The 57928-nt window shown below is 32.8% G+C and overlaps 1 pseudogene; it reads right to left on the bottom strand.

Moving 5' to 3' along the window:
• Nucleotides 1-40464: 40464 nt before the first annotated feature.
• Nucleotides 40465-44443, bottom strand: LOC120277720 (annotated as a pseudogene).
• Between the last annotated feature and the right edge of the window lie 13485 nt (nt 44444-57928).

Genomic DNA, 57928 nt, shown 5'->3' with positions numbered 1-57928 from the left:
GGGTTACATCTCCGTCTGCTAGTAATACTCTGGCTTATGTGCTTGCTGAGGAGACTCATCTTCGGTCCTTAGATGTGGTTCAACCACCTGCTGCTCCTCACTATGTTCTTGCTGCTCCCCAGCATAACCCCGTACCGACCATTGCTCCTTTGATGTAGTCTCATGGTCTTAGCGCTCTTGTCCGTCCTCTTTCTCAGTCTCAGGGACCGGTTTCTAGTGCACCCCATCGACGGTCAGTTCAGTGTCATTACTATCATGCTCTTGGTCATGTTCGTACTGAGTGTCGCAAGCTATAGCGGGCTTAGCTGATAGCACAGCAACGCACAGCCCCCACCCTATCCTCAGCTACTCAGGGTGGTCCGTTGTCTGCTGAACAGTTTCAGAAACTTATTCAACAACTTTTCAGGAGTAAGATTTCTTCCTCTTCGGCCCCAGTACTCACTCAGGATGCCTCCGACGTCTCCACTCACACATCAGTCGCCTTTGCTCCTACATGTATTTCTTCATCCTCTTGCTTTCTTGACTCTGGAGCTTCTTTTCATATGACTTATGATGCTACCCACCTTCACTCTCTTCACCCCTTTTCTTCTGATCTTCGTGTCATTACCGCTATTGGCACGACACTCCCTATCCCTAGTCGTGGCCTCTTACACACCACTCATTTTCATATTCCTAATGTTGCCTTTGTACCCCAGCTCTCTATGAACCTTATTTTTGCTAGCCAGCTCGCTTCTCTTGGCTATCTTGTTATTTTTAATGAGTTTGGTTATCGTGTGCAGGATCGTCTTACAGGTACCCTCATTGGAGCTGGCCATCGCCATAGTGGGGTGTATGTACTCGATCATCTTCATATTCCGTCCTCTTCTATGTTACCTGCAGCCTCTGTTTATTGTTTTTCTACTGTTCTCTTCCATCAGTGGCATCATCGGCTTGGCCATCCTAGTGGTTCTCGTTTGTCTTCTCTTATTCATCAAGGCATTTTAGGTCATGTTTCAGTTGATAGTTCTCATTCTTGTTCGGGTTGTAAGCTTGGCAAACAGCTACAACTCCCGTATCCTTCGAGTATGTCTAGGTCTGGTTCTCCATTAGAATTAGTTCATTCGGATGTTTGGGGTTCTGCCCCGTTTGTCTCCAAAGGTGGACATCGTTATTATGTTACTTTTGTTGATGATTTCTTCCGTTACACTTGGATTTATTTTATGTGTTCTTGTTCCGAGTTTTTAAAGGTTTATATTGATTTCTCTAATATGGTGCGCACCCAGTTTTCTGCCACCATTCGTACTTTCCGTTCCGATTCAGGAGGAGAGTATCTTTCTCATGAGTTTCGTGAGATTCTTGCCTCCCATGGCACTTTTCCTCAACTCTCTTGTCTTGGTGCCCATGCTTAGAATGGCACTGCCGAAAGGAAACATCGTCATATTCTTGAGACCGCTCGTACTCTTCTCATTGCCTCCCATGTTCCCCCTCACTTCTGGGCTGAGGCTGTCTCTACTGCTGTTTACCTCATCAATCTTCAACCCTCTTCCTTTCTTCAGGGTCGTAGTCCAGGGGAATGTCTTTTCTCCAACCCACCCCATTATTCTCATCTTCGTGTGTTTAATTGTTTGTGTTATATCCTTCTTTTGCCTCGAGAGCGGACTAAACTTTCTGCTCAGTCTGCTCCTTGTGTCTTCCTTGGTTATAGTACTGAGCACAAAGGCTATCGGTGTTATGATCCTGTTGCACGACGCCTCCGTATCTCACGTGATGTCTCCTTTGTTGAGGATCATCCTTTCTTTGTCCCTTCCCCTTCCTCTTTTTCTCACTCCTCTACTACATCGACCGATGTTCAGTTTCTCATTGTATCCTCACTACATTCTCTGTCTCTACCTCCACCTGTATCTCGTCCATCCTCTCCTCCATCTGTTTCACCGTTGATTACTGACTCTCCTGTCTAGGTTTCTATTCCCCCTCCTTCTCTTCCTGAGCAGTCACCCCGGCGCCAACGGCTTCCTCTGATGTGTTCCTTGTGGATGATCCCCCTATCCTCTTCGTGATCGTCATCCCCCTGATCGCCTTAATCTTGCCTCTCAGCTTCTTGACCTACCTATTTCTCTCTCCAATGGCCCTCTAGAGCCATCTTCTTACCGAGAGGCTGTCCAAATACCTGAGTGGTAGGAATGGGGGTGGGGCGGGGAATTCCTGTTCCCCGCGGGGCCCCGCCCCGACGGGGCGGGGATTCCCCGAAACATCCCTCCCGCGGGGCGGGGAGCGGGGAAAAATTCCTCCCCGCCTAGCGGGGCAGGGCGGGGGCGGGGAATGGTCTCCCTGCCCCACGGGGATCCTCGCGGGGATTCCCCAAAAGAATATATTATATATTTTTAATATATTTATTAAAGATTATTTCAACATTAACATAATATTATATATATAATCAATAAATATTTATTTGTTAATATTTTTAGTTATTATTATGGAACTCACAATTATTTCATACAACTCATTAACTATTTAAATTTATATATTTCATTAAAACATATTTATTTAATAAAATCTTAAATTATTTTAATAAAATTATTATATAATATATCTACAAAATTAAAATTCAAACTTCTAATTTTCAAATTTCTAATATTCATAAAAACTAATTATTTATTTAATTTAAATGAATTGGATAATTAGGTAATTGTAATTTGTCTAGATTTTTTTTATTCAAATATCCATGTGTTGCTACATATAAGCATTATATTTTTTTATTCAAATATCCATTTGTCTAGATTTTTTAATCATACATTATATTTTTATTTTCAATTGTATATAGCATCTTTAGCATGTGTAACATAAATGCATTAGAAATATTATAGTTATTTATAGAAAATTTTTATATTAATGTTTTGGGAGGGGCGGGGATCCCCGCGGAGGAGTGAGCGGGGGAGGATTTTTCCCCGCGGAGAATTTTAACCGGGGAATCCCCGCCCCGTGGAGAGCAGGGATGGGGACGGGGATCCCATTCCCCGCCCTGCCCCGCCCCACCCCCATTCCTACTGAGTGGCAAGCTACTATGTCTACTGAGTTGGAGGCGCTCGAGCGCACCTCTACATGGGATTTGGTTCCCCTTCCTCCTGGTGCTGTTCCCATTACCTGCAAGTGGGTCTATAAAGTCAAGACTCGCTCTGACGGTTCTGTAGAACGGTACAAGGCTCGTCTTGTAGCTCGTGGTTTCAGCAGGAGCAGGGACGTGATTATGATGAGACTTTTGCTCCCGTGGCTCATATGACTACCATTCGAGCTCTTATTGCTGTAGCTGTTGTTCGACGATGGTCCCTTTTTCTGCTTGATGTGAAAAATGTTTTTTTTCACGGGGATCTTCAGCAGGAGGTTTACACGCTTCCTCCCCCTGGTTTTTCTTCTTCTTTTAGTTTGGTCTATCGCCTACGGAGGGCTCTTTATGGTCTCAAACAGGCTCCTCGGGCTTGGTTTGAGCGTTTCAGTTCTGCTGTGGTTGCTGCTGGCTTTCAACCTAGTCCACATGATCTCGCTTTGTTTGTGCACTCTTTCTCTCATGGTCAGACTTTGCTGTTTCTTTATGTGGATGATATGATCATCACTGGTGATGATCCTGCTCATGTGGTTTTGTAAAGCATCACCTTCAGCAACATTTCCAGATGACTAATCTTGGTCGTTTGAGCTATTTTTTGGGCATTGAGGTCACTTCTACTTCTACTAGTTTTCAACTGTCCCAGCAGCGTTACATATCTGATATCCTCGTACGGGTAGCTCTCTCTGACTCTTGTATTGTGACCACTCTTATGGAGCTACATCTTTAGTTACGTGCTGATGAGGGGACTCCCTTATCCGATCGGACACGCTATCGTCACTTGATTGGGAGTCTGGTTTATCTTACCCTTACTCATCAAGACATTGCTTATGTTGTGCATGTTTTGAGTCAGTTTGTTAGTGCACCTACTTTTGTTCACTATGCCCATCTTTTGAGGCTTTTGCGCTATCTTCAGGCGACTCCATCGCGAGGCCTTCTTTTCTCTCAGCACAGTTCTCTGGAGCTTCATTCTTATTCTGATGCTACTTGGGCTAGTGATCGGTCTGATTGTCATTCTGTTACTGGATTCTGTTTGTTCTTGGGCTCTTCTCTCATTGCCTGGAAGTCCAAGAAGCAAACTGGTGTTTCTCGGTCTAGCACTGAAGCGGAGCTTCGCGCTATGGCTACTACTGCTGAGGAGATTATTTGGTTGCGTTGGCTTTTGCATGATCTTGGTGTTGTCTCGCATGCTCCTACTCCTCTACATTGTGACAACAACCGTGCCATTCAGATCACTTTGAATCCTGTCAAACATTCCCTCTCCAAGCATATTGGTGTTGATGCTTTTTTCTTGCGTAATCAGTACAGTAAAGGCATCCTGGCTCCCCAGTTTGTTCCTTCTGAGCGTCAGCTTGCGGATCTATTTACTAAATCTCAGACACGAGCACACCATGATTTTCTCTTGTCCAAACTCTCAATGTCTGATCCCCCATGAGTTTGTTGGGGGGGGGTGTTAGGGAATACAACTGTATATCTATATTTGTATAGCTACCATATTTATATACACTGTATCTATATATATCTTGTACATTGTAGTTTTTTTATTAATGAAAAAAATGTGTGATCTTTTTCCACCTAACACTTTTTCACATCTAAACACCAAAGGATCTCTGTTCATGTCGAATTATAAGAATAAATATTTAAAGACATGGAAGTGTACCTGAATCCATAGCCAAAATTATAATGAGTTATGATTTTCCAATTCTATATATCTATAGTCCGAAAGAGATCTTTTTTAGAACATCTTTTTCTATTTAATTTCCATAGTGTGCTTTTTAATCGGCTTTTGTTATATCCTCGGTGTAAATTGTTTTGATAGCAAAGTAATATTATACTCAAGAAAGTGTAATCTCATGCCTCAAAGCCTTCAAAAATTCCTTTCTTTTTTTCTTTATTTCTCTAACAATTTGAGTGTGATATTCTTGCAATATTTCAACAATAGCTTTAATTATAGATTCTATAATGAAATTTCTAACATATGAAGATGATGTCAAATTGAACCAATTTGATGAAACAAATTTTACAGGATGGAAGAACAAAATAAAATTTATTCTCACTACTCTAAAAGTCTATTTTTTTTTTGGAAGAGGAGCGGGGCGAACCCACTAGAGACCCCAGAGACGTGCACAAGCCTCGGTAGAACAAGTGGGGACGGGGCTGCGCTCACGTGGGCGCTGGAACCACTCGTACAAAACCACTATTCACAACTCCCAGAAATGTGCCCTCAGCCGAGAATTGAACTCTCACAACTTGGTGAGAGCTGTAAAAGTCTATTTTGTTCTAAATTCTAGTTTGGACACTCATCCTCCACCAATACTAGACGATTATGATGAATTGAAGGTTGAATATAAGCAACATGAATAAGATGAATTGATATAGAAGAGTTCGTGTGGATCCTCACCATGGTCTAGTGGAAGTAAATTATGAATTAATACTTGCTACTAATGAACCATTTGTGTTAGCCGCACAATGTCACCAAGTTTATTATAGCCCTTATCCTTTGATAACTTGACATCTGTAGAATTGGTGGGATGTATGCAAAACCAAGGCAATAAGTAAATCTCACTTTTCCATTAGTGATCAAGAAGTCCTTGATTTAAGTAATTAAAGAGGTCTACCAAGAAGTTGAAGTGTCTACTCCAAGAAATGTTATCTACTCAAAAGATTTTGATAATGAAAAAAATACTTGTTCATGGTGATATTGAAGAAGTAGATGATGTCTTAGAGGATGAGGGAAGAGAAGAAGAAGATCATGGTGATGATGATGATGATAATTAGGAACATATTTACACACTTATAGTGGACTACTAATTATGTTACTTATAATATTATCTTTTTAAGATGTAACTTTGTGATAGATTTAATTGTTATTATTGATTTTTTTATGAATATTTATGCACTTATAATAGAGTATCTTTATTTCTAAAATAGTATCTTATTGTTCTATTTAAGATATTATGCCTAATGGGGAAGCTTTTATGCATTTATGATGAATGCTATTGATTGATTTAAATTGTTAACATTATCATTTTCTTAAAATATTTATTCACTTATAGATGATTATTAATTTTTTTGTTTATTGTTTTATTTAAAAAATCATTCCTAAAAGAAAAACATCAAATAAATCTAAAGCTAAGAATGACTTTAGAGCTGGAGTAGTTGCAGAACCAATAGGTGCAACAACATAGGGAGCATGGTTTAGACCTATTCCATCTCCTTAGCAGAGTTCGCCTTTGGTGAACCATTTGATTGAATCACAAACTCCATCAATAGAGGTTCCAGAGACCCAAAATCCAAATATTGGTTTGAAGTGACTGAACATATTCTTAACCATGATGCGTAGCAAGGAAATGTTCAAGAGGTGCAAAGAAAGTAAGACCTACACCAACAAATCCTAATGATCGAGTCCTCATTACTACCTTACATGATGAGTATGTTCATTTGCAATTCTTTGTTTTTTTATACTAAAACCGTGTGTAACTAATATAAACTAATATTACTTTGATGCATTGTTATAGGAAATTTGTTGCTCTTAGTATTATCAAAAAAATTACAAAATCTATACAACTTAACCTCAATGATGCATGCCCAACATGGAAAAAACCTCCTAACGATACCAAAGAGGATATGTGGGTAAAATTTTTATTTGATTATCGACTTTTAAATTTTTTTACATATTTTTTTAAATGTATGTAGTATACTGATACTTATGTGTTTTTTTCATGGGTTTTTAATAGGAAATTTGTTGATCCTAAAATTTTTAGAACAATTGCAAAATCTATACAACTTAACTTCAATGATACATGGCCAACATGGAAAAAAACTCCTAATGATACCAAAAGAATATATATGGGCAAAATTTTATGTGCTTATTGACTTTAAATTTTTTTACATATTTTTTTAAATGCATGTAGTATATGATCCTTATGTGTTTTTTTCATGGTTTTTTTAATAGTATCTTATATACTTGTGAGTAACATGTTATGTAAGTCAATTGGATGCTTGATTTTGATCTTGGATATAAATACATGTTGAATATGTTTAAAATTTGGTCATTGTTTTTAAATTTTTTTGTACAAAAATTTGACTCTACTCTTGTGTTAGTCTTCTTGGATAGAAATTTTTGATTTTTTTAAGACATATGTTGTCTATGTATTTGAATTTTTTTATTTTTTATTTTTTGGCAATCAACAAAACATAAAATTTGGTGCTTGACTTTTGAATTATATCAACAAGAACTACATATCAAAATATTCATGTTAATTTTCTTCTTTTTCCAAAAGTTCTTATAAATTAAGATATTCTTAGATAGAAATGCATGTTGAATATGTTTATAATTTGATCCTTGTTTTTTTAATTTTTTTGTTTTAAATTTGACTCTCCTCTTGTGTTTGCCTTCTTGGATAGAAATGCATCTTGAATCTTTGTTCTCCGTTAAATTTATCTTCGTAGCATATTTATTTATTAATTTGCATCAACATTTGGTCTAAAATTGGAATTATATTCTAAGTAGGTAAATGAATTGGGTATACAATACTTTTTCTTTTAGAAACCAAAAAAATTTGACAAGCTTCAATTTCATGCAAATAGTTTACTACTTTTTGTACTTTTGAATATATTGCATCATTCTTATGGATAAAAACTTGGGTTGGTAACACTTGATTCAGATATATTTTGTTAGTAGAAATTTGTGTAGCCCATAGAAAAAAACAAATGTTGTATGAAAAATATGGGATACTACATGTAAAGAAAAAAATTTAAAAGAAATGATAGAGGAAGAAAAGAGTCTAGCAAAGAAGCATTTTGATGTTAATGATATTGCCTAATGTAAAGGCTATAATAAAGGTTGGATAAAAGTTGATATTTAGGATCGATTAATTGACAATGTTTGGAATTAATATCGCAACATAGAAAAAAATCGATCTCAAAAAGCCAAGCAAAATCGGCATACTTAAAAGATGGAAGGATTACCAAACATACTGGTGGATTGATTTTTTTTTTTTTCATGCCGAGAGGATGGTATACACAGATTATATTGTTTAAAGTAACTTTTGCTTTTCTTTTAGGATGCTTTATATTTTTCTTTTAATTTTATGATCACGAGTAATTTATTCTATATCGACATGTAGGCGGCAACACAATTAAGTCGAAAACCAACATATAAAGAAGTGTTTAATCGCACCCATAAACGTGAGAAGGGCCTTAGTGATTATGTTGATAATAAGTCTAAATCCATTAGTGTAAGTACTTCTATTTGATAATTATTTTTTAATTATTTATATAAAATTTATGTTTCTTATATGTTTATAATTTTTTTATTATGTTTAATTTTTCACCAATGCAAGTTTTATTATTTTTTTTAGGAATCTTATATTTCTTCCATGAGCCAAAAATATGGTGCCGATGAATCTTTTCATCCTAAATTTGATCCACGAGTTTGGTGTGACGCGATTGGAGGAATAAAGACTACAAACACTCATGTATATGGCTTTGGGACCATGTCATGTGTAAAAAGTTTATTTTCTCCTTCCAATAGTACTAGGGAAGCATCCTACTTAGCTTGTAGTCCACTAGGTGATCAAACTTCACATTCTTCTATTGAAGTTGATAATCTATGAGAAGAAGTAACGGTTGTAAAGAACAAGGTACAAAGTTTGGAGGATTCACAACAAAGTATAGTGTAGATTCAGATTGAAATCAAGACATTTTTGTCTCAAATTATTGATATGTTAGAACCTGCAACGGTTGCTCGGAATGCTAGGTTTTCTTAGCTTGGGATGAGTGATAGAGACTGTGGGCTCTTTTTATTCTTACCCGGCCTTTAATTAGGATTGATCAGTTAAAAAAATATGGATCACAAATAAAATTTTAATTTTTTTCGGACTTCAAGGGATTGTGAGTTCATGACTTCCATAAGAGGCAAGCCTCTAATGCTAATTACCCCAGACTAATGCATGGGACCCTATGAGATTAAGAATAAAGTGTGAATGATAAGCAACAAATATGAGAGAAATTAATTTGATCAATTACATAAATTTGATTGAGAATACAAAGATTAGAAACTCTAACTATCATAATTCTACTTCCCTAAGTTCTCTCTAGCTTTACATAATTTGAGTCTATTTTGATGCATTAAATTTTTGATAGGTTACAAAGGTTTTCAGTTGTTTCTCTAAAGTTACCAAGTTTCTATTTGGATCAAAATGGTTACTAAAATTTGATTTCATTTCTCCGGCAGGTGACTTGAGAGTAACCACATTCATCCAGCTGACGTGTCTGCTGGAAAAAACACAGTCAGCCTAATTATGACACATCACCAGGATGCCACATCATATGAGGAATCCACTCTGGTTAAATATTGCCAAATCAACATCTTCTTCTTCTCCCTACTGTTTACCCTAGCTCCAATATGAACATGGAGCACGACCTCGACAATGAATGGAGCTCCATCTTCTTCTTCTCATCGTTCACTCTAGCTCAAACATGAACAGGGAGCATGATGGGTCCCCGACAACGAGTGGAGCTCCGGCAATGAGTGGACCCCTAGTCGGTGAGAAGCTTTGGGGCTAGGGTGGAGCTATAGTAACGAGTGGATCAATGGTGTGTCATCAGAAGATAATGGAGCTCCGATTGAAGCTTTAGGGCTAAGGTGTTTTCTTTTAAACAAAAATTGCAAAATGGAGCAACATAATTTGGGTGGTTTATTATTTATGTTTATTTGTCATTTAAGTTGATATAATTGTTAATTGTAAGTGAGGACTGCTGGGTTGTAGGAGATTTTTTTCGTTATTTTAGTATAATGTTCTTCTACAACTAGAGTGTTTTTTTGTTCTTGTTTGTGGTTGTTTGGCGGATTTATAAATGTACCTATAATTTTATAGCATGCAAGCTACTCGAGGGAATGCCAAAGAGAGCTCAATGTAGTCATATAAATTATAGATTATGCATAATAGTGAAGGTAGTGAATGCAACCAAAAAATTTCATTGAATTATAACAATAAATTTACATTAGTGACTGTAACAAGAGCACATACGCAATGCTATATTTTAGTTGTATTAGCATAGAACAAAAATGTCAAACAAAAACCAAAACATTCATTCTCCAAAATTACAAACACTGAAGCCAGACATTCAAATTCCTGGGGGAAGCCACACCCTTCTTCTTTTGTCAGCATCTCCCTCCTTTGTCTTCTCATCATATTTTTTACCTTTTCCTCCAGGTTTCATCACATATTCCCTTCCATGTTCAGTTGTGCTTTTATCTGCTCATTGTGAGATGTTGTAATTAGCCCTCCTCCTTATGCCTAGTTTTGTCCTCCTCATCAAGTTCCCACATTTAGGAATTGTGTTGGCAGAGAGAATTTCTTTAGGTGTGTAGATTAACTGCCATTGAGAGGGAACAATAAGAATATATGCAAGGGTGTAATTAGACTCTGTAGAATTAAATGACACTAACTTGTGATATAGGTTCTTGAGGGATTTCTTCATGTCGTGTGCCTTACTCTACCTCTGAACATTGCCATGGATAATGAACCTAATGCATTTCAATACAGCAGATCTTAGTTACAATAACCCAAGTTGTTAGTACTGATTAAAATATTTGTAATATATTATATTTGTCAATAAATTACCTGGTGTCCTATTTTATCTTGGAGGTCATCATTTGGTTCACCATCTTTAGTTTGCCGCATTTGTTCTTGATGACCCTATAGTTTAAGTAGTTCAAGAAGAATATTTTCAGTGTGTAATGTATGCCAATAATGATGAACACATACATTACATGGCAAAAAAAATACCTGTGGATCTACTTGGACCTGTATGTCAACATACACATTACCATTCGGTTGCTTATGTTGATGGCTACTTGCCTCTGAACTGTCCATATTACCCTGCCATTAAATCAGTTCACACTTGAAAAGAGAAAAACACCCAGAAGATGACATACAAATGAAACCAAAGCAGCATTAAATATAATAGAAGTTTATACCTGCTTACCATGGTATCTTCTATTATGACCTTTTGCTCCACATACCTCACAAGTAACTTTGCCCCCTTTGTTGGCCACCTTTCTCTTATTGAACCCATTGTTCTATTCACCATCTACCCTCCTCCTTAATAATGTCTTCCTTCCTCTCTTCTTGTTCATAGGCAGAGGTGATATCATGGGTTGTTGTTCACTTCTGGGTCAGGATTCCCAGATGTGTGTGGGGTTTAAGGTGTGCCCATAAGTATCTAGATATATATATTGACACTTTAACACTAATGGAGGAAATTTTCTGGTTTATCCATGTTGTAATATATTACTGACACCGCATGACGGCAAGGCACACCAGTGAGCTGTCAAACCCTACAAGAACAACTTCTCTCACCTTTATCAACAATAAACTGTCCCTTGAGACCTAAAACTTAATACTTAGCCCCCCTGACCAAGTTGTACTATAAAAAGAGCTCATTTGCTTGTACTTCTCTAAATTTTTTAAAATTCTAGGGCAATTGGTGGATTTCCAATTCTTCGCAGCATCCTTCCTCTTTTGTATTCTACTCATCAGTTGGGTTCTGATCATCTCATTTAGTGACACTATTCCTTTTGTCCTTGCCTCAAGAATTTGGCCATTAAAGCACTCACATAAATTGTTCAATAACATGTCACATTTGAATTTCTCATGGAAGTGTGCCCTAGACCAATGCTTTGGATCTGTTTTTTTCAAGTAATGAAAGGCTCCTTGAGACATCCCAGATAGAATATTCATTTTTTTCAAATGCAACAGGGTAGGTGGCCTTTGCACATCTCCATAGTTGATCTTTAAGAGCCTTCCCCCTAAAGTTTTTCCTATTGTTGGTGTGGATGTGCCTAACAAAAAACCTATGCTCACTATCAGGAAACAACTCATCTATTACATTAATTAAACCCTAATACGGACACACCATACCCACAACAAAAGAAAACAAAAGAACATATAAAGCATTTTTCAACAATCAAGACATGCACATATCATCAAGTATCAACATTATCAAATAAGTGGGGAAAAAATACAAGAGTTATTAGCATCCATACATACCTTTTGTCTATTACTCATGAAGGCCCAGTGTTGACAATCAGTGATCATTAGGTTTTCTGATAATAGCTGCGAGAACCATACCCAATTTTCCCTATTTTCTTTATTCACCACAGACCAAGCCACATGATAAATGGAGTTGTTAGCATCTATGCTTACTGCAGTTAGTAACTGGCTACTATATAAACCTTTCAAAAAACACCCATCTACAAAGATAATTCTCCTGCAACCTGCCAAAAACCCACTCCTAAGAGGTGACAAACACACATACATAGCCTCAAACATTCCTTGCTCACATCTGAACTTAATTATTGAGCCAGGATGGGTCCAAAGAAGCTCTAATCTGTAATCATATAGACTGAGCATCTGTGTTTCCTCATCACCATTTATTTCCCTAATTTACACATGAAAACATACACCAATGAACAAATCAGTTAAGATGACTAATAACTTACTATTAACATACTTGTTTAACTAATATCCTAGGTTAAGTGACCATATAATTACCTCAAGGCAATACATTTGGCTCTATATGCTGTCAACCTTGTTATTTGAACCTCCTGGTTGGTTTTCACAACCTATACAACCCCAGCCAGCTTCCATGTAGGGTCAATTCTGAATTGCTCCATGTATGTTTTTGCTATCCAACTAGCATTCATATGTCTGTTCTTATGTTCTCTCCCACATTCATGATTCAAAACCTCTGATTTTATCTAAACTGTTATCCCATCCTTTGGCATTAGAGAGGCCCACAAGTAGAAAGGGCAACCTTTTGCACAGTAATCCTTTCATCTAGTTTTTGTGTTGGGCCTGAAGTTCATAACATATCTATTCTTAATCCTATAATTTTTTACAGCCTCTTTGAATTGTTTGAAATCCATGAATTTCATGCCTATCTTGAAGTGAGGCTTTCTCATGTCAGTTATCTCATTAAACTCTGAATATTTTGGCATTGCAGGTTTAACTCCTTCTGAATCAGTTGATGAGCATGATTATAGATCATCAGAGTTTGCATAGTTATATAGATTTGCATAGTCAGATCCAATTTCTGGTTGTTGTCCATGCACAGTTACTAGAGATGTAGGCATGCATTTATTTCCCAATACATCATCATCTGAGCTTTCATGAAAGTTATAATCTGAATCATCAATCTCAACTTCTTCATCAGCCTTTTACCTTTTAGTTGCTTTCCTTGTCAATATCTCCTCCAAGTCTTCTTCTTCAGTATCTTGATCATCCTCATCACCAAAATGGATTGCACCACCAATATCACTTGCATCACACCAGTCTGCACTAGGAATCCCCCATTTATCTCCTACATCTATGTGGACATGAACATTTTTTATGCAATCCACATACATGACCATTGTAAGAGCATTCCAATTTGTTACAATTTCCTTGAAACTTCCATTACCAGTACTTGCATCCAACCACCATATGCTACAATTTTCCACATCTATTTTCAACCGCTTGGCCATGATCAGGATTTCAATCTTTGATATTTAATCAGCACACACAAAGTCTACATACCCTTCCATCCTCTTAATACCATTGTCCATACAATGCATCTGAATTGTAAATAATTTTGATTCTGGTATTGAAATTGAATCTGACAAATAAGAACTTAGGTTCTTGACGTCTACATGTTAAAGGATGAGTTATAACCTACATGCTAAAGTTAAACATACTAAAGCACAATGTTAATTTTTTTATAAACTCTATAGAAGTAAATATGTCCAGGAGAACTAACTTCAGAACACAACACAATTAAAATCCCACCAACCTATCAAACATAACTAATGTCAGAGCAAATTGAAATTAAACAACAACACCACAAAATTAAAATAAATTCCCAATTTCATATTCTTGAATAAAAACAGAAAACTCATTATAGAAGAAAAATCAGAAACCCTGCAAACATAAAATTCTTTGAGTGCATTATGAATCCCACCAACCAATTTTGAAGCTGAACGGTTTGAGGACAGGTTTTATGGCTCAAAAGCCTCATTACACCATAGCTCAGGTTGCTCTAAAGCAATGAATGGGAGATTGTTACTCAAACGCATCCAAAGGTGAGCATCAACACTTAGAATCAATAAATACATGCACATCATAAAAGATAAATGAACAGAACTACATAACATACAAAAATTAAAATGCAAGAACACATTGCCATTAAAATAAATCCACAATTACATATTATTGGACATACACATCATAAGAATTAAATGAACAGAAAAACATAACTAATGCCAGAGAAAATTGAAATTAAATAACACAACACAATTAAAATAAATTCCCAAATTTCATATTCTTGAATAAGAATAGAAAACTCATTATATAACAAAAATCAGAAACCCTGCAAACATCAAATTCTTTGAATGTATTATGAATCCCACCAAACCATTTCGAAGCCGAACAGTTTGAGGAAAGGGTTTATGGCTCAAAAACCTCATTACCCCGTAGCTCAGGTTGCTCTTAAGCAACGAATGGGAGGGTGTTAGTCAAATGCATCCAAAAGTGAGCATCAACACTTAGAATCAATGAATACATGCACATCATAAAAGATAAATGAACAGAACTACATAACATACAAAAATTAAAATGCAAGAACACATTACCATTAAAATAAACCCACAATTGCATATTATTGGACATACACATCATAAGAATTAAATGAACAGAAAAACAAAACTAATGTCAGAGCAAATTGAAAATAAACAACAACACAACACAATTAAAATAAATTCCCAATTTCATATTCTTGAATAAGAACAGAAAACTTATTGTATAAGAAAAATCAAAAACCCTGCAAACATAAAATTCTTTAAATGCATTATGAATCCGACATACCCATTTCGAAGCCGAAGGGTTTGAAGACAGGGTTTATGCCTCAAAAGCCTCATTACCCCGTATATCGGATTGTTCTAAAGCAATGAATGGGAGGGTGTTAGTCAAATGCATCCAAAGGTGAGCATCAACACTTAGCATCAATGAATACATGCACATCATAAAAGGTACATGAATAGAACTACATAACATACAAAAATTAAAATGCAAGAACACATCACCGTTAAATTAAATCCATAATTGCATATTATTGGACATACACATCATAAGAATTAAAAATGAACAGAAAAACATAACTAACGCAAGAGCAAATTGAAATTAAATAACAACACAACACAATTAAAATAAATTCCCAATTTCATATTCTTGAATAAGAACAGAAAACTCATTATATAAGAAAAATCAGAAACCTTGCAAAAATAAAAGTTATTGAATACATTATGAATCCCACCAACCCATTTTGAAGCCGAATGGTTTGAGGATAGGGTTTATGGCACAAAAGCCTCATTACCACATAGCTCAAGTTGCTCTTAAGCAATGAATGGGTGGGTGTTAGTCAAATGCATCCAAAGGTGAGCATCAACACTTATGAGTACATGCACATCATAAAAGATAAATGAACAGAACTACATAACATACAAAAATTAAAATGCAAGAACACATTGCCATTAAAATAAATCCACAATTTCATATTATTGGACATACACATCATAAGAATTAAATGAACAAAAAAACATAACGAATGCCAGAGCAAATTGAAATTAAACAACAACACAACACAATTAAAATAAATTCCCAATTTCATATTCTTGAATGATAATAGAAAACTCATTCTATAAGAAAAATCAGAAACCCTGCAAACATAAAATTCTTTGAATGCATTATGAATCCCACCAACCCATTTCGAAACCGAATGGTTTGAGGATATGGTTTATGGCTCAAAAGCTTCATTACCCCGTAGCTCAAGTGGCTCTAAAGCAATGAATGGAAGTGTGTTAGTCAAATGCATCCAAAGGTGAGCATCAACACTTAGAATCAATGAATACATGCACATCATAAAAGATAAATGAACAGAAGTACATAACATACAGAAATTAAAATGAAAGAAAACAACGCCATTAAAATAAATCCACAATTGCATATTATTGTACATACACATCATAAGATTTAAATGAACATGAAAACATAACTAATCCCAGAGCAAATTGAAAATAAACAACAACACAACACAATTAAAATAAATTCCCAAATTTCATATTCTTGAATAAGAACAGAAAACTCATTATAAAACAAAAATCAGAAATCCTGCAAACATCAAATTCTTTGAATGCATTATGAATCCCACCAAACCATTTCGAAGCCGAACAGTTTGAGGAAAGGGTTTATGGCTCAAAAACCTCATTACCCCGTAGCTCAGGTTGCTCTTAAGCAACTAATGGGAGGGTGTTAGTCAAATGCATCCAAAAGTGAGCATCAACACTTAGAATCAATGAATACATGCACATCATAAAAGATAAATGAACAGAACTACATAACATACAAAAATTAAAATGCAAGAACATATTGCCATTAAAATAAACCCACAATTGCATATTATTGGACATACACATCATAAGAATTAAATAAACAAAAAAACAAAACTAATGTCAGAGCAAATTGAAAATAAACAACAACACAACACAATTAAAATAAATTCTCAATTTCATATTCTTGAATAAGAACAGAAAACTTATTGTATAAGAAAAATCAGAAACCCTACAAACATAAAATTCTTTGAATGCATTATGAATCCCACAAACCCATTTCGAAGTAGAACAGTTTGAAGAAAGGGTTTATGGCTCAAAAGCCTCATTACCTCGTATCTCGGATTGTTCTAAAGCAATGAATGGGATGGTGTTAGTCAAATGCATCAAAAGGTGAGCATCAACACTTAGCATCAATGAATACATGCACATCATAAAAGGTACATGAACAGAACTACATAACATACAAAAATTAAAATGCAAGAACACATCACCGTTAAATTAAATCCACAATTGCATATTATTGGGCATACACATCATAAGAATTAAATGAACAAGACTACATAACTAATGTCAGAACAAATAGAACAACACAACATAGAACTGATTACATAATTCATAAAAATTAAACAGTGGAAACCTTCAAGGTATATGGAAAGGAAAACACATACTTCATAATACAAAACATGATTGATTATATAATACACAAAACAGTAGTAAAAATAAAACACTCCTAAATTCAAATCAAACACACAAATGTAAAATAACAAAGTTTAAATCATCAAATTCAAGATGGCAAAAACCTTGAAAGTATAGGGTTTCTATACTAGATATAAATCAGTAAGTAAAAACACTCTTACAATATTCGGGTGCTTCCCCTCCAGCAAGCCGAACCTCCCAATCAATCGACATCCCTTTACAAGTCGTCCTTGCACTTCCTCACTTGCTAGAGAAAATAAACAAACCCTTAACTCGTTGCTTGTATAGCTGCATAGGTTAGGAGAATAGGATGTTAGTGATTGCAAGTATGGGAGAAGAAGAGATTTGAGAAGAACGGTGGAGTAAAACTCACAGGAAAACTTTCCCGAAGAGTGTGATGGTAGGCCTAGCTCACGATGTTGCCCAAGTTCACGAGGTTACCCTTGTATGAGGGAAAACATGAGATGGGAGAAGAATCTAAGGGTTGTAGAAGGGAGAAGAAGAGATCTGAGAGCGATGGTTTCAAAGATGAAACGGTGCGAAAAGGGAAGAAATGGCGGCGGCGGCCCCTCGTGTTTGGTGGATTCAACAAGTTAGGGTTAGGGTTTTGTTCACTCAGATGATGCGGCACTTCTACCCTTACATGGACAAATATGTTAATGTGGACTCTCTGGCAGCCTGGTGACATGTCATAATCAGGCTGACCATGTTTTTTCAGTAGACACGTCAGCTGGATAAATGTGGTTACTTGTAGGTCACCTGCCGGAGAAATGAAATCAAATTTAAGTAACCATTTTGATCCTAATAGAAACTTGGTAACCTTTAAGAAACAAGTCAAAACCTTAGTAACCTATCAAAAATTTAATCCCTATTTTGACTTTGTTTTATCCTGACATTTTGCCCAAAATCACGTTGAGCATGTCTCCTTTGACTTTGTTGACCTTGGTCTTATTTTTCTTGCTTGTATCATGTATATCAATTGGATTTCAAGTTGTGACTTCTCTATGTTTGTAAATCACAAACTTGATTTCATTTGATTTAGATTTTTTTTTAAACTTCGGCATTTCGCGCTTACTAAGCTTTCAGTCTTGGACTCATAAAGCTCTTTACTCTTTGAATTTTGATGTCTAGGGATTTCTGAACTCATTTGTCTCATCATTTGAACTTTTCAAGCCTCGACTCTCCTATGCTTTTGAGCCTTAGCTTGTGCATCTCTGAGTCATAACCATTCATATGATTCAGTCACTAACTTAATTTCTTTGACTTGTTTTTTTTTAAAGAATATTTTGTGAATTTTGAGTGGTGATCCCCATTTGTTTGTGAATCATAAGCTTGATTTTTTTTAGTTTTGGAGTTTGAAGTCTCGGTGTCTCACACTTTGTGAAGCCTCTTCCTTTATCGTTATCAAGGAAACTTTTTTTGTCAATTCACTTGAAGCATTTTTTTGCTGCTCAAAGCTTTTTTTTTACTCAGAGATTCTTTTTTTAAGACATCACTTAGGGAATATTTTGTTACTAATGGAGCTTTTTTAGTCAATTTGAGAGAGCTCTTTTTTTTCCTTATTTTTTTTTTGATATGTGCGGTGTAAGCATCATTCAGTAATTTTTTTTTTTTGCTCGGGAAAGACCACTATTTGCCTATCTGGATCCTAAGAGATTTTTACTTAAGAAGGGTTTTTTTACACACTCAAATATTTTTTTCATTTTGTATCAAGAGGGTCTTAATAGGTAATGAGGAACCTCTCACTATGAGGGTTCTCTACCACTACATTGGACCTTAACAAGAGTTGATGGTCTTCAATATATTTTCCACTCACTCAAGAGAGTCTCAAGTGGTAATGAGGAAACTCCACAATGAGAGCTCTCTACCACTACATTGGACTTAGCATGAGACTTGTGGTTTTAATAGCATTTTCCACTCAACCCAAGAGAGTCTCAATATATAGGTAATGAGGAAAATCTAGAAGAGAGATCTCTACCATTACATTGGACTCAGCATGAGACTTGTGGTTCTCAAAATATTTTTCACTCACTCAAGGGAGTTTCAAGAGGTAATGAGGAAACTCTACAATGAAAGCTTTCTACCACTACATTGGACTCAACAAGAGTTTGTGGTCTTCATAGTACGAGAGTCTCAAAAGGTAATGAGGAAACTCTCGAAGAGAGCTCTCTGCCCCTACATAGGACTCAGCATGAGACTTGTGGTTTTCAAAATATTTTTTACTCACTCAAGAGAGTCTCAAGAGGTATTGAGGAAATTCTCAAAGAGAGCTCTCTACCACTACATTGGACTCAGCATGAGACTTGTGGTTTTCTAAATATTTTTCACTTACTTAAGAGAGTCTCAAGAGGTAATGGGGAGCTTCTACAATGAGAACTCTCTGCCACTACATTGGAATCAACATGAGTTTGTGGTCTTTATAGCATTTTCCACTTAACTCAAGAGAGTCTCAAGAGGCCTTATGAGGAAACTCTCGAAAAGAGCTCTCTACCACTACATTAGACTCAGCATGAGACTTGTGGTTTTCAAAATATTTTCCACTAAGCTCAAGAGAGTCTCAAGAGGTAATGAGGAAACTCTCTACCACTACATTGGACTCAGCATGAGACTTGTGGTCTTCAAAATATTTTTCACTTACTCAAGAGAGTCTCAAGAGGTACTAAGGAAACTCTACAATAAGAGCTCTATACCACTACATTAGACTCAGCATGAGTTTGTGGTCTTCATAACATTTTCCACTCAACTTAAGAGAGTCTCAAAAGGTAATGAGGAAACTCTCAAAGAGAGCTCTCTACCACTACATTGGACTCAGCATGAGACTTGTGGTCATCAAAATATTTTTCACTTACTCAAGAGAGTCTCAAGAGATAATGAGAAAACTTGAGAGCTCTTAACCGCTATATTGGACTCGGCATGAATTTGTAAAAGTGGACTTGCAAATTTACAATAATACCTTTAACTTTCACTAGAATCCCATTTTTTCCCCCTTCTTTTTTGCATTTTTAAACCCAACCCCAACACTTCCCACAATGACATTTTTTGCACATTAGCCCTTGGAATTACTACGAATTTAAGTGTTTCCCCTTTTTGTCACACTTGATTAAAAATTTGTAAATAAACACCAAACTTTTCACTTTTGACATTTTTCCATGAATTTTTGTAAATGAACCCAATTTTTTCCACTATTCTTTTTTTTATTTCATATTTTTCAACTAAATCCTTCAACATTTTTCCTTTGTCTTTTTCTATGTTTTTTAATTTGACTCCATCAGCAAGCCCACTCTCCCCTTTTCAAATCATTTGTTCAACATCTAACACTAACCTATACCCAATTAATTATAGCATGTCCAACCCAATTAAGGGAACTAATTTGGGATGATGTTAATTTGTTGTAAATGAGAACAAGAGCTGGACATAAGCGTAGAAATATTCTTATAAGCATGAATCGTTAAGGTATGACATGCCATCTTCAACTAAGCTAGAAGAGTCATACAAGTGAGGACATGCACCTAACATTGAATGAATATTCAATTTGGATTTGTTTCTCTCATCTATCTTTCCAACAAGTATTTATTATAAGATAATAACCATGGCATGACAATATGATACAGCTCAATCAATTTCAAGCCTTAAAACACAATGATAGGGTCATGGATGAACGCTTCTAATTTGTACTCAAACATTGTAATATTTCTTGCCAAGCATCATGGTTATATTCCTGATCTGTTGTTGTACATATGTGAGCAGTTTTGGGATCTATCATGAGGTTTCAAATTATGTAATTGTCCCAAGAACTATCTGGCAAGACTCATCGAATAATATCACCCACCAATGTTATTGGCAATTCCTTAGCATGCAAACTTAGTTCATGCATGTGACAACAGATGTTCATGTGTGTAAAAGAATGTTGCCCACAAGATTTTCAATTCTTGTAGACAGCAATTACATGAATCATATACCATCGGGTGACAACTTCACAAAAATTCTAACGAGAGAGAGAGACGCATGAAGAAAAGGAAGAATGGCATGCTGTCCATGGGAAAACATGCACTCAAAAGAGTCAAAACAAAACATGCATGATTGCATAGAAAATTAATATCATGAATCAACCAGGCGTGGCATAAATATGGAACGGGGTCCACCAAGGATACATGTGTATATTATATAAAATTCACCACATGATATCAATCCCCAAGTGATAAAAATTCATTTTTTATAATCATGCATAATCTATTCATCCATATGCAGAGGAAAAAAAACTTATAATAATAATACCTTTCTTTTTTTTCTTTTCAATCCAAGCTCTTCGTCACCGCTTTGTGGTCTTTTCTTTTTTCAGGAAACACCTCTATTTTTCTCTTTTTAATCTTCAATTTTTTTTTTATTTCTCTTTTTTCCTTCGTTTTAGTTTCTCTTTTCCTCTTTCTCTGTATTTTTTTCTTGTCTCCTCCATTGTTTTTTTTATCTCATGGTCCCGCTCTGGTTGTTTTTGGTTCCCAAAATCGGGGTTTTTTTTTTAAAATTTATCCTAATCCACTCATTTTTTTTAAATCATTATCAATATTTTTCGGTTTTTTCATATATTATTACCATTTATTTTTTTTCTCAAGGTTCATGATTTTTCACAGATTTATTTATTATTTATTATTTTTGGATTTATATTTATTACTTATAATAAATCCAATTCTTGGATTTATTATTAAAAACTATTATTTTTTTATAATAAATCCAATTTTTCAATTCTCAGATTTATTATTATTATTATTTAAATAAGATATCTCTCCTTCTTTATTTTTTTAGATTTAAAAAAAAATCTTTTTTCTTTTCTGGAATCTTAACAAGAATAAAGATTAACAAGGATAAAGATGGTTTGTTATTCTTTTAACAAAAAAAATTAAAAATATAAAGAGACTATCTTTTTCTTTACGGATTTACCTCTTTCTTTTTGGATTTATAACTTTTAATTTAAAAATCGGATCTTTAATCTTAACCTTCTCTTGGATAAAGATGGTTTGTTATTATTATTTTTATTTTATTTATCTGGATATTATTTTAAAGATTTATCTTTTATTTTGTTTAAGGTCCTCCCTTTTTCTTATAATTATTTTTTTATTCATATCATAATAACAATAAAATCATATTTCAGTTAAGATTAGGATTAAAAAAAAATCTATATGAGAGTGATCCATAAAACTTGGGTGCTTCACAACTAGTTTATTCGACATATGATATCTTTTATTCATGTTTTGGTTATATATGAACATGTTTATAGATATGATGAAAGATTGAACTTACTTGTTTTGAAAACTATTGGACTTGTTTTTTTTTTGTTATGAATAGATAATTTTGTTTATTATATAGAGTTTGTGAAATGGTATTGATTACATGTAAAATAGGAAAATAAAGTAAGAAAAAAATTAATAATAAAAAAATAAAAATACTATCAAAGACAGAATTCCATGGATGATAAACATTATTAGAAATGGAATTCCTTCGGTAATAAACATCTTTAGTGATTAAATTCTGTTGGTCATAAAAACTTTCACTAACATACTTCCTCCGTTCCTTTTTACTTGTCACATTTAACTAATTCACACTGATTAAGAAAAGTTGGTTAAAGTTAGTTGGTTACCTATATTTTATGGATAAAAACTTTCAAGGACAAAATTCTATGGATAATATAGACTATTCGAGACGAAATTTCATTGGAAATAAGCACCTTCGAGGACGAAATTCCATGGGCGATGAAGACTATCAAAGATGGAATTCTGTTGGTAATAAACACTTTCGGTGACAGAATTCCGTTGGTAATAAAAACTTTCAATGATGGAATTCCGTGGGTGATAAAGACTATGAGGGGCTAAATTCGGTTGGTAATAAACACCTTCAGGGACTGATTTCGATTGGTAATTAACACTTTCGAATACAAAATTCTATTGGTAATAAAGGTTATCATAGATAGATTCCATTGGTAATATATACTTTCAAGAACGGAATATTTCGCTGGTGATAGTTCAACATCACCAATGGAGAAGTTTTTCCCAACGGAAAAGCATTAATGACTTGATTTTTAGTGATAAAAATTTCCAACGTAATAGTTATTGTCGGATCAAAGATACCCGCCTTGGTGTTGTGTCAGTGAAGAGACATTTGGCGATATATCGAATCACAAATGTTATATATTTATTTATTTATTATTCCATTTTGTGGACTCTTCCATTGCTAATAGAGGCACCTCCATTATTAATTACCCCAAACTAAAATCTTAGGAACCTCCGATTAAGGGCCCGAGTACAAGTAAAGATAGGAAAATTACAAATTATAAATTTCATTAAATATATTATTTATATACATATATTTTTATCACATCATTTATATGTAAGCATATAATATATATATACACTACAAGAGATGAGACTTTTAGTGACAACTTTTTTGTGTCTCTATGTTATTTTGACATAAATAACATGTTTTTTGTGGTAAAAAAAGTTAAATGACACTATTATTTATATTAATTGTGATAACTTATGTTTTCGTCACTATTACACTAATAATTGTGGCAATTTAGTATGTGCCACAATTAAGTCGTCACAATCAATGTATTAATAGTGTCAAAAATTCTTTTGTGTCCATTGTTTGTCACTAAATGCAAATAAGATTTGATATTGAAAATTTTTAAATGACAATGACTTGTAATTGTGACCAAATATATTGTTGTCACTACAAAAGTCATACTTTTAGTGACAATTTTTTTGTCTCCCTATTATTTTGCCACAAATATTAGGTTTTTTGTACTAAAAAAAAGTTAAGTGACACTATTATTTTTATTAGTTGTGATGACTTATTTTTTGCAACTATTACACTAATAATTGTGATAATTTAGTACGTGTCACAATTAAGTCGTCATAGTTAACATATTAATAGTGTCAAGAATTCTTCTGTGCCCACTGTTTGTCACTAAATGCATATGAGATTTGATATTAAAAAATTTTAGATGAGAATGATTTGTAATTGTGGCCAAACATATTGTTGTCACTACAAAAGTCAACAATTTAGTGGTAATTTTTTTTGTGTCTCTATATTATTTTGTCACAAATATTAGGTTTTTTGTGTTTAACAAAGTTAAATAACACTATTATTTAAATTAATTGTGATAACTTATGTTTTCATCACTATTACACTAATTATTGTGACATTTTAGTAAGTGCCACAATTAAATCGTCACTATTAAGTATTAATTGTGTCAAAATTCTTTTGTCCCCACTGTTTGTTACTAAATTTTTTTGATGAGCTTGATGTGTAATTGTGACCAAACATATTGCCGTTACCACAAGAGTCAATATTTTGTTGAAAGTAATTGTGATAACTTAAGTTTTGGTCACTATGACACCAATAATTGTGACAATTTAGTATGTGTTACTATTAATAGTATCAAAATTTCTTTTGTGTCCTTTATTTCTCACTAAATTCAAATGAGATTTGATGTCAAACATTTTTTTATGAGAATGATATGTAATTATGAGCAAAAAATATTGTTGTCAACATAATAGTCAAGACTTTTATTAACAAATTTTTTATGTCTCTGTTATAATTTATGTTTTCATCACTATTACACTAGTAATTATGACAACTAGTATAAGTCACAATTGAATCGTCCAAAGAATAAATTGTTTGAATACATTAGGGATGGAGGGACAAGGAGACGACAACCGCCTTATCGCCGGCTGTGTCAATGGACTCGCTTGTGTCCCCCATCCTTTGCCCCCCTACGCTATCCTCCTCTATTCAACACCTTCCCCTCCTCCTCCCCCGCGTTCCTCCTTGGCTTCCACTCATGTTCGTCCCTTGCCAAGGTTCCCCTTATTCACTATTTGTCTACCACTCCACGGGGTCGTCTTGTATGGGAGGTGAGAGGTTTGGTTGGCATGGAAGGTTTATCCAGTTTTAAACAAATAATTGATTAAATTAATTTATTAAAAATATAAAAATAAAATTTATATAATTTTGATTATAGTATTAATTTTTTGGATAGTCCATGAATATAAAAGAAGCGTGGGTGTTACATGTTAAATTCTAAAATTGGATGTATTTCATATATTACAAATTACTATATATTTTAAAAAAATTAAAATGAAAATTTTTTATTATAAAAAACTTTACAAAAAAGTCTTGTTTAAAAAAAAAATTTAGGAGATGATGACGGTAAGAACTATAGGACTCCGTATAACACTCAATAAAGCGGGTTGAATCATGTCTTTAGAGTCCCTAGAACACCAAATTTAGTAAGTTCATAAAGTGAAGTGTGAAAAATTTTGTGGCTTTGTAGAATAAATGTGTTAAATTTTAATATGTATCAGATATTTGGTTAGGTGAGAATGTGATTTCAAACCAAACTACAAAACTTAAACCCCTTGCCAAAAGTCAGCATCCAAACCCGGTCCCTTTCTTGATCTAGTTCTTAGCCTCAAAATGGGAAATTAATGGATTTTTCTTGGAAAGAAATATAATTAATAATTATTAGGTTTTTATTTTTGGAAAGAATTCAAAGTTTTAATTTTATTCACACTAAATAAGATAGACGGTTCAAATTTTATTTGGATGTGATTGTTTGTATTTTTTATAATTTTTAAAATAACTATAATTTTATTAAAAAATAATCATTAATCAAAAAAATCAATAATCTATTCAGATTTTTTTTTTAAGTTGAGAAAGAATTAAGATTTGATTTTTATTCTAGCTAAAAAATCTGACAGAATTTAAGAATCACCGAAGATATTTGATAATTTTTTTATTAATGGATAATTAATCATAACGGGATATTTTGTTATAATAAAATTTGGTTTAATTAATGATTATTATATTTTTTTAATTTTTGGAAAGAATTCAAAATTTTAATTTTATTCACACTAAATATGTTAAACGGTTCAGATTTATTTGGATGTAATTATTTGTGTTTTTTTATTTTTTAAAATAACTATAATTTTATTTTAAAAAATCATCATTAATCGAAAATACAAAAAAATATCAATAAATTGTTCAGAGTTTTTTTATTTTTATTTTAAGTTTATAAAGAATTAAAATTTGATTTTTATATTGAGAATGATTTAAATTATAAAGATAATATTATTTCTGCCCACATTCTTGTGCTTAATTTATAATGTCCAAAAGCAAAGAATAAAATTTTATAAATACTTTTTTTAAAAGAATAATTTTTTAAAAGTATAAATACTAATTTGTAACAGAAATGGCTAATTAATATTATTTAAAAAATATACAAGTCAATTTGCAAAATTTTAAAGGACGAAACAATAAATGTTCATAAATATTTTTTTTTCCAAAATTAAGAGTTATTTAAGATTATTTGTATCAATTTGTAAAAATAATATGCTTGTTGTGAAGTATGAAAAAAAGTGTTTGCATACTCAAAAATTTAAAACAAATTTTCCAATAATGCTCGATCATCATCATCATCACTTTCCAGGTTATCACAAGCTAGATTTGTCTCGTCATCAATGATAAAACTATCTTCATTTGTCTCATATCCATCTTCTTCTTCTTCAGCTCCCATAATGCTATTGTTTAATGGATTTCCTTCAACATCTGCGGCTGGTAAATCAAATCTATCCAAAGATATGACATCATTGTCATTGTCAGAAGTAGCTCCATCAAGTGTAAAGCCAAAATTTTCATTTTCTTGGCATGCCTCATCTCCTATATTATCATCAGGAAGATCATACAAATCACGAGGTTTTGTCTTGACAACAACTTGCCAATTAGGCTCCTTAATATCTCTTACATAATAAACTTGTTCAGCTAGAGAAGCCAAAACAAAAGGTTCATTAGTTTTCAACTTACGTGTGACATTGACCATAGGAAACCCAAACTTATCAGCCTTGAATCCTCCTTTATGATACACATCCCACCAGTCAGCCTTAAATAATGTGTTACTATTTCCCTCCCTGATAATTTAATTGTATGATATCTATTAATACCCCAAAATAATCTAAATTGCCTGTATTCATATAACCTTTTACAAGAGTTCCACTATTTTGTGATTTCAGATGCAAGTCTCTGTCCTTTGTGTTAAACCTCCACCCATTAATAAGAAAACTTTTATATCGAAAAACTCGCCTATCTGGTCCATAAGCTAAATGCAATAATTGATCACTAACCATTTCACTATTTTGTGATTTCAGATGCAAGTCTCTGTCCTTTGTGTTAAACCTCCACCCATTGATAAGAAAACTTTTATATCGAAAAACTCGCCTATCTGGTCCATAAGCTAAATGCAATAATTGATCACTAACCATTTCACTTCCTTCATCGTGCAACTTGGTGACCTGTTGCAAGTAATACCCGTTTGCACAAAATATTATATATACAATCTGATATACAATAAAATCAAGTTAATATTTTGGTAATAAGAATAAAATTTTATTCAATCTGATATAGATTAAAAATTTTCACTATAAAATTTAGTTCTATATACATTTAAACTATATAGCTAAATAATTAATATGACTTTCACTCTCACATTAGAATAAATAAACGTAATCTAATAATAATAATATTAATTTACACTCAACCAAGTAAATTAGTATTCAATTAATAGGACCAAACGTCCATAACAAGAGTACAAATAAAGTTTTCTTTCCATAATCACAATCTAAAACCATTTGTTTAATGCTTGCAAAGAGTTCGTGATATATATTTATATATATTGTCTTTGGAGGTGCATGTATAAATAATAACCTACAAACTATACAAAGCAAGCATAGGAAAGAAAGAAAGCAAGCCTCATAAGCAAGTCTGCACATTCGGCAAAATAGAGTCCACGTGGAACATGTACCCAAGACGAGCTCATCTTAATCCTAACTATATATATCTTTAGTTTAATAACATTACGGTGACTTAGTATCAATGAGTGAGCTCACTTATTAGGTTTGAAAATCATAAACACAATGGTCACTATAATGACTAACAATTAAGTTATAAAATAATTTAAAAATATATATCCAATTTTTTTTTTTAATTTGAAGCAATTCTTTGATGCAAACCTTCCAAAAAAAGGACGGATTGCCACAACAAACGACATCTTGTGCCTGATATGTCTAGCCTAAAATCATAAGTATGCTTTTTAGATGAAGGTTCAAGCTAAACGAGGAAATATGATTCAAGTGGAGAGATGTAAAACCACGTTTCTCATCACTTCCAACGTTGCAGTCACCTGTCCCACCCCCACCACTAGATTGTCATCAAATAACCCATCTAAAAAGTTTTATTATTTTTCAGCTTTGCTTGTTATAATTAAATGAGATTATTTTTGTATAATTTCATTCAAATGTTCACAACCAAGACAGTTTTAGCTTAGCTTCTTTCTTGTTGGATCATGATAAGCATAAAATTATCCAGCGGATTCACACTAAAAACCCAACCTTTTTCAACAAATTAAATATATATATATATATATATATTTCTTAGCGTCAAATTACTCTTGCTCTAATAAAAGACTAAAATTACGCACACACTCTCAATACATATCTACACCTCTTTTATCTTATACGTGTCAATATTCTATTTGCCCTAGTAGTAGCACTCAACAATCCTCCATCGTCGTCAGCTGTCTTAATATCCCAATTAGTATGTGCAGACTTGCTTTTGAAGTGACATAAAATCAAGAGAACCAATAATAGTAAAACACATGGAAGTGGCATAAAGCAAGTGCATGCCGGAGTGATGTGAGTGGGTGAGACGGAGGTCGTCTCCTTATATAACTTTTATAAATTTTATAAACTATAACTTTTAAAAGTTATACATTCAAAAATATTAATAATACTTACATATTTCTTGAACCAATGATGAAATTCTTTGTGGTGTCTTCTTTCTACATTTCTAGAATCTTCTCTTCCAAGTTTTTCTTTATGCATGCTCCACATCAAAAATAATAAAAAAATATTAATTGCATATAAAATGTATCAAATATAAATTAAATACATTAAATGACTAATTCACAAATTTATGGGACTTACTCCACAAACTCTCTAATTTCTTCGCAATTTTCTAGCACATATATTGTAGCTTGAGCCCATTCAATTAAGCTTAGCTAATCATATTTTTTTCCAGGCAAAGGTCCGCCAGCTTGTGAAAAAACATGCAATACAGAGTGTGAATGAATACCACTCCCCTCATTATTTCTTCCAACACGTTTATTCTAGTTTCAGTTTGATGCAAATACCTTGAACAAAAATGCATGCATTCTTGCACAATATATGCCTCGGCAATTGATCCTTCTGGACGTGTTCTCACGTAAGATTTAAGCCTACGCAAATATCGCTCTATAGGATACATCCATAGGAACTATATTGGCCCAGCTACTTTAATTTCACTCACAAGATGAATGGTTAAATGTACCATAATGTCAAAAAATGATGGTGGAAATATCTTTTGTAACTTGCAAAGTGTGAACGAAATTGATTTTTCAAGTCTCTCCAAGTCATCAAAATGCAAAACTTTAGCACATAACTCTCTTAAATAAGTGCACAATTCAATTAATGCTTCGCATACCTCTTTATCCAACAAACCACAAATAGCCAAAGGGAGATATCGATGCAAAAACACATGACAATCATGACATTTCATTCCAACAACCTTGCATTCAATAAGAATCACACATCGAGAAATATTTGAAGAATAACCATTTGAAACTTTTAGATCATTTAAGAAATGACAAAATGATCGTTTTTCATCTTTAGACAAGGTATAACATGCAGGACGAAACATATACCTTCCATCGCTAGTGGGAGTTGCATGAAGCTCAGGATGTATACCCATATCTTCTAAATCAAAACGAGAATTTATTGTATCTTTAGTCTTGCTCTCGATGTTTAGTAAAGTCCCAATAATATTATCACAAACATTTTTCTCGATATGCATGACATCCAGATTATGTCTCACTGTAAGTGTTCTCCAATATGAGAGTTGAAAAAAAAATACTCTTTTTTCTCCAATTTCCAAATAATAGAACATCTCCATGTTTCCTTTTCTTTGAAGCCTTGCCAAAAGTGATATGTTCAATGAAAATAGCAAGTAAAAAAAAATCATATGACAAATAATATAAACATGAATTATTAGAAAACAACTAAACTTTACCTGGGAAAATTGACTATGTTGTTCAACAATATCATCTCCTGTCAATTGTTTTGGTGCACTTTGATTTTCTTTGGTACCATCAAATGCTTTGGCATTTTTCCTCCAAAAATGATTGGTCGGTAAGAAGCGACGATGACCAAGATAGCATGTTTTATGCCCATTTTTAAGCTTGCGAGAAGATGTTTAAAGATTGCAAATAGGGCATGCTAACTTGCCTTTGGTGCTCCATCCTGATAAAGTACCATAGGCTGGAAAATCATTTATGGTCCACAAGAAAGCTGCTCGTAACTGAAAGTTACTCTTTAAAAGTGCATCATAAGTCTCTATACCACTCTCCCAAAGGTATTTTAGCTCATCGATCAATGGCTCTAAGTATACATCAATATCATTTCCAGGAGCTTTAGGACCAGGAATCAAAAGTGACATCATGATATGTTGATCTTTCATACAAAGCCATGGTGGAAGGTTATAAGGGACTAATACAACTAGCCATACACTATAAGAAGAGCTCATATTCCCAAATGAGTTAAAGCCATCACTTGCTATAAACCAAGTCGAATATTACGTGGATCTGCTGCAAAAATGGGGTGTGCTGCATCAAAACTTTTCCAAGCTGGAGAATCGATTGGATGTCCCATAAGCTTATTATTACATGGTTTTTCCTTATGCCACCTCATATCCTTAGCAATATTGTATGAAATGTACAATCTTTGCAAGCGTGGAGTTAGAGGAAAATATCGCAAGACTTTCTGTGGAATATTTTTCCTACCATCATGCTCATTAGTCATATTCCTCATTTTCCCATCATTCTCCCATCTAGATTCACCACAAGTTGGGCACGATTGCGCATTCTCATAATTCTTCCTATAAAGTATGTAATCATGTACACAAGCATCTATTCTCTCATATAAAAGGCCCAAATCTTGAGAAACTTTCTTACAGTCATTATATGAGCTAGGGACTTTCTTACCTTTAGGAAACCATCTTTTCATTATTTGAAGCAATTTGTCAACAGCATTGGCACTAACCTTGTAGAGACATTTCCAATTCAGTACTTTAACAATGAATGATAGTGTAGAAGATTCCTCACATCCTAGATATAAATCTTGCTCCAACTTATGTAATAATCTGAAAAAGATAGCAGCATCTTTATTTGATATTTAATGTTTAATATTATTATAATATTTTATTTATATTTTGGTCGGAAAATATGTGTGAGCTTTCTTAGTAATTAAAAGTATCCAATTTTTTAAAAATAAAATCTATATTTTTTTAGAAAAAGGTGTTAAATTTGAACTTATAAATTTTAAAAATCATGGGTGAGCTTTCGTGGTAATTAAGTATCCAATTTTTTTTTTAAATATCCATATCTTTTTAATTTATCTTTTTTTATATTAAATATCAAATAACAAGATAAAATACTTTTAATCTAACCCAATTCTCCTCCATACCATCGTCTTTTTGTTCTCTCCCATTGTTTCTGTATTTGATAATTACTTTGTTTTTTTTATCAATTAGTAAGATATCGGAAGATGGGAATCCAAGATTGCTTCCATTGTTGAAGACAGTCATGGATCTAGGGGTGGTAATGGGGCGGGGAATCCCCAATCCCCGCGTGGATCCGACCCGACGAGGATGGGGATTCCCCGAATACCTCCCCCATGGGGGCGGGGACGGGGGCCAATCCGTCCCCGTTTCCTAAATGGGGATGGGGATAGGGAATGCCCTCCCCGCCCCGTGGGGATCCCCGACCCGATTAAAATATATATATATATATTGTGTGTATATGTATGTATAATTTTTCCAACATTAAAAAATTCAATGGCATAGGTGATAATATAAAAAACTCTAATTTTAATTTAATTGCTCTAATCACATAAACTATTTATTTTAAACTAATAACAATTAAAATTAGATATAAGAGCCCTATGTTAAGTAGTTTTGATCTTATCATAATTTTATGTATATATTTATGTTGAGTTGTTTTTATATTCCAATATGTAATAATATTTTTACAACTAGAGAATTCTCAGTAGGGGATCCCCATGGGAGGGAATCCCAGCGGGGGATGGGAGATGGGAAGAGAATTCCCCGTCGGGGAATCGGGGATGGGAATCCCGTCCCCGCCATTAGCGAGGGGCGAGGGCGAGGCGAGGGCATCCCGCCCCCGCCCCGCCCCGTTACCACCCCTACATGGCTCCGATCACCATCGAGGAGCTGTGAGATCAAACCGTCGCTGTTGATGCCTATTTATGGCTCCACAAAGGTGCTTTCTCATGTAGCATAGAGCTCTGCAAGGGACTCCCCACCTCCAAGTATTTGATCTACTTAATTCTTAAATTTATTTTTTAGTTATTATTTTTCTATTTTTATTATCATTGTTGTAATACTCTAATGATGAAATAAATTTAAATGGACATTAATTTTTTTTATTTAATTTGCTTTCTTCCCAGAAAGATGAATATACACACACACACACACATATATATATATATATATATATATATATATATATATATATATATATAATTATATTATCTCTAGTGCATGCTGGCACTAATATATGGGCGGTACACAATTTTTTAATTAGATTATTATTTTAATCATCCAAACCAATCAATTAATACTAATATATATATATATATATTATATAGATTATAAACATAAATTATTATATGGTAACCGTACACCATATATAAACCATGGGTTATTATAATATATCATTAACATGTAATATTATTTGGTTACTAACTTCATTATGATAGAATCCAATAATAAATAAAATATGTACATAGTTACATATTATTAATCTTGTTGCATGCTAATTGGTTGAATTTTGTTTATATGGTATATGTATTACATAACATATTATAATATTATCTTAATATAATATACATATAGTTGTCATCGTATGCTCTTATTTTATCAAATTTATTAATTACATATTTAATAGTTAGTGTATATGTAATATACTAATTAAATTTATCATATTTATATATTAGCATATATATTAGTATTGCTATCTAATATATGTTAATTTAGTTAAATGTTGATACTATTAATGTTTAGATGTGCTTTATCCATCGGTTTTAAAAAGTTTAATGGTATGATGGAGATAATAAGATTTATTAGGGTTGTAAATATTATAAAAACCCAAAGAAAGAAAAAAAAACCAAAGAATTGGAGATGGGCAATTGCCTGCTTCAAAAAAGTGTTTAAAAAGGGAGGTTTTTAAAGGATAAATTTAATTTATAGGATACATATATATGTATATTAATAGCCTTAGCTTCAAAGTTTTTATGCTCAAGAATGAGAGCCTCAACATGCTTTTCTATAGGTTAATTGAATGCAAATTATTTTGTTTTAATATTCGTGTTATTAAAATCTTAGGTTTGTTACTTGAATTAAAATGGTGGACAATTTTTTTATAATTTTTTCTCTATTAAAGACTATAATTACTTGTAAATTTTGAAAAAAAATTTAGTTTCTTAATTAGTACTAGAAACAAACACAATAATTCAAATTATTATTATTATTGGCATTATATATGTGGTTTTAATCTTCATTATTAATGCCTCAAAATCAAATGATATATTTTAATATTTATAATCAAAACTGAACATTATGCGGTCTTCTATTATATTGTTTTTTCAATAGTGATATATTTAATTAAATTTGAATTTATTATTAGAGTTAACAATTGATGATTAGTAATTGATAGTTGGTATTTCATTATTTTTCAAATCTTATATCTATCTAGAATGTTACATATATTTTTAACGATGTGGTTTATGTTTTGTGAATGGGGAAAAAAATCTTAAATTTAACAATTCATATGCTTTTATTGAATAGGATTTTTCTTTAAAATTTTCAGGCATATTGATTGTTGCATGCATAGTGTCAATCTATTACGCAACCATAGTGTCAAACCTATTCTTGTATTTGATGGGGGCTCGTTGCCGATAAAGATTGATGAAGAAACCAAACGTGCCAGGTATGTGACAATAGATTATCTTAATATTAACATGCATTGGCAAGGAAACGTTTAAACCAAAATTTCTTGAGTAGGTAGTTATTTGTATGTTTATTTTTTCTAATTTTATAGTATGATTTTTTCACCTAAATTAAGCATTTCACCTTTGCATAACTAACAATAGTTGGAGAGGTAGTTGTCTTAGTAACTTTAACATTGCAAGGCAAGGAAAGAAAACCTTGAATGGACACTTAAGCATGAGGCTGCTGGAAATTGTTTTGCTGCTCATGAGTGCTTTCAAAAGGCTATTGATATCTCACCATCAATTGCTTGGGAGGTAATCCATGTAATAATTGAAATTTGTTTTGAGTAAAAGATTTCAGTTGTAGGATGAAAACTATATTGTCCTCCTTCTGTCCTTGTACTAACTAAAACCTTAGTTTTAAATATACTAGTTAAGTCACAAGCTAATATATAGATGATATTTTAGATTTATCCTTAATTTTTTTCCATTATATTTATTTCCATTCATAATGTATATTTGAGCTACTCTTGAAAATTAATATTAATTTAGGTTTTGAAGAAGGAAAACATTGATTATGTTGTGGCACCCTATGAGGCTGATGCGCAAATGGCATTTTTGTCCATTAATAAGCTTGTTGATGCAATCATTACTGAGGACTCAGACTTAATACCTTTTGGGTGTCATAGAATGTTATAAATAATTTCAGATTCATTCGTTAAACTCAACTTTTCTTAATTTATATATGATGTGCTTGTCACTAGTTAATCAATGGCTTTTTTCTCATATTGTTTTCTTCCTTTGTAAAATTCTAATTCTTGGATCAATTTTTTTCAGATTATTTTCAAAATGGATAATTTTGGGCAAGGCGTTGAGTTTAAATGTTCAATGTTAGACAAAAATAAAGATATTGATTTTACTGGCTTTACTAAAACTATGTTACTCGAAATGTGCATTTTTAGTGGGTGTGACTACCTACAATCATTGCCTAGCATCGGCTTAAAAAGAGCATATGCACTTCTTAAAAAAATACAAAAGTTATGAGAAAGTAAAGAATTTCTCTTATTTCTTTCAATTGATTGATTAATTTTGCACAAATGTTCCATGCTTGATCAATAGTATGACATAATTGTTGATTTTTTTGGATTGCTCATTAGGTAAAAATTTTGTATTTCCTTTGGAGCTTGCTAAACAAATTTTTAAATCCTAAAAATGTTGTATGACTATGCTTCTCTTTCCATGTAGGCATATGAGAACTTGTATATTTTTTTCCTTAAACTTATATTATAGTGAATATTGATGCTCATATGTGACAACAATGGAAGATATTTTTTTCTTAAACAAAAGTAGATAATCATATGGTTATAATAGGAGAAAGCTAATCAAAATTTCATGTGATCTATTAATTATTGTAATGTTTTTGTTCTACCTCATATTATTAAAAGTTGTATTCATTAAACTCCACTTAAGATATTATAGATTTTTTCATCATCTCTATATAATAGTTATATTGTTGTTTGAATTATTGCTACTGTTGTTTTTATTTTATTTTTTTTAGATTCTTAATGGTGGACTCACATAAATGCTTGAGGTGGGTAACTAGTTTGCTATGTAGAATATTATTATTGCAATATTTTAATGCTTGTTAAACATATTCACTCACAACTGAAGAGAAGATTACCTATTAGTTAGCAATGTGTCAATTGCATGAAAAAAGTCAATTCACGGTATTCTATAGGTTCCTCTTGCAAGCTTGAATTCTTAATGATAATTTAATTGATGGTTCTTTTTTTAGGTTATCAAACACTTACGATGCACTTCTATCTCTATTCCACCCCATTATGAGGAAAATTTCAAAAAAACCATTTGGACATTTCAACACCAAAGAGTTTATGATTCTGTAAAGGAGGATAATGTGCATTTGTCAAATATTCCTCGTGATTGTGACATCGATTTGGCGTTTTTAGGCCCATATCCTTTAATTTGTACATTTGTTCTGTCTCATTATAGATGTTTTCTTTTTGTGTTAAAATATATGTGGAATCTTAACCAATCATACATGGTTGCCACAAAAGTTGGTTCAAGGCATAGCTAAAGGCGATATTGATCCTTTGACAAAGATTCCATTCCATGTATTATATAATTTAATTTTAGATAGAAACACTTATCAGTTAATAAACTTCTTAGCAATGCTTATTTTGCTTGCTTTCCTAATGAGTACTTATCTTTGGAAGTTTAAGATGATTGCTATCGAAAGATATCGAAATATGGAAAGTTCAAATGATGAACAAAATATTCCTCTTATGGTTGATGAGTCTCAAGAAACAGAGGCTCACATTCAACATTCCAATGCTATGGTTGGAACTTCAAATAATGCACTTAGATCAGAAGGGCAAATTATTGCTGCCACAGGTAATGTGATCCTAAAATTATTTGGTTACATGTTTTAATTTTTATCAAACATTATATGTTCATTAATTGTTATTTTTTTATAAATAGGAAATGGAAATTCTTAAAAATGTGGACGAGGACCTATCAATGCAAAACTTGCTAGGAAAAAATCCAGAGGAATGCAAATCGATGTTCAGTTTCCTCCTCCATACTATAAAGTGTGTGGTAAGCATGCCCGCCTTTTCAAATCAGAAGTCACTATAGGCATTTGACAACTTGTATCACTTAAGGTCGTTAGTTGGAAAGAGATTTCTGATGAGGATATCAAGGCAATGTGGATATTTTTAAAGATATGTTCAAATATTTATAAAAATTGTATGAATATAGTTTAAAGTTATGAATCAAATTTTAATATTTTATGCCCATATATATATATATATATATCATTATTTAGATATGTTGCATCCAGTTGTATTTGACAAAGCTCTCAAATTTTTAAGGTTCATATTGGGAAGAAATAAAAATCAACTTGTGATAGGAATTATAATATTTTTGTTCAAGTATTGATTAGTTGAATTGGTTATACATTTAAACTTTGTGTTTATATAAATTTCAGGATAAATTTAATTTTTCAAATGAGGTGCAGCCCTTTGTGATGAAACAAATGCAACCACAATACAAAAATAGGCACTATCATTTGCACCAAAGATATCTGAAGAGCAAAGATTGCCAGAAAGATGTGGATGAAAGTGATTGGAAATGGCTGATTGATAATAAATGGGAGACTAAAAAGTTTAAGGTAAATTTAAGCTAAGTTTTTTTTTTACTTATTTTTCTATTTGATTTCTCATAAATATAAATTATCTATTGGTAGGAGAAAAGCAAAAGAAACACAATTAATAGCAGAAATATAGAGATGAAAGCAGTTAGTGGCACAAAATCAATTGTTCAGATTGCATATGAGATGGTAAAATAATTGTGCATTTATTTAAATTTAAAATATATTTTTAAAAAATTAATGTTTTTGAATAATTATTATTGTTTACATGTTTTCTAGAAAGATAAAGATACTAATCGATGGCCTGATGCTGTTAAAGTTTGGAAGTTATCACGACAAAAACCAAATGGAACTTGCTCTGTTCCAAATGGAGAAGAAATAATGGTATAGAAGTTATAGTTATATTAGAGTTATTTTTTATGAGTTTTTAAAATTTACCTCCATTCATAATTTCTATGTGAATATGTAGAATAAGCTTCAAGAAGAGGGAGAGAAGAATAAAGAAAAGATTTCATCTGCATCTTTACCACTTGTTGAGCATTTTGGTCTTGTTCTGAAAAGAAAGTCAAGTTACTCATGTGGTTTAGGTCTTAAAGGAATAACATCTAAATCCCAAATAAAGTGTCAAATTCTAGCAGAAGCTGAGGCTGTAAAAAAACATGCAAGTGATTTAAATGAAGAAGTTACAAGACTATCTGAAGTCACAAAAAAACAAGAAGATGAGATTCAAGCTCAACGTGTGGCTATTGAGAAGCAAGCCACAGAAATTAAACATGTCTCATCAATTTTTGCACATTTGGAAAATATTGGATTAATTCCCAATCTGTTGACAAATGCTTCTGCGGCTAACGACGATCTATCAAATGCTACAACATCAAGTGTCCCAACTAGTCATGTGAGTATACAAAGTTATAAGATTTTGAATGTTTATTAATACTTCTTACAATTATCATTATATTATTATGGATGTTAGCCCTAAACTAAAATCCTATTAGTTTACAAACTGATTGATTTTATTTTTTGGGTTGTTTTGTAGGAATCAAACGCATAGTGGAGTACTTCATCTTCACATTTACTTTAGAATGTAGTTTAGAATTATTATAAATTTTATAATAATGTTTGGGTATTTTAGTATAATTTCATATATTCAAATTTTGTACATTTGAGTGTTTTTTTTAATATTATATTAAAGATTTAGTTTGTTAGTGTGACAATATTTTGCCATTTGAATTTGTTGTGTTAACAAATGAGTTTAATATTTTTGTAACTATTTTTAATTATTTTAGTGTCAACAATGTTGTGAAAAAAATAAACTATTGTAACATCTTATTAGTCACTAATGTGTATTTTTTTTGTGATAACAATATTGTTGTAATGAAATTGACTATTGTGAGAGTTTTTTCGTCACTAATTTGTATTTTTCTGTGAGAACAATGTTGCCACTATAAAATGGACTATTGTGATGACTTATTCATTATTATTATATATTTTTCTGTGTCAATGATATTGCCATAATAAAATAGACTATTGTGACGGCTTATTCATCAATATTGTGTATTTTTGAGTGTCTAAAATATTGTCACAATAAAATGAAATATTGTGACAACTTATTGATCACTATTGTGCATTTTTTTGAGTCAACAATATTGCCACTATAAAATAGATTATTGTGACAACAAATTCATTACTATTATTTATTCCTTTGTGTCAAAAATATTGTCATAATAAAATGTACTATTGTGACGGCCTATTTGTCACTATTTAGCATTTTTTGTGACAACAAAATTGTTACAATAAAATGGACAATCGTTACCACCTATTCATCACTATTACATTATTTTTATGGCAACAAAATTGTCACAATTGACTAAACTATTATGACCACTTTGTTTGTCACTTTTAAGTTTTTTTGTGTCAAAAAAAAAAAATTGACATAGATAAATTAGGTTATTGTAGTCACATCTCTTTGTCACAAATACTTAAATTTTTAGTGTTATGAAATTGGTCACAAAAATATGTTGTAATTGTGATCATTTGTCTAAAATGGTCACTCTTATATTAGCATCGGAGGTATTTGTGACAGGAGGTGACGACTTCTAAAATTTGTTAGTATTACTAATTGTGACTAAAATTATTGTTTTTAGTGATAACTTTTGTTATCAATAAAAATATAATTTATTGTAGCCATATTGTTTTTGTCACAAATACTAGATTTTTTAGTGTTGTGAAATTGATCACAAAATTATGAAGTAATAGTGACCATTTACCTAAAATGGTCACTATTGTATTAGCATCGGAGGTATTTGTGACGGGAGGTGACGACTTCTAAAATTTGATACTATTACTAATTGTGATTAAAATTATTGCTTTTAGTTATAACTTTTGGTTGTCACTAAAAATATAATTTGTTGTAGTGATATATCTCATATATCACTACATGTGCCTCGTTTCCACATTGCATGCCTCTTTGCCATCTTGAGATATATTTTATTCATCACCGCCTTGTGATTTTTATATTTTCTAAAAACAAATTTTGCCGTTGTCTCGTGATGAGCTTTTTTTTTCATTGCTTCGGGTTGGGTGTTTTTGTCATTGACTCTACATAAGACTGTTCATTTATTCATTTATCTAATCTAATTTTTTTATTTTATTTATTTATTTTTTAACAAAGGTTACACTTGAATTATGAAGGAGCCCAAACACCTACAAACAAACATATGAAGGAGCCCAAACACATTACACAAGCATAGTAATATTACAAAGTATACAATGGTATACATTGACATCTCCCTCTTCTTATCTTCTAGACATTTAGACAATCTTGGACACAATGCTATGTTCCTAAGGTCCTCAATCTCATAGTTTTAATATTAGAGCTGAAAAGGATTGTTACATCTTGGTTTGTAAGTTGAAGATATATTGTAGTGTCTCTTTGTTTCTGTATTCATTAAAGCTTCCTTACTTTGAAATTTGGTCCCAAGAGAACTTTGAAGTTGCCATTCCAAGACTTTCTGGATAAAGCAACCTAAATACTAGTAGGGTCACATTCAATAAAATTTACGAGGTTTCTTTCACATATTCTTTGCAAACTTTCATGCACCTGGGTAAGGCCCACTTATCCTTGAATAATGTTTAATATTGAGATATATTTTCTTGGCAAGCTTCTTTTGTATGAGCATAAGAAGAGACCATGATATTCTTTACTCGCAAAAGTCTCCTCGTAACATCAAGTACAATAGTTTTATGGATAACATTGACCTGATGCTCCACTGTTAATGGTGTATAACCAGTCATTAGAAAATGACATCTTGGAGTGGGAATCAATGATGCAAGAAGGCCAACCAAATCATCATTTTTGTATCCTAGATAGAGTAGAGTGATTCTGTATAACACTTGAGACCTATGAATTTATTTGTGCAAAAGTTGGATTGCTCAAATGAAGATGTTAAACAACAATCTTGTTTGGTGCTGTGTTTTCAAGAACAACAACACAATCTGCATTCACTGCAATTCATTTCAGCATCAACAACAAGTTGTAAGGCTAAACCACCACATCACTTGTTTCCACTTGGTTTAGAAACACACTATATGTTTGGATAAGTTTCTTGTTGTAGCATTCATTAAGAGTTTCCAATAGATATAATTCCATTCTTGATCTTGTTCCACCAGCTATTGAATGACAAAAACCATAAAGGCTACCATTTCCATCTACTTCTCTATCTATCATATCCATAATGTCATTAACAACTTGCTTTCCCCAGTGATATCTGCTTGCCCAATTATTTCCAGCACCTTCTCCATGATCAGAGAGAAATATGTTCTCTCATGATTATATAGATTTCTATACTCACTCTTTTGTATCCCATTAATAACTCGAGGTTCCAAGTCCATCAAAAGAGCTCTCGAAATGTAATGCAGGTCATCAGATACAAAACATTTATGGTTCCCGAATTTTCCCACCTATATTGTGATGATCTCACACGGCATACCATCAATCTGATTCCGATGCCAAGCAACTAAAGAGCTCTCCCACCCAATCTGTAATAACTTCAGCATGTCTCCCTCAATGCTCATGTCCTTTTTATCTAGCTATCAAATACTTTTCTCGTCCACTCCTCCACTTCCCCTTCTTTCTCAACTAGCCCCACATATTCTCCTACTGAGTAATCATTGCCCTCTTTCCTTCAATGGTTTTGGAACAATATTTCTTTATGCCATGTGCATCATCCTCTGCTTTCTTTTCACCTCGTTAGGGTCTAGTTGCTGCCGCTTAGAGGATGGATAGCTTCCTTTGAGCAATAAAACCTCTACATCACCAAAGTCCAGTTATCCATTAACCTCTGGTCAGCCCCCAGTCTTGCACTTAAACCCCATCTTCTATTATAAATCTGGTAAAGCGCCTTCGCCATTGAGATGGACTCAAACTTCATCCCAAACACCAGAATAACCCCTACAAGAGTTCCAGTGGGGTCTATTGGCAGATAGAGCATGTGAGTATGCTCAACCACAAACATTGCGACAACCCAGCTATCTGTGGTCATCCGTATAACCTCCATGACAGCCTTACAACCCTCCACAGGCAAATCCCCAGCAGAAACGGTGCCATTACTAGTTGTTGTCACAGCATTGATGTGGCTCATATGGATGCAATTCCAATGTAGGTGACCCGCCGCAGGGCATACTCGTTATAGAACGTTTTTCCACCAGCCGCCCCGTGATCCGCCACCATTGGTGGCGGTAGTAATAGCGATGGTGACAAAGATAGTAGCAAAGAAGAGAAAAAAATAAAAAAAACCTTCTCTTTCTTCTTTCTTCTTTAAATCCTCTTACTCTTTCTTTAGAATTTTTTTTTTTTTTCTAGTCCACCCCTTTCCAAGCCTCTGCGCCTTTGTTAAAACCCTTCCTCCACTCCTTCACGTGGTGTAGTGGGCTTGTAATGGGCAGTTTTCCTGATTGTGGGTGACCACAATAAACAAATTGATTTATTTATTTATTATTATTATTATTATTATTAAGGTTTATGATATTTAGATTGTCTCGAGGTTCGTGCTCTTGGATGATCTTACAACTTATATATTTTAGATCACTTTGAAATATGTGCTCTTGATTAATCTTGTATTTTAGACCACCTCGAAGTCTTAGTTCTTGGTTGATTTTGAGATTTAAATATTTTAGATCACCTTGAGATCTAGGCTCTTGGTTGATCTTAAGATTTGTGTATTTTAAATCACCTCAAGATCTGTGCTCTTCGCTAATCTTAAGATTTGAATATTTTAAATCACCTCGAGATTTGTGCTTTTAGCTAATCTTGATATTTAAATATTTTAGATCGTCTCAAGATTTGTGCCCTTGGCTGATCTTGACATTTGTACATTTTAGATTGCCTCAAAAATCTGTGCTCATAGGTAATCTTGGAATTATGGATGCAAGTGGGGCAGAGAATCCCCGTTCCCCAAGGGGACCCTCCCCAATGGGGCGAGGAACGGGGGAAAACCCTTCCCCGACCCGCGAGGCAGGGCGGGGCAGGGACGGGGAATGTATTCCCACCCCCATGGGGATCCTTGCCCTGCTCCCCGCAGGGATACCCGTGGGGAATCCCCACAGGGAGAAGGATTCCCCGATTTTTAAATTAAATATATATTATATATATTAAAAATAACTCATATGATTTAATTTTATTTATTAAAAAAATTCAATATTAATATAATATTATAATGACCAAATATTTGGGTTTTGAAAATTTTAATTTTGGTATTTATTAATAATGTTTATATTTTTAATAAAAATTAGTGTTACTCCAATGTAATACTTAGAGATAATTATATGAAAAATTATTTTAAAAATTTTAATCAAAATTTTTTATTTCCTATTATAGGAAAAAATAATGAAATTATAAAAATTGCTAAAATAATCATAGATAGGATTGCATTCTAAATGGCAACTAAATTCACTACAAGTACAAAAACGAATGGGTACACAAAATATAACAGCCAAAATATTTTTCTCAAGGTTACATACTATAATTTTATGCATTAGAAGAAACTAAATTATGATATCTACTAATGAAGCACTTCTCTTCATCATACTTTGATGTATCAAATAAAAGAAATATAAATTGTTGAAGTTGCTAATTAGATCAAAGTTCGATTTTTTTATATACGTTTAAATCACTGCATAAAATCTCTACCTAAATATATTTAATAATTTTCACTTGGAATATCAATCATGAAGACCATAAATAAGCAGACTATTATCTACTTGCAATATTACTACATATATATATATATATATAAAGTGCACTTTTGGTTTGTGGATTTTTTTGTAATATGAGTCGTTTTATCTCTGAATTTTAAAAATATGTATTATAATTTAACTTTTATTTTTTTCATTCATTTTTATCATTGAAAATGATTTTGAGAGTTCGATTCAAAGTGAAATTTTTTTTTTATTCATTTTCTCTAATAGCCGTTAAATTTATGATTAAAAAAAATAGATCATATTTGTCATGCATGCCATTTCCAAAAATGAAAACAAATAAGAAAACAAACTACATGATCATATTAAATATTTCAAAAATATAAAATCTACATCCAACAATAAAAAGCTGAAATACACTAAAAGCTCTCTATATAATTGTTGAATATTATTAATTACCTCATGATCCCTTGGAGCTGTTTTGATGAAGTTGAAGAAGAAGCATTAAGTAGCGTTTCTATGAAGTTAACAATGGCCATGAAATGAGTTACACTGCATGGGATTCTTAGTAACCCTTCATGCTTGTAACCAAACTCTTTTTCTGCCATCTCTAACAACACCTTGAAACTCTCATGGTTTAGTATCTTTATGTGCACCATGATCTTCTCCATCTCCTTTTTCTCCTTCTCCTTCCCAACAAGCATTGGAATGTAACCTTTTTGGCACTCCATTTTCATGTAATTAATAAGCTAGCCATAAGGATCCTACTCTCTTAAATATATATATATATATATTTAAGAACCAAACTTTGACAATTTTGTACATAGTGACATATTCATTGTTGCTTTTCTATTACTTGGACGAAAATATTGCATGTATGTGCAACTGCCAACTCCGGCTTGAACACAGTTTCTTGCATGACCGAACAATGTGAAATACAATGTATAACAATTTTATAAAGATTTTAATTATTAAAACAAATATATTTAATTAATAAATTTAAAAATTATGAATAATAATAAATGTTTATTAGTATTTAGGATGTAATTTTTAATTATTATTAGAGTAGTCTAGTGGTAATTCATCGCAAAGTGCTCAAAATGGTGAGAGTTTGAAATCTTACACCCGTAGTACTATTTATCAATATTGTTGTTCACACATTGTACAATAAGGCATAGTATTGTTTATCAATACTATTTGTCAGTCCTATTGTGGTATCCTATGAGAGGAATAATGTTTTTTCCCACCATAGTTGCATGAAAAAAGGATTTATCCACAAGTAGTCTTTAATCTACCGTAACTAGCACACCTCTATATTTGTATGTCTCTCTGATGACACTTGCTGCTTTTGTTAAAAAAATTATTGGTTTTGATTAACTCAAAAATATTTCTCTCTAATCCAATGCATGAAAAGCATTCAACACCCACGTACCTTTCACCCAAGCATCCAATAATAACACTAAATTCGTTTAAGGCCACCTAATTGATGCTTTTATAAAAAGAGAATTAATTAACCTAATTAATATATTTACATAATTGAGCTTAATTGGTTCTGGTTTGTGAAAGTGTTTAATTCCCACCTAAATTTTTGATTCAATTGCATTAGTTATTTCTTTCCTAAAATATAACTTTGGGAGTTGGAGATAGACTTTACTCATACAAGATTAGTAAGTCATGAAAATGTATGGTCAAAAATATCAACTGTTTGGAAAATAAACACAACAATCAAACTTAATTAACAACTATCATATTTTATATATTTAAATATTTTTTTCCCACTATGCCTTTGTTCCATTCCTTTTTCTTTTCTTTTCTTTTTGCCCACTCAATGTGAATTTGAAAAAAATAAGGTTTTTTTAAATGTTTTTTATCAAGTGATTTTTTGTTTTACCCAAAACGTGTTTCTATTATAAACAAATGTTATTTTCCTCTAACAAAATTATATAAAAAAAAGCATTTTGAAAAAACAACCCTGTTTACAGAATATTTGAAAGTGTTTTTATAAACACGTGGGAGAAAATAAATCCACAAACAAACATTTTTTTTTCAAAAATATTTATTGTGCCAAAAAAAAATAACTATGATTTTCTTTTTCATAACCCAAAACATATTGTTTCTTATAGTAATAGTAATAGCATAGAAGAAAAATATAATGTAGCCTTGACTTTTTTTTTCCAACTTATTATTTTATTTATTTTTAATAAATACGAACAAGTCACAAATCTTTAATTATAAAGTTAAAAGGAGTCAAACCATCGACTTTTTATTTGTGTTTGATTACAACATTGAAAACGGGTGGAAAAGAAATGGAAAACAAAAAAATAGTTGTTTGATTGGCCTTATTTTCTGGTTAGAATATCATGAATTTTTTTATAAAAAATTCTAATTTTGTTGTTTGATTACAGCGACAATCCCAAAACCACGGGCGCAGTAACCACCTAAACAATAACAAACCCACACTTCCCAATAACTTTGCAAAGAATTGTATGAGGTTGCCCAATCTTGTTCCCCCAGTACCCTCTACACACACGAACAACAGACAACTTGGCAAGGATGATAGTCCCTCGAATCGCAGGAGCGACCTCCTTGACACACTTGATGCGAAGGCTGACGTGCCCGCTGCTGTTGCTGACGACGAAAGCCTTGAAGTGGGTTTGCTGTCCGACGCTAGTCTGCTTCTGAACAGGCATGATCTTCATGACCTCATCCTTGAGTCCGCTTCCAGGGCCGCCAATGAGGGCGTCGATGATCTAGTGCTCCTTCACGAGGAGAGAATGGAGGTAGATCTGCTCCAAGCTTTTGATCTTCCCTTCTTTTATGAGGCACCGGCTTGGAGCTTATAAAAAAAATTTCAAATAGCCCCTCAGTTTTTCATGAAAAAGTTTTTTTTGAGTTGGGGAGCAAATTTGAAAAAAAGTGGTCACATGACCAACTTTGTTAAAGATTTTTCCATGAAAAAATTTTGTAGTCAAACAGCTCATTTGACTGGAAATCCTTGATGGAAAAATTTTCCATGGACAAAATGCTCAATCAAACAAAGCAAGAGGAAAATGAACTACTGTTTTTTTACTGTAGAATTTATTTTTAACTTAATTAATAAAACAACAATCACTTTATACTATGTGTATATATATACATACATGGAAATGGTTCTTTAGCAAAAAGAGGCTGGTCAAATTGCATGCATGCTTTAATGGCCGGGCATAAAATTCAAAGATGCATTGCTTTTTCTATTTTATTACTTCCTTGATGTGATTGTGTGACAATGAATTCAATATTATTAGCGTTCAGTTGAAAACCAGAGAGAGGAAGAATAATATATCAAACAAAAAAGCGGGATATATAAGTAGTACATGCATGTGATTGGATAGCATATTTGTCAACATACGCAGCTAAATCTAATTAAAATATTAAAGATTTAAAGACAAGTTTAAAAAATAGGACCTCTTATTAATTCAATAAAAATTAAATTTTATTTAAATTTATTCTAATAAATTCTATATACACGAAAGAATTGTTAATTTTTTTACATGCTACTAAGACTTCATTTATGATAAATGAATATATTTTAAATTTGAATGCAAAAAGTCAATATATATATATATAATATAAATATATTACAAAAGAATGTGTTTATAATTAAAACATAAACATTAGCTAGGTTAGCAATATGCGTTTTTATGAAATAGGTTATTAAAAAAAATAGGAAAAAATTATTTATTAGGCTTTGCAACTTTTTAAATATTCTTTGTAATTTCTTTGATATTTCAATTTCCCAGATAGTCCTTTTTTTCTGTTTATTTTATTTAAAAATCTAATTTTGCTCCGCTTATGAAATTTACTTCCCGTTTATTAAGTATACTTTTTATTAAACATTGTGTGTTACCTGTAACTACATAAGTTTTTATTTAATATTTGTTTTTAATGTTTAATATCTAGTTTATTATTTACTATTTTGTGTTTCTGTTTAAAAATGTTGAGGAGATTTCAGTTAAAGGTACTGAAAAATAAGCTATCAGAGGGTGTCAGAAAAATAAAAGGCTTTTTGAGGATATGAAATAGTCCAAGGATTTTTTTGATCAAGTGAAAAAGTTGGAAAAATGATATGAACAATTTCTCAAAAAAAAAAATGGTTTGCAAAACACATAGAATTAATACTTTAATTTATTATTCTAAATTTTAATTATAAATATTTAATAAATAAATTAATTTATAATTAGAAAATAAACATTAATTAGATTGTCAATATCCATTTTTATGAAATAAGCTATTAAAGAAAATAGAAAGAAAAAAAAATAACAATTAAAAAATGGTTTGCAAAACACATGGAATTGATTGAGGAATAAATGTAAAATATTTAATACTATCATTTATTATTCTAAATTTTAAAAAATTAGTTGAGATTATATAATATTGATTAAGAATTAAATGAAACTATTTAAGATCTTAATTATTACATGATGCCTCTAAAAGCTTATGAGTTTAAAATTATTATTAAAATTTTTTAAAAACTTTAAAACTGATAAAGAAACCTTCAAAATTGGGAGAAGAAAAACCTATTGTTCTAGTAGCCTTAATTACTCCTGAGTCACCCTACATACAAAATTAGTAGTCTTGAAAATGTATGGTAAAAAATATCAACTATTTAGAAAATAAATATAACAATCAAACTTAATTAATCAGTGCCGTATTTATATATTTAAATATATCTTTCTACTATCCCTTTGTTCCATATTTTTTGGGTTCATTTGGTGTGATAAAGAAAAAAAAACGAGTAAATTTATTTTCTTACAAAAATCTTTTTTTAACTTTTCCTGCTTAAAAAGTTTTTATATTGTAAAACATGCTATTAATTGTCTTCTAAAAAATATTTGTTTTGTAAAAATATGCCCATGGAATAACAAACTCGCTTAGAATATGTTTTAATGTGCATAAACAGGTGGGAGGGGGAAAATCCACAAACAAGCAATTTTTCAAAATATTTATTGTATCAAATAAATAATTATGGTTTTTTATTTCATAAGTCAAAAACATAATGGTTGTCACGTCCCGACCCGCGGGCCCGCCACGTGACAACCGCCGCGACGATCCCGAGGAGGGACACACACCACTCAACCCTCGAGTCATCGCAAGGCTCACAAACTCCTGCTAAACAACACCGCAATAATAAAGGTACCAAAAACAAAACTTTCACTCGAAAAATCAATAGTAAAGTGAAAGATATACAAATCACATTTACAGAGTTAATAACACTAGTGGATCCACTGCACTCATACAATGCAACCTGATTAAGAGTAAACAAACAACCTGACTCGGGATACAAATTGCCAAGCACTTCGCCTCGCTATGACGACCAAAACCACTAAAACCTGGAAGAGAGGAGGGGGGTGAGTAACCATAGTCACTCAGTGAATGGGTTAGCACAAATCTAACAGAATATCAAAACAAATCGAGGAAATTCCAATAAACACATTCTACAATAACATAAATGAACTGGAACGTTCACATTTGCAACATAATGAAAATACAGGATATGAAACCTTGGTATTTAGAAACCAAAACATAAATTCTCACGAGTATAGACAAAACATCAACATGTATAAAACAAATGCTTGGATATAATTTCCCAAAATAAGTAGAAGAACCAACTTAAATAAATAAAATCCTCGATAATCACAAATCCTCAATTCTGCATGATACATGTTCGAAAAGCATTAAGATATCAAACATGTTATGTGAAAGATCACACTTCGAATATACCAATTGCAAGAAAATAGAATTTTTCCTCAAATATTGAAATTTCATCTCGATCAAATAAACAATGGCCTAAAAACACTCTCTCTAACTTTAGCCGATCACGACTAAGTTGAGAGCCGTCAAGGTCTTCGCACCCTTGACGTTGGCTCCACCGGTCCCGTGTGGTGACCCCGGGATCCCGATGTATCATCCAATCGTGGGCTCTACGCTCCCACCGATCCGGACAAATCAACACCCGGGTCCACAACGCCACCTCTAAAGGCGGCCCGTTGGGACCCACTATCTGCGATAGTCGGGCCTTAGCCCGCCGTCACCATCCAAACCAACATATAGTCAGTAGCAATAATACAATCCGAATCACTCATGTCACAAGGTCCTTATTCGGGACAAGCATTCACATATCGGGAATAAACATTATTTCCACAAATCCAAAGCCAAAAGCATAGTAATGCATGTAAACTTTCAAAAAGTATTCCAATCCCGATGTGCCAATACATTCAAAAACATTTCGTCCCAAATGCCAAGAATAACACAATAATATGCGAAGCTCTGAAGCATTGCTTTAGACAATAAAACCAGTCAATATTAAACGCATTATAATATCCACAATCTAGAAGAACATGCCATTCGAAATAAAAAAACCCTTTTTGTTTTCATAACCATAAATATCAAAAAGCATGCTTATACAAGTGAAAGGTTTTTACAAACCATTTCTAAAAAGTTGATGCCAACGATGTAGAAAAAGAAACATTAAGTTTTTGAAATACAATAAAAAGGCATCAAAACAAGCATAGCTTTTGTTCTAGTTAAACCTCAAGTTACTTAGGATCATTCTAGCTTTCTCTTTCTTGACTCACTAAGTTTTTCCTCCAAATACAAGATTAATCCCCAAGGTCTAGTCTATCACAACCTCTAAATACTTTTACAAGTCATGAAAAATATGTTCATCTCATCACATATATTTACACCTACCAATATACATTGATTAAATCCTACTTTACACATCATTAGGTATTTACTTTCACAAGCCTTTACTATTCGAGCCTCTCTTATACTCAACAATGTCTTAGATCCTTATCATAGTGCCACTACCTCAACATTAATATTTACTTCATCTATAATAATTTCATTGTCAAAATACTCACAAGTTGACTATCTCCTCTAAGGATGTATTAAATCAAACTATTATTAAAAAAATTCACGGGGAATATTCGGTCTTTGCAATTCAACACTTGTCACATATATAGCTCAAGCTATTCATCATCAACCTTCTAAATAAATTCCATTTAGAATAATAATCATAATCATTGGCATCCACCCGATATATATATATATATACATATGTATATCCCGATATGATCAAACTACAATTAAGCACCCTACACTATGCTCACAAGAACAAACCTCATCAATTTGTGAGAATCCTACTACATAAGTGTAATTATGTCACCCATGGTTCTCGAGATATTACAAAGAATATATTAGCATAAATCTCAACGACTAGCCAAAATCATATATAAGGTTCCACAAGTTATTCCAATTCCAATATACTAGTGTAGTCATATACCTTAGCATTCAAGACTTCATCAGGGTTCCATGTACCATGTTTATCACATCATGCCTCAAAAACTTCAGAAATTATGCATCATTAGGGAGATTAAATCATCCATTGAACATACATAATCAATTTTACTTATAACCCATAAGCTCCATGAACTTGTTGTAATAATCAGCAATTTCCATTCATCCACCAAGCATGTATATCCTCAAGTTCAATCTCAACTAACGCAAGTACAACATTAACAAGCTTTCTCATGATTTTTCAGAGAGTAAACCACAAGTCATTTTAAATAAACCATAGTCTCTAGTAGTCATCTACACTTTCTTTCCTCCTATAGCCAGTGATTTGAAAACATGATAAAGCCATGGAAATCATTTCAGAAAAACAAATAAAATATTTTCGATACTCAATTAGAATTGTGCACTCAACATAACCCACTCACAGAACATGTTGCCTCGCGTGGAGACGCGCACACTGATTGGCGGTTTCCTTCCCCTTGGAGGATGCTTCGCCACCTAGATACAAGCAGAGAATCCAAATACTAATGAACACAAGAATGATCGCTAAAAGAAAATGCATGCAAATGCATTTATACATGTCTAATACGAAACCTTAGGGTTTTAGGGCAAAACATTGTCATTTTGGACCCAAACGACCTCAGAATGAAGTAAACCTAGTTCCAATAAGTTCAATGAATGAAAAGCTTCAATTTGGATCAAAGAAATACAATAAAAGGCCAAAGTTTTCCGGTGCTACAGTAACATCGGGAATGCTACAGTAAAACCCGAACCTTACAAATGGTTTTCTCTCATTTTACAACATCAAAGCGATGAAATTTTTGACACAATTCTCATGAATAACAATTGACAACATCAAGGGCTTCATTTTAAGCCCAAAAAAACTTCCACAAATCATGAAAAATCTAGGGTTTTTGGTCTAGGGTTTTATAAATAATGAATACAATGAAAAATACGGAAGAAATACATACTAAAAACTTCGGATAAAAGGCTCTTACCTTACTCAAGAGGATGTGGGGAGTAAATTTTTTTGGTGTTGGTTCGCCGGAATTGGTCACCGGAAATAGTTAGGGATTAAGGGTTCGGCCCGGCATGGAGAAGCAAAGAAGGAGAAGGAAAAGAAGAAGGAAGAGAAGAATTTGGATATTAATTCTCGGGTTGCTACGATGTCGGGTTGCTACGGTACACTTCAACGATCTTGGGTCACTACTGATGTCGAGTGCTACGATGTCGAGATAGAATCAATAGTGTTGAGGTCGCAAAAACTACGAGGAACGAGGCTAGTTTAACTACGAGTAATGGGTTGCTACAATGTTTTTTATTCTTTTTCTAAATTACTCTATTGCCCCTCTAACACAAGAATGAAACAAAAATCCAAATGACCGAGTGCCCCCTATTTATGGCGAATTTTTCGCACATAATCAGCTGTGCAATCCGGTAAAAATCTATTAATGCAAAATGACCATTTTTACCCTAATGTATTCACAAAAATAAGAGAAAATCCTAGGTCCAAATTTGAATTTGGGTACAACACTCTACCCTCCTTAAAGAAATTTAGTCCTCGAAATTTCCAAGAGACTCTCGACTCGGATAAGCGGAGCAAGCTGTCCCAAGACGCATAAGCGGGGCATTGTCTTTGGCAACATCAAGCGAATAGATCACCCAAACAATACTTAAACCAAGTTTCAACATGCGTCTATGCTATATGCTTGACTCTAACTGGATCCACTAGCGACTACAAGAGACAATCGAAGACAAGAATAAAACATGACTATCAGTATAACCAATAGCTCTGATACCAATAAAATTGTCACGTCCCGACCCGCGGGCCCGCCACGTGACAACCGCCGCGACGATCCCGAGGAGGGACACACACCACTCAACCCTCGAGTCATCGCAAGGCTCACAAACTCCTGCTAAACAACACCGCAATAATAAAGGTACCAAAAACAAAACTTTCACTCGAAAAAAATCAATAGTAAAGTGAAAGATATACAAATCACATTCTAGAGTTAATAACACTAGTGGATCCACTTTGCACTCATACAATGCAACTCTGATTAAGAGTAAACAAACAACCTGACTCGGGATACAAATTGCCAAGCACTTCGCCTCGCTATGACGACCAAAACCACTAAAACCTGGAAGAGAGGAGGGGGGTGAGTAACCATAGTCACTCAGTGAATGGGTTAGCACAAATCTAACAGAATATCAAAACAAATCGAGGAAATTCAATAAACACATTCTACAATAACATAAATGAGCTGGAGCGTTCACATTTGCAACATAATGAAAATACGAGGATATGAAACCTTGGTATTTAGAAACCAAAACATAAATTCTCACGAGTATAGACAAAACATCAACATGTATAAAACAAATGCTTGGATATAATTTCCCAAAATAAGTAGAAGAACCAACTTAAATAAATAAAATCCTCGATAATCACAAATCCTCAATTCTGCATGATACATGTTCGAAAAGCATTAAGATATCAAACATGTTATGTGAAAGATCACACTTCGAATATACCAATTGCAAGAAAATAGAATTTTCCTCAAATATTGAAATTTCATCTCGATCAAATAAACAATGGCCTAAAAACACTCTCTCTAACTTTAGCCGCCGTCACGACTAAGTTGAGAGCCGTCAAGGTCTTCGCACCCTTGACGTTGGCCCACCGGTCCCGTGTGGTGACCCCGGGATCCCGATGTATCATCCAATCAGGGCTCTACGCTCCCACCTGATCTGGACAAATCAACACCCAGGTCCACAACGCCACCTCTAAAGGCTGGCCCGTTGGGACCCACTACTGCAGTAGTCGGGCCTTAGCCCGCCGTCACCATCCAAACCAACATATAGCTGTAGCAATAATACAATCTGAATCACTCATGTCACAAGGTCCTTATTCAGGACAAGCATTCACATATCGGGAATAAACATTATTTCCACAAATCCAAAGCCAAAGCATAGTAATGCATGTAAACTTTCAAAAAGTATTCCAATCCCGATGTGCCAATACATTCAAAAACATTTCTGTCCAAATGCCAAGAATAACACAATAATATGCGAAGCTCTGAAGCATTGCTTTAGACAATAAAAACCCGATCGATATTAAAGCGCATTATAATATCCACAATCTAGAAGAACATGCCATTCGGAAATAAAAACCCTTTTGTTTTTCATAACCATAAATATCAAAAAGCATGCTTATACAAGTGAAAGGTTTTTACAAACCATTTCTAAAAAGTTGATGCCAACGATTGTAGAAAAAGAAACATTAAGTTTTTGAAATACAATAAAAGGCATCAAAACAAGCATAGCTTTTTGTTCTAGTTAAACCTCAAGTTACTTAGGATCATTCTAGCTTTTCTCTTTCTTGACTCACTAAGTTTTTCCTCCAAATACAAGATTAATCCCCAAGGTCTAGTCTATCACAACCTCTAAATACTTTTACAAGTCATGAAAAATATGTTCATCTCATCACATATATTTACACCTACCAATATACATTGATTAAATCCTACTTTACACATCATTAGGTATTTACTTTCACGAAGCCTTTACTATTCGAGCCTCTCTTATACTCAACAATGTCTTAGATCCTTATCATAGTGCCACTACCTCAACATTAATATTTACTTCATCTATAATAATTTCATTGTCAAAAATACTCACAAGTTGACTATCTCCTCTAAGGATGTATTAAATCAAACTATTATTAAAAAAATTCACGAGAATATTCAGGTCTTTTGCAATTCAACACTTGTCACATATATAGCTCAAGCTATTCATCATCAACCTTCTAAATAAATTCCATTTAGAATAATAATCATAATCATTGGCATCCACCCGATATATATATATATATACATATGTATATCCCGATATGATCAAACTACAATTAAGCACCCTACACTATGCTCACAAGAACAAACCTCATCAATTTGTGAGAATCCTACTACATAAGTGTAATTATGTCACCCATGGTTCTCGGACATTACAAAGAATATATTAGCATAAATCTCATCGACTAGCCAAAATCATATATAAGGTTCCACAAGTTATTCCAATTCCAATATACTAGTGTAGTCATATACCTTAGCATTCAAGACTTCATCGAGTTCCATGTACCATGTTTATCACATCATGCCTCAAAAACTTCAGAAATTATGCATCATTAGGGAGATTAAATCATCCATTGAACATACATAATCAATTTTACTTATAACCCATAAGCTCCATGAACTTGTTGTAATAATCGACAATTTCCATTCATCCACCAAGCATGTATATCCTCAAGTTCAATCTCAACTAACGTAGAGTACAACATTAACAAGCTTTCTCATGATTTTTCAGAGAGTAAACCACAAGTCATTTTAAATAAACCATAGTCTCTAGTAGTCATCTACACTTTCTTTCCTCCTATAGCCAGTGATTTGAAAAACATGATAAAAGCCATGGAAATCATTTCAGAAAAAAACAAATAAAAATATTTTCGATACTCAATTAGAATTGTGCACTCAACATAACCCACTCACAGAACATGTTGCCTCGCGTGGAGACGCAGCACTTTCGATGGCGGTTTTCCTTCCCTTGGAGGATGCTTCGCCACCTAGATACAAGCGAGAGAATCCAAATACTAATGAACACAAGAATGATCGCTAAAAAGAAAATGCATGCAAATGCATTTATACATGTCTAATACTGAAACCTTAGGGTTTTAGGGCAAAAACATTGTCATTTTGGACCCAAACGACCTCAGAATGAAGTAAACCTAGTTCCAATAAGTTCAATGAATGAAAAGCTTCAATTTGGATCAAAGAAATACAATAAAAAGGCCAAAAGTTTTTCCGATTGCTACGAGTAACATCGAGAATGCTACGATAAAACCCGAACCTTACAAATGGTTTTCTCTCATTTTACAACATCAAACGATGAAAATTTTTGACACAATTCTCATGAATAACAATTGACAACATCAAGGGCTTCATTTTAAGCCCAAAAAAACTTCCACAAATCATGAAAAAAATCTAGGGTTTTTGGTCTAGGTTTATAAATAATGAATACAATGAAAATACGGAAGAAATACATACTAAAAACTCGGATAAAGGCTCTTACCTTACTCAAGAGGATGTGGGGAGTAAATTTTTTTGGTGTTGGTTCAGCGGAATTGGTCACGGAAATAGTTAGGGATAAGGGTTCGGCCGGCATGGAGAAGCAAAGAAGGAGAAGGAAAGAAGAAGGAAGAGAAGAATTTGGATATTAATTCTCGGGTTGCTATCAGATGTCGGGTTGCTACGGTACACTTCAACAGATCTGGGTCTATCATGATGATCGAGTGCTACGAGTGTCGAGCAGAATCAATAGTGTTGGGAAATGCAAAAACTACGAGGAGCAGGCTAGTTTAACTACGATAATGGGTTGCTACAATGTTTTTTTATTCTTTTTCTAAATTACTCTATTGCCCCTCTAACACAAGAATGGAAACAAAAATCCAAATGACCGAATTGCCCCTATTTATGGCGGGAATTTTTCGCACATAATCAACTGTGCAATCCAGTAAAAATCTATTAATGCAAAATGACCATTTTACCCTAATGCATTCACAAAAATAAGAGAAAATCCTAGGTCCAAATTTGGACTGGGTACAACAATGGTACTAAATATATTAAAGAAAAAAAAAATAAACACATACAAATGTTAGCTAAAAGTGTTTTTTTTTTTATCTATAGGCAATAAGTCCACTTTTAAGGGATTGTTAAAGGGACAAACAGATATGGAGATACACTAGTTATGATGATTTATAAACCTTCTAAAAAAATCCCCTTGCCCTATAACCCTGAAGGGATGACACCAGCTAGATTTTGTTTTTATCAAGTGGGCAAGCCACTCACCTCAATCAATGTTGTGAGAAAGAGATAATTTATTAACCTCACTTGGTAAACAAAAAGTTATCATCCTCGTAATCGGAAGGAAGTATTATAGTAAAACCTAAATTAATAAATATTATATAAATTAATAATATCAATTAAATAAATTTTTTCAAATCCTGACTTGGGCCAATATGGTAAATTAATAATTTTACTAAATACATAAGATAATAATTTTCTTAAAACTCTTTTGGGCCCAAAGAAAATATAAATTTATAATTTATCAAATACATAGAAAATACCATACAAAATTCATAACATTGAAGTTATTTAGACTAATTCTATTTTTAAATTTTGGTCTTTTTTAAAATATGCATCTAAAGTCGTTTATTTCTTATTTGTCAATGAACTAAACTCAATCACATCCTTAAGTTTTTTGCAAAATGCACACTATATTTGCTATATTTTTCTCATGTTCAAAGCTTCTATTGCTAGAAAAATTCTTTTTTTGGAGAGATATATTTGGTAAAAACATAATTATTACCTAAATATTGATCATTATCAACTGGCATATCCATTATCTCTTAAGTAATCTCTTTATTTGTAGGTGACTCCATAACAATATCATTTTAATTAGGATAATTTAAAAATTAACATCCATTTCATGTCTATACTGTAGACTACAAATAACTTATTTTAGTCCATGAATGTTTACTCTTCACCAACTTGCTCTAAAGTAATTCCTTTTTATGATCGGATTTTATGATATGAAAAACACTATGCAATAGTTATGGTTTGTGCATCAATGTTCCAAGCCGAATTAATAAAATTAATAGCATCTAATATGTTAATTTGACTTTGTTGCTCATACTTAATTGTATAAAATATAAGATCTCCCTTTAAATTAATAAATATTCATTTCTCGATAAATAAATAACCTCTTTAGTATAATAATTCTTATTGGTATGCAGAGTTTTGTTTTATAGAACTTTTACTGTATATATAGCA

The sequence above is a fragment of the Dioscorea cayenensis genome, chromosome 15 (genome assembly GCF_009730915.1).
Source record: "Dioscorea cayenensis subsp. rotundata cultivar TDr96_F1 chromosome 15, TDr96_F1_v2_PseudoChromosome.rev07_lg8_w22 25.fasta, whole genome shotgun sequence".
NCBI lineage: Eukaryota > Viridiplantae > Streptophyta > Magnoliopsida > Dioscoreales > Dioscoreaceae > Dioscorea > Dioscorea cayenensis.
Note: the sequence above shows the minus strand (reverse complement) of the source record. Positions and strands in the feature narration are given on the sequence as shown.